Source organism: Rhinoraja longicauda, unplaced genomic scaffold (genome assembly GCF_053455715.1).
Source record: "Rhinoraja longicauda isolate Sanriku21f unplaced genomic scaffold, sRhiLon1.1 Scf000415, whole genome shotgun sequence".
NCBI classification, from domain to species: Eukaryota; Metazoa; Chordata; class Chondrichthyes; order Rajiformes; family Arhynchobatidae; genus Rhinoraja; species Rhinoraja longicauda.
The window spans coordinates 101-72,189 of NW_027601632.1; the positions used below are offsets into that span (position 1 = coordinate 101).

The 72,089-nt window shown below is 43.9% G+C and overlaps 1 protein-coding gene and 1 long non-coding RNA gene across 2 annotated transcripts; both read left to right on the forward strand.

Annotated features, from left to right (window-relative positions):
* Nucleotides 1-21,599: 21,599 nt before the first annotated feature.
* Nucleotides 21,600-22,421, forward strand: LOC144590943 (uncharacterized). The gene has a single exon (XM_078395301.1). The coding sequence runs from the start codon at nucleotides 21,600-21,602 to the stop codon at nucleotides 22,419-22,421; it is 822 nt and encodes a 273-aa protein (XP_078251427.1).
* A 12,686-nt stretch (nucleotides 22,422-35,107) lies between these two features.
* Nucleotides 35,108-43,803, forward strand: LOC144590942 (uncharacterized). Its single transcript, XR_013546639.1, has 3 exons — nucleotides 35,108-35,201; nucleotides 36,033-36,138; nucleotides 43,709-43,803. It is a non-coding gene; the product is annotated as an uncharacterized LOC144590942 (long non-coding RNA).
* Nucleotides 43,804-72,089: the final 28,286 nt, after the last annotated feature.

The window sequence follows — 72,089 nt, forward strand, 5'->3', positions numbered from 1 at the left end:
AGGTAGGCCTACAGCCCCGACGGAGCAGGGGCCTGGATTTGAGGAGCCCTCAGCAGGCGGAGAGGCATGGCCCTCTGTTGGCCGAGAGGCTGAAGTTTCGGGAAACGAGTGACGAGGAGGGAACTAGCAGTGGAAGTGGAAACAAGGAAGAAGGAAATCAAGAAGATTCAGAGATTAAAATTAAAGCGATGCTTGAAGAAATTATTAACAAGCTCAAGAAAATTGAAGGAGATAACAAAGTGAAGGAAAATGAAGTGAAAGCATTGAGGAGAGATAATAAGGAACTGCATAAGGACAATAAGGAAATGTATAAGGCTTTGAAAAAAACAGAGGAGAATTTTCAAACAGTGATAAACAGAGTGGATAATATAGAAATGGAAAATGAAATGTTAAAATCTAGAGTGGAAAAAAATGAAGATACTATTACTGCTGCAGCAATGGAAAGCAAAAAGATCGTGGAGAAGTTGGACGCCTTGGAAAACTACAACAGGAGAAATAATGTTAAAATTGTTGGCTTGCCAGAGGGAGTTGAGGGGGAAGACCCAATCAATTTTTTTCAAGATTGGATAGTGACTAGTCTGGGAATGGATAAACAAGGACCGATGGAAATAGAAAGAGCACATAGGGCTCTAAGACCGAAACCTACGACTAATCAAAAGCCAAGATCTGTGTTGATTAAATTCTTAAGATACCAAGATAGAGAATTGGTCCTCAAATCAGTCGGGATGAACATAAGACAGGGAAAACCAATAGAGTATGAAGGTACAAAAATATTTTTTTACCCAGATATCAGTAATGTCTTGTTGAGCAGGAAAAAATAATTCAATAAGGCAAAAAATATTTTATGGAAGAAAGGTTATAAGTTCATTTTACTGCATCCTCCTACTTTGAAGATCATGATCAACATTGGAGAAAATAAATTTTTCAAAGACTTTGTCAAAGCACAAGATTTTGCTGAAGAATTGCCATCGAGAATTGATCAAGAAGATCCATGAATGAATGATTATTAACAAGACCTGTATACTATAGAGGGGATCAATTGTATTAAGGATAGTTAATTTTTAGAAGTACTTGAAATATCAGGGGGGTTGGAGAATATGCATGCTCTACCATAATCATGGGCACAAGTGTGGTGTGGACCACACCTCGTATAATAGAGGGGGGTATTGTTGCTAATCTATTTATTAACAACATTAGAGGGAGGGTTTACTTCTCTATCTTTCTTTTTTCTTTTCTGTTTTTGTACCTGGACGATGGAAGGGAGTACACTGCAATATGGCACAACGTAAATACTGGAAGAGGTATCAAGGTAAGGAAGATGGGAAAAGAAAAAAAAAGGAATGAATGGATAATAAATTAAATTTTCTAAGTTATAATGTGAATGGGTTAAATGGACCGATAAAAAGGAAGAGAATTTTAACACAGATGAAAAAATTGGAAGTGGATATAGCTTTCTTACAAGAAACACATCTAACGGAAAAAGAACATCAAAAGTTAAAGAGAGACTGGGTAGGAAGTATGGTAGCATCTTCTTTTAATTCAAAAGCAAGAGGGGTTGCTATCCTATTTAAGAAAACGCTACCAATTAAGATACAAAATATTGTAAGTGACCCAGTAGGTAGATTTATAATCGTACATTGTCAAATTTTCTCAGAATTGTGGACTTTAATGAATATATATGCACCAAATACAGATGATGAGAAGTTTATGCAGGATACTTTTCTAAATCTAGCGGAAGCACATGAAAATATATTGGTAGGGGGAGATTTTAACTTTTGTTTAGATCCAGAAATGGATAGATCATCAAGGACAATGACAAGGACAAGAGCAGCGAAGATAACATTGAACTGAAGGTCATCTCACCTACTGTCTCCTTTCTCTGTTCATTTATTTATTTACTTATTTATCTATTTATTAATTTCCCTATGTTCTCAAAATCTCTGTAAAGCGTCTTTGAGTATATGAAAAGCGCTATATAAATAAAATGTATTATTATTATTATTATTATTATTAATGGAAAATTTAAATTTAATAGATATTTGGAGGAAAAGCCATCCTAGGGAAAGAGACTATTCCTTCTATTCCAATAGACATGAGACATATTCTAGAATAGATCTATTTTTGATTTCAGCTCAATTAAGGGGAAGAATAATACAAATAGAATACAAGGCTAGATTGCTATCGGATCATTCACCATTGTTAATGAAAATTAAGATGCCAGATAAAGAACAGTCAGTATATAGATGGAGACTCAACTCTTTACTATTGAAAAGTCAAGACTTTTGCAATTTTATTCGAGGACAAATTCGATTATTTTTGGAAACAAATTTAAATTCAGTTAATGATAAATTCATTATATGGGATGCAATGAAGGCATATTTGAGAGGCCAAATTATAAGCTACTCATCTAAGATAAAGAAAGATTAAAGGAAGGAATCTGAAAGATTAGAAAAAGAAATCACCGTATTAGAAAAAGATTTACAGAATGCTTCTTCAGATACAAAAAAATACAACTTGGAAATAAAAAATTTCAGTACAATACTTTACATACTTATAGAATAGAAAAATTAATATTACGAACTAAACAAAGGTATTATGAATTAGGAGAAAGAACGAACAAGTCATGGCAACCGGCATGTAGGTATGTAGGTTAATTGGCTGGGTAAATGTAAAAAAAATTGTCCCTAGTGGGTGTAGGATAGTGTTAATGTACGGGGATCACTGGGCGGCACGGACTTGGTGGGCCGAAAAGGCCTGTTTCCGGCTGTATATATATGATATGATATGATATGACATGGCATGGCAAGGTATGGCAACTGAAAGAAGAACAAATATTAAGAACAATAAATTCAATTAGAACAGATCAAAATACTATTACTTATAAACCTAGAGAAATTAATGAGGTATTTAAGCAATTTTACACTAACCTGTATCATTCTGAATCTGAAAAGGATGAAATTAAGATAAATAATTTCTTATCTAAGATACAATTACCAACAATCTCTAATGAGGAGCAGATGGGACTAAACGCCTCCTTTACTTTGAGAGAAGTGGAGGAAGTACTACATTCTTTACCAAGTAATAAATCACCAGGGGAAGATCACAAAATTACTTTGTTTGCAGATGATGTCTTAATTTGTCTTACTAGACCATTGGAATCCTTAAGAAAATTATATTTCAGATTGGAAGAATACGGGAAAGTATCAGGATACAAAATTAATAAAGATAAAACTGAAATAATGCCTCTTTTTGAAGGCAATTATGACCAATGTGAAAGAGAAAGTCAGTTTAAATGGCAAAAAGAAGGCATCTTTTTAGGAGTTAAAGTAGATAATAAGTTAAATAATTTGTATAAATTAAATTATAAACCACTAATTAAAAAAATAGATGAGGACCTGAAGAAATGGATGAATCTTCCAATTACATTGATAGGGAGAGTGAACTGTATTAAGATGAATATTTTTCCGAGGATACAATATTTATTTTCAACACTGCCTATACCTTTGCCAAATAAATTTTTTCAAGAATTGAACAAAATTGTGAGGAATTTTCTTTGGAAAGGTAAAATGCCAAGAGTGTCTCTGGAAAAATTAACATGGAAATTTGAATTAGGTGGACTGCAATTACCAAATTTTAAAAATTATTATCTGGCAGCACAAATGAGTTTTATTTCATCCTTTTATCAAGAGGGTGGAAAGATAACATGGGTTAAAATTGAAATGGATAAAATAAAAGAGTTATGTCCAGAAGAATTTATATATAAATGGGAAGCGAAGCAATTAGTTAAGGATAAAGAGTCACCTTTGCTAAAACATTTAATTAATACATTGTTGAAAACAGTTAAAGTTAATGATAAAAGATTTTTTTTAACAGCTTAAACTCCATTAGTAAAAAATAGATTATTGCCGTTTGCTTGGAATAATCAAATACTACAAGTCTGGGAACAGAAGGGTATTAAAAATATAGGAGATTGCTATGAAGGATATAACTTTTTGACATTTTCTCAATTGAGAAATAAATATAAAATTCCAGGGAATAGTATTTTTTTCTATTATCAATTACAATATTTTTAAAGGGAAAAGTTAGGTAATTCAATGTCTCTATTTCAGATTAAAGGAATTGAATCCTTGATTCAGGGCAAGGGAATAGAAAAACTTATATCATCAATGTATAAATTATTACAAAAATCTAGTCCAAAGATAGGAATTCAAAAATCAAGACAAAGATGGGAAACAGATCTTAATATTATCATGGGTGAACCAAGTTGGGAAAGACTGTGTTTAGATAGTATGAAAAATACTATTAATGTGAGATATAGTTTAGTACAATATAATTTTTTACATCAACTATATTTAACCCCGAAAAAATTAAACAATTTAAAACCAAACTCATCTGAAATTTGTTTTAGATGCAACCAAGACGTGGGTACTTTTTTACACTCTACATGGGCATATCAGAAGGTAACTCCTTTTTGGAAAGACCTAAACAAATTTTTGGAACAATTGATGAATAAGATCATACCATTGGATTCAAGGTTGTTTTTATTGGGAGATACTAAAGAAATATTACCAAAGCTAATTTTAGATAAACATCAGGAAAGATTCCTCAAAATAGCAATAGCAGTAGCAAAAAAATGTGTAGCGGTCACTTGGAAAGATCAAAATGAAATAAGATTTGAAAGATGGTATACAGAAATGCGTAGTTGTATCCCATTAGAAAAAGCAACGTATAATCTGAGAAATGGATATGACTTATTCTTGAAAGTGTGGAACCCATTCATTTTAAAGCTAGGATTAAGAATTGGAAATATTTAAATTCAGGATTGTTTTGATACCTTTAATAAGAATTTGATACCTTTAATAAGAATTTAATAAGAAATTACCCGGAAGTGTCTCCTTCTGGACTCCAGGTTTCTTTCTTTCTCTCTTTCTTTTTTTTTCTCTTTTTCCTTCTTTTTAACTGGGGGGTGGGGGAAGGGGTGGGGGTGGGAGGGGATATAATACAGAACAATACATGTATAATCGAATTTATAATGTAGGTATTATTGGGTACTATGAAATGTAACATGTATGAGCTCTGTTAAAACTTAAATAAAATTTAAAAAATAAAAAATAAAAAAGAAGCGTCTCAACAGGATATGCGATTAATACTGTACATTGAAATTGCAACAGTATAGATTGGCATGGTGATCGGAATAGACGTAGTTGATCAAAGAGACCGTTTCCATGCAGGACAATGACGACACTATGAATAGACTAAATATTGTTAATTAAAATTGAACTGAACCGAAAGGGGACACAGCTGGGCCCACCATTATGCTGAGAGGAGACACGCTCGCCCAGTCCAAAGTATTGCCGTGCGCATATGTAGAACGGCACATTGGGGATCTGAGAGGAGCATTCTCACAAAGAGAATGTTGAGTATCAAAATTATACTGCTTGAGAGAGTGGTTGAAGCAGAGTCGCTGCAGTTTTACAGAAGTATCTAAGCGAGTAAATCAATCAACTGTGCCTACGCAGAAAGTGCAGTAATGTGTATACATCGGCCAAAGTGCTGGTGCTAATGGTTGGTGTCCGCCAGCACCATACTCTGCCCGCCAGCACCATACTGTCGTATCCTGTCAGATATTCGACACACAGGGTTATCAGATATTCGACCCGCCGAACAACCGCGCCGTGTCAAGAACCCGCGCCGTAGGTCCGACTCATATAGTCATCATAAGGTCACCAGGTCATAAGAGATATGATTGGAATTAGGCCGTTGACCCATCAAGTCTACTCCGCCAATCAATCATGGCTGATCTATCTGTCCCTACTCACACTATTCTTCTGTCCTCTCCCCAAAACCTCTGACATCTGTACTAATTAAGAATCTATCTGTCACTGACTTAATAATATCCACTGACTTGGCCCCACAGCCTTCTGTGGCAAATAATTCCATTGAGTCACCACCCTCTGACGAAATAAATTTCTCCTCATCTCCTTCCTAAAATAACACCCTGTAATTCTGAGACTATGATCTCTAGTCCTAGACTCTCCCAATAGTGGAAACATCCTCTCCACATCGACTCGATCCAAGCCTTTCACTATTCTGCATTGTTTCAATGAGGTCCCACTCATTTTTCAAAACACCAGCGAGTACAGTGCCAGTGCCGACAAACGCTCATCATGGGCTGTTTCGTCGCCCCCGCAGCACCCACAGTAGGCTGCAGAAAAGCTGGTCGACGAAGCCTGCATGGGCCGAATGGAGCCTCAACGGCCGCGGTGGGGCCTCGGCAGTGGTGAATTCTCGACGGCGGTGAGGCGACGGCGGCAGCAGCGGTGAAGCCTCTGCGGTATTGGTTCCTCGGCAGCGGTGAGGCATCGGCAGCCGCGAAACCTCGCGGCGATGGGGCCTCGGCGGCGGTGGTGAGGCCTCGCGACGATGGGGCCTCAGCGGTAGTGAAGCATCGTGTTGGCGGCGACGCCTCGCTGATCGGCGGTCGATGAGAACGTGTGCGGACTGCCGTGAGGGTGGTGGCGAAGGAAATGGAGGACCCGGCGTGGGGGGGGGGGGGCGCCGTGAGGGTGGGGGAGAACAGTGGTCATTGGGAAGCCGGAATGGGGAAAACAAACGAAGAGCCGGTGTACTTTGTAACTTTGTTAGTGCAGTAGGTGGCCGCTATTTGCGTACTTTGGCTATGCATGCAAAGAAATTCACTGTGCCTTGTCACAGGTGACAATAAAGTATTCCATTCCATTCCATATTGCCATATTGTCATGTGTCATGTGGACGAGATCATGATCTCCTTTATTGCACTGTTCTATTTGAAAAACTGAAGGGAAAGGTAGAAGTGGAATCTTGCTGCAAGTAAGAATCTGCTTTTTAAAAGACAAAGGATTTTAACAATCGGCCGAAAAAAGTTAGAGTCGCAGTTTCACAGTGCAAATTGTGGAGGCAGGGCATCAGAGTAGCAGGCGCACAATAGGCTTAGCTGGAGATTGTTTGCAGCAAATTAAAGGGAAGCCAGTCTAGCGGAGCGACCAGTTGGGAGGGAAATGAGCGGAAATGCCTTGAGGAGGAAAAGTGCATCTTGAGGCTTTGACTCGAGAAGGGATTAGGAGAGGGGAGCGGACCTGCAAGACCCAGAGCAACAGCAAGTAAAGGGTTGTGAGATACGCAAAGGAGACATGCGGGATCACGCGATGTGTTGCAGCTCCATGATGTGGGAGCTGGTGGACCCCTTGGTCAATCCTGGTGACCACATCTGCAGGGTTGAGTGAAGATCTAAAACTGAAGGTGGACGACCTGGAGTCTGAGCTTCAAACGCCGAGGCACATCAGGGCTGGGGAGAATTACCTGGACGCAATGTTTCTGGAGGTAGTTACGCCGGCTGGAGTAACAGCTTCCAACGTGGTCCGTGGTGACGGAAAGAGTGTGAGTGCTGGAGAGGCAGGCAGGAGACAGAGCTGAGGACTGAGTTGAAGGACTGTAGCAAGGATGAGCAACATGATCGGGGTTCTGGAGGCAATTCGAGAGGGAACAAGGAAGAAAAACGTAGTTGTCATTGGGGACATTGTGGTTGGAGGCGTTGACACTGTTCTCTGTAGCAAGGATCGAGAGTCCCGAAGGCTGTGTTGCCACGCTCGTGCCCGAGTTCAAGATATCTCGTCTGACCTGCAGAAGAACTTGGAGTGGGAGGGGAGAGATCCGATCTTTGTGGACTATGTTGGTACCATTGACCTAGGTAGAACGAGGGAAGAGGTTCAGCTAAAGGAATTTGAGCAGCTAGGTACCAAATTAAAAAGAAGAATTAAGAAGTTCATATTCTCTGGATTGCCACCCGAGCCGCGTGCAAATTGGCATAGGATTGGGAGGATTAGAGAGTTGATTGCGTGGCTCAAAGAATGGTGTGGAAGAAGTGATTTTTAATTTGTAGGACATTGGCACCAGTATTGGGAAAGGATGGACTGTTCCGACCGGAAGGACTGCATTGGAACCCGACTGCAACCTAGACTGTATAACCAGGGCTGTGGATGGAGCTTTAAACTAAATAGTTGTGGGGCAACAAATTGGAAGTGTAACGGTGGAGTTAAACGGAAAGAGAGCGCAGGAAATGTTACGGAAGTCTCCCGGATTAATGGGACGGCAAGTTCAAGAAGGGACAAGATAGTAAGGACGGGTAAAATCGGGACTGGTATAACAAGCGAGGTGAAACCGAATTAAAGGTGTTGCATTTGAATGCGCATATTATAAGAAACAAAGTGGATGAGCTTGTAGCACAGATCTACATTTGTGGGTATGATGTTGTGGGAATTATAGAGACATGGCGGCAACAGGATCGGAGCTGGAAGCTGAATATTTAGGGTTGTGCGTTATATGGGAAAGACGAAAACGTGGGCAGAGGGTGTGAGGTAGCTTTGATGGTTAGGAATGAGATTCCTTTCTTGGCAAGGAGCGATAGAGGATCGGAAGATGTACAGTCATTGTGGATAGAGGGTAAAAAGACCCTAATGGAGGTTATTTACAGGCCACGAAACAGTAGCCAGGATATAGCGTACAATTACACCAGGAGATAATAATTGGCCGGTAAAAAAGGCTTTTGTTTGTTGAAGGTGGTCATGGGAGTTTTCAATATACACGTAGACTGGGAAAATCATGTTGGTACTGGACCCCAAGAAAGGGAATTTGTAGTGTGCCTCCGAGATGGATTCTTAGAGCAGCTTGTTGTGGAGCCTACAAGGGAAGAGACAATTCAGGATTTAGTGTTATTTAATGAACCGGATTTGATCAGGGAACTCAAGATATAGGAACCATGAAGAAGTGGCGACCACTATATGAGAAGTTTTAATCTGCAATTTCAGAGGGAGGAGGTGAAATCGGGTGTGTCGGTCTTGCAGATGAGGAAAGGGCACTACAAAGGCACGAGTGAGGAGCTGACCAAACATGACTGTAAAGGGACCCTAGCGGGCATGACAGTGGAACAGCAATGGAAGGAATTGCTGGGAATAATCTGGAGGATGCAGGATCTTTTCATTCCAAAGAAGAAAGATTCTATGGGGTGAAAGAGATGACCGTGGCTGTCAAGGGAGGTCAAGGACACTATAAAAGTAAAAGTGAATGCGTATAACATAGCATAGAATAGTGGAAAGCCAGAGGATTGGGAAGATTTTAAAGAACAACAGAAGGCAACTAAAAAGGCAATACGGGGAGAAATGATGAAATTACGAAAGGAATTACAGAGGCAGTACATCGTTACCATGTACCATAGAAGGAGTCTCAGGAGCCGACAACATAGCTGATTTGTGGAGGCAATATTACTCTGAGCTATTCAATTGTATTAAAAGTGATCCCTACAAAGTGGGCAACATTGCCAACAGTGACAAAGTGGGAATCACAGCCAATAAGGTCTATCAAGCAATCACACAGCTAGCTGATAACAAAGCTAGCGGCTTAGATCAGATCGCTGCAGAGCACCTCAAACTTGCAAGCCCGAGGGTTGCTGCCCTTCTTGCAATCTGTTTTACTGGCCTTATGAATCATGGTCTGTTACCGGACTCCATGTTGTCCGTTACTCTGGTGCCTGTCATCAAGGACAAAGCGGGCAAGGTGGGGAGCTTGGATAATTACAGACCGATTGCTCTAGCCAGTGTGTTATCCAAAGTCCTGGAAAGAATTTTATTAGATAGATTATGTTTTTATTTGGGTACTATAGACAACCAGTTTGGCTTCAAGGCTAAGCATGGTACTGATTTATGTATCTATGCCCTGAAGGAAATGGTTGAAATGTATAGAAGGCAGAATTCCTCTGTGTTAATTGGTTTTATTGATGCCTCTAAAGCTTTTGATCGAGTCAACCATCATAAGCTGTTCCAAAAACTGAGTCAAAGAGGAATGCCTAACAGTATAATTAGGGTCCTGGCATATTGGTACGCCGACCAGAGCATGCAGGTCAAATGGGGTAATGCAATCTCTGTACCATTTGGTGTTGGTAATGGGGTTCGCCAGGGGGGGCTACTTTCACCAGCACTCTTTAATGTGTACATGAATGATTTATCTGACCAGCTTAGAGGCTGTAAAACAGGATGTATGATTGGTAACACCCTGGTAAACCATCTTATGTATGGCGATGATCTGGCGGTTTTTTCTCCTAGCAGTGCTGGGTTTCAGCAGATGTTGAATATATGCTCTGAGTATGGTGTCCAATTTGACGTGAAATACAATGCTAAAAAGAGCGTTGTCATGATTTGTAAAGTAAAAGGGGACAAAGATCTAGTCTTCCCATCATTTTACCTGTCAGGGCTGGTTCTATCTGTCTGCTGTAAAGCTAAGTATCTGGGACATGTCATCACAGATCAAATGTCTGATGATGAGGACATGTATAGACAGCGCCGCATGTTGTATGCACAAGCTAACATGTTGGTTAGGAAATTCCACTGGTGCTCAGGAAATGTCAAGATAAACCTGTTTAGAGCGTACTGTACTCCTCTTTACACTGCTCCTTTGTGGATAAAGTTTAATAAGTCAAGCATCCATAAACTTAAGGTTGCCTATAATGACTTCATGCGCATATTGCTTAGAAAGCCAAGGTGGTGCAGTGCAAGTGAACTGTTTTGTAGTGCAGGAGTCAATACGTTTCATGCCCTGTTGAGGAATCTCATGTTTAAATTTATATGCCGATTGAATGGTTCTCAGAATTCCATCATTGTGCTGCTGGTAAATCCTGGTTTCAGTGCCGTGAGATACCTGTCACCTATGTGGAAACATTGGTATTGTTGCCTTTTCTAATTTAATTTAATTTTATATGTATATACTGTGTACTGTATGTGTATTCTAATGGACCATGAGTCTGCTTAATAAATTTTAATAATAATAATAATAATATAAAAGAGGATTGCAGAAATTTCTTCAGTTATACAAAGAGTAAGAAAGAGGCAAGAGTGGGCGTTGGGCAGCTGAAGAATGATGCAGGAGAAGTGATAATGGGGAATAAAGTAATGGCAGGGGAGTTTTATGACTTTTTTGCAACAGTCTTCACAGTGGAAGACACCAGCAAAGTGCCTGAAATTCAAGAGAGTCAGGGAGTAGATGTTAATGAATGGTTCTTACAATGGAGTAGATGATTGGGATGCTGAATGGGCTGAAGGTGGATAATTCACTTGCACTGAATGGAATGCACCCCAGGGTTCTGAAAGAGGTGGCTTTAGAGATTGTGGAGGCATTGACAGTGATATTTCAAGAATCACTGGAGCCAGGAGTGGTCCCAGACGATCGGAAAATTGTCAACATTACCCCGCTACACAAGAAGGGAGCAAAGCAGAATAGAGGGAACTTTTGTCTGGCTAGTGTGACTAAAGTGGTTGGTAAGATTTTAGAGTCCACTATAAATGATGAGGTCACGGAGTACTGCGAAGTTCACGATAAAATAGGTCCAAGTCAGCAAGGCTTTGTGAAGGAGAGGTCTTGCGTCACACGTTTGCTTGAATTATTTGAAGAAGTAAATAGCAAGACAGACAAAGTAGAGTCAGAAGATGTTGCTGAAGCCTTTGATAAGATGCCGCACGTGAGTCTGCAAAAGAAGATGAGAGCCCACAGTATCAAAGGGCACATACCAGTATGGATAGCAGGTTGGCTGAATGGCAGAAGACAAAGAATTGCAATAAAGGGGACTTTTCTGATTGGCTTCCAGTGACCAGCGGTGTTCCGCAGGGGTCGGTGCTGGGGCCGCTACTCTTCACGTTGTATATTAATGATTTGGACGAGGGGATTGGGGGCTTTGCAGCCAAGTTTGTGGATTATACGAAAATAGGTGGAGGGGCAGGTTGTTTAGAGAAAGCAGGGATTCTACAGAAGGACTTGGGCAGGTGGAATATAGCGTGACAAAGTGTGGAGTCATGCATTTTGGTAGTGGGAATAAAGGCACAGATAATATTTTCTAAACGGGAGAGAATACAGAAATCGGAGGTGCAAAGGGACTTTGTAGTGTTAGTGCCGGATTCCCAAAAAGTTAATCTGCAAGTCGACTCAGTAGAAAGGAAAGCAAACTCATTTATTTCAAGAGGGCAGGTATACAGAAACAGTGATGTAATTTTTAAGCTCCAGAATGCGCTGATAAGGCCTTTGAAATAATGTGAGCAATTTTGGGCACCATATTTGAGGAAGGATGTGATGGCTCTGGAGAGGGTCTAAAGGAGGTTTACCAATGATCCCAGGAATGAGTAGGTTAACCCATCATGAGCGTTTGTCGGCACTGGGCCTGTACTGGTTGGATTTTAGAAGAATAACGGGGACCTCATGGAAACATAGAGAATAGTGAAAGGCTTGGGTAGAGTGGATGTGGAGAGGATGTTTCCACTGGTGGGAGAGTCCAGGACTAGACGTCATAGCCTCTAAATTAAAGAACGTTCTTTTAGGAAGGAGATGAGGACATTTTCATTAGTCAAAGGATGGTGAATCTGTGGAATTATTTGCCACAGAAGGCTGTGGAGGCCAAGTCAGTGGATATTTTTAAGGCAGAGACAGCGGGATTCTGGAATAGTTCAGGTGTTAGAGGTTTTGGGGGAAGGCAGGAGAGTGGGGTTAGGAGGGAGAGATTGATCAGCCATGAGTGAATGGCGGAGTAGACTTGATGGGCCGAATTGCTTAATTCTACTCCTGTCACTTATGGCTTATCTGAGGCTGCACCTGACCTGAGATTTTCTGCTCAGGTTTTCAAAGAATAGGCTCACCACATTGGTGTTCAGAATGTTTTGGTGTACGGGATAGATCACTTATCATATCATATCATATCATATCATATATATACAGCCGGAAACAGGCCTTTTCGGCCCTCCAAGTCCGTGCCGCCCAGTGATCCCCGTACATTAACACTATCCTACACCAACTAGGGACAATTTTTACATTTACCCGGCCAATTAACCTACATACATGTACACTTGTTTCAAACACCAGGATAATTAATGTACCAGGTGTCTTGGTATAGTCACTGTCAGGCCACTATGATGGAAGACAGTGTCCTTGCCCCATCCAGCCCTTCGTTTCATCCGCTGTCGTTTCATTGTCCTGGCGGCCTTAAGGCCAATATTGCGGGAATCAGTGATAGTTCCTGGGAACTTGGTTTAGGACCGAGTCCTTGCAGCAATGTTACTCATACCTCGTCCCGATGTTAGTTGACGTTTCATGTTGTGGGGAATGCTGCGCTGGGTGTTCTCGGAGACTGGGTAGCTTCTAGGGATCTACAAGGCCGCCGATGTAGCATCTCCTGGTCTTATCTGAGTGACAGTTTTTGTCCTGGTGCACTGGGCCGCGGGAATGAGTGAGAGGATCACAGTGTAACAGGACCGTGTGTGTCGCTGTGTGGCGCTGTTCTGGTGTCTGAGTGGTCAACTCGGATTTATGTCCGTTCCCGGCCAGTCTCACAAGGGCACTGCAGGGACAATCACCTTGGTGGAACTTGGTGCCGCAACGCATGGCGACACTTGTGTACCGTCTAGATTGTGTGCAAAACAACGTGTTTCACTGAACCTAGGTATCCAAGGTATATGTGACAGTAAAGTATATTTCTAGCTAAACGAGAGGAAGTCTGAGGTCATCCTATTCGGCCGCCTCCCCCCTCCCCCCCCTCCCCCCCCCCCCCCCATCTCCATCAAAACCACAACAGGCAGCCTTGGAAGCCTATCCATCCTAGTCAAACCGCATGTCAAAAACCTTGGCGTGATATTTGACTCCGCTTTTAAGTTTGACAAACAAGTCAACTCTGTGGTAAAGGGCAATTTCTTCCAGCTTCGAACTATAACTAAAATCAAACCATTCCTCCAATTTGAAGATCTAGAAAAAATCATCCACGCATTTATTTCCTCCCGCCTGGACTATTGCAACTCCATATACACTGGGATCAGCCAATCATCCCTGTCCCGCCTGCAATTGGTCCAAAACGCGGCAGCAAAACTCCTGACGGGTACCCGTAAAAGGGACAACATCACCCCGATTCTGGCCTCTCTCCACTGGCTCCCAGTACGGTACAGAATCGACTTCAAGCTCCTCCTATTTGCATACAAAGCCCTAAACGGGCTCCCCCCCCCCCCCCGCCCACCACCCCCATATCAAAAATCTTCTAACCCACCACTCTAACTCCAGGTCCTTCAGGTCGGCCAACTTGGGGCTACTGACAATCCCGCGGTCTAGGCTTAAGAGGCTTAAGCTCAGGGGTGACCGCGCTTTTGCGGTTGCAGCTCCCAGACTGTGGAACTGCATCCCACTCCCCATCAGAATTCCCCCCTCCATCGACACCTAAGTCCAGGCTCAAAACCTACATATATTCCCTACCGTTTGAGGCCCTCTGAGGGGACGCAGTTAACTGTTTATGTCTGTGTTGTTAGGTGTGTGTGCTATTGTATGTTTTTTTAGTACCTGCACTAATGTACACACTTTGGTCAACGTGGGTTGTGTTTAAATGTGCTAGACAAATAAAATTGACTTGACTTGACTATCAGTTACATATGGGCCAGGCCCAGTATGGATGGCAGCTGTCACTTCCACGCAATCAGAAGCTGTCAGAAAATGTGATGTGGCATTTAACAATACACTTCATAATTTGACCCCATGCATTGTTGCAACGCACTCCTCATGATCACATTTTCACAGTTGCTGCACCAGAATGAGTCCATTCCGTGTCGGTCATTTTTAGCCACAACACCTAGTGTGGCAGGACTAGCACCCGGACAGTAACGAGTCTGCTCCAAACAGTGAAGCAACGGGTTGGTCAGTTCGTCCTGCCCGATTTCTGCATAGACTCAGTACACTTTAGCCAATGTTCACTGCCATGTAAACCAAAGACTGCTTTCTGATGTTTGACGCGTCACTTTAAGTCAGTAATTCCCAAAGCAGTGCTAAACTGGGAGCAGCTGGCGTGACGTGTTTGTTCAGTGAGTGTCATTGACGTCGTTGGCCAGGAGACTGGTGCCCCTGGAGATTTCTCTCTGCTATAACAAGGGATGCCATCACTCTTTCGGCAACAGTCCTGGCGTGGTGTATCACAGAGGAGTCGTCACTCACCGAGAACATGGATATCTCAATACTTGATCAAATAATGTCGATTTACTATCCGATTCTGGCCGCGGTTGGTGTTCCCGGTGAGTGGTTACTCACAGGTACTTACCGTGTTTATCACTCTTTTATCTGACATCCGCGATGGCTGCGCTCCGTATTGACCGCTTGTCTCACTGTTGGACGATTCTGTGTATGGTATTTAGCGAACGGTGACGTTGATGTTAAAATAACCACGTATCTTCATTCAAGCGGTAGTCTCAGGCAAGATGGTCCTTTGTTAAGTTGACTCCAAAACGTCTAGCAGTGGATCTATGAACCTGCCGCCACTGTCCCGTCAGCAGTATCGTTGTGAATGCACAGTACATTCTGGTGTGTGGACTAATTAGATTAACAGACTGCTGATTCCAAGCTTTTGTGAAATGCATCTTGAAATAATCCAGTATAAGTGTTCAGGATAAGTGTTCAGATAATCCAGGAGCTGCCAGTTGTTACAGCACTGAGTGTAACTGTCCGGCTGCCAATTACATTCTTGCTTTTTCCGGGAATAAAAATCAGCCGTTGATGTTCCCGCCCGAGTGTGAGACCAGGGTTGTTGCTCTGCTGCCAGAGAAACGCTCCAGTTTCACTCCGCGCACTTTCTTTATTCACAGGCGGCGTGGAATATTTCCATATTTTGGAAATAATCCCCGCTGGCCTGGAGTGAATGCGAAAATGCTTGAAACCGCATGTCTGGGAGCATTTGTGGAAAGAGAAAGAGTTAAAGTTTCAAATCTAAGTTTCTTTCTCGGGAAGCCAGGAAGGGAACAAACACGTTGATCTGAGCGGCAGTGATGCTGGAAAGAACAACGGCTGGAGTGTAGCGAATGTAGGTTTTTGCTGAATAGATCATTGAACTACATTATCTGTGTAACTTGTTCCTAACCTTGTCGTTATGCATTTCGTGTGCGGTTTTACTGTTGGTGACGGTGTGAATTCGGGTGGATTTGTACAGTCCGGTCGAGTGGGACCTGCCCAGGATATTCCAGCATTTCCAGTTGTTGGCAATATTTTCTGATTTATCTCAGATTTGTAACATCCACAATTTATTCTTGACTTTCCCGCTGGCCCGTGGTTGTGATGCTCCGCTTTCTGGACAGGGGCCGCTATAGCTTCTCCCTGGCAACGTTGCTTGAGTTCGGTCGTTTCTGGGTTAATGACAGTTCAGGCAGTGGTCAAGAGAGATGGCGCCGTATTATTGGGTGGACTGAGTACATTTCAATTCTTATCTATGTTTTGTCCCAACCTGAGATCAGATCTGTATATTGCGGCGGGGGGCACGGGTGACGGCCCAGCCGCGGGTCTGTTTCTGTTCCTCGTTACCTGTTGCTCTGTGAGGGGAACCCCGCTGTTCCAGAACGGTCGCATCAACTGACTGCGGAGAAGTTGTGGAACCGTTGCCGCTGCGAGTGGTGACGTTGCTGCCAACGTGGTGTGCGGTGAGGATATCCGACTCTGTGATCATTCTCAGTGACCAAAGGCAGCATGTGGTCAATTTGAAAATAGTCTTTGAGCTGCCGGACACTGGGGCTGGGGTTGACGACTGCAGTGAGCTGCAGGAACGGCAATTTGATGGGATGTTGCGTTGTAACAGGTCCCCGCGGTCACTCATTGGTAGCTGAGAATTGTTGCTGATTCTTCTGCACGTCTCAGATTTCCCGACGTACTTACTGGCGTGTTACAATTTCGTAATTTAACCTTCGTTTTACTGAGAATGTGCGGTGTTGCAGCTCGTCTGAGATGTGTTGATTTTGGTTGTTGTACAGGCGTGTGCAGTCCCGACTTGTTTCCAACAAGTCATGACTGACTTCTGTGTCTGGTTCTGAATTTTCTTTTCCATAGTCGGTACAGTTATGTAGCTGGTAGCTCTGTGGCCTCACAGATCAAGCGAACGAGCTCCGATCTTGCACTGCTTTTTATGATGTCGACGCATTCTGTTCGTGAACGTATCTGTTTCCTCCATTTGCTCCGGTTTCCTTTCTCGACCCGGCATGTGCAGTTTGTTAGGTAATTCGCTGCTGTAAGTTACCTGTATGCCAGCAGAAGAATAGTAGTATTTGAGGTAAATTGTTGTTAATGTCGTTGAATTAAAACAGCATGATTCGAGGAAATGGTTGCTCGACTTTTGACACCTGATTCTGTGAGCCGAAGGACATGTATTTTATAAGCTTCTAACTCCATGCCGCATCCAGGTAAATTATTCTGCCAACCAGCTTGTGTGTCCAAAGGAAACCAGGGTGAAGAAAGCAGGCCAATCAGGCATTTAAAATAATATTTTTTTCGTATCTTTTCCCAGAGCTGCGATATTCTGTTTGACTGGCGTAAATCACCAGTCAGTTTCCAGTTTGAAGATTGCATGTAGGTTCTGTCAGCACACTGCACCTATGGTGCTTGGCGCTGCTGAGATGAGCGGGCAATTAGGAATGGTTGGATAGAGCGGAACAACTTGAATGGGAACCCGTTTTATTTGGCAGAGAGCAGGCATTTCCAGTACGATGCGAGGAGATGGATGGTGATAATAAATTGATTCAGACATCCCGAACGGTCCAGAACTGTCCGCAGAAAGTCTGGAAGATGAAAGACTTAACTTACATGTAAACCCTCGAATGTGTATTTGCAAGCATTGATCTAAACGATTATACACCCACGTTGCAAAGCCCGATTATTTGGCACAGAAACAATGAGCCAAATGGGCCGCATACACGTAGGAAGTTTTTTACGAATACGCTATTACTTTACTTGCTACTGGTTGATCGGAGAAATTCCGCTACAGATATGCATACCATTCCATGGCGGTCTCCAGGGAGATTACCCAATCTTCTGCACTCGGTACAAATCAGCATCAACATTCCCTTCTCCCCGAGCAACAGCTTCCTGAGTCTGCATTCACTAATAACTCGGGTGAAGCTGGAGTAAGCCTGGGGCTGAGGGTAAGCTCCTAGCAAGGATTATCTTTCGAACCCGATGGTGTACAAGCCCAAAGATCTTCGGAGGCGGCATAACAGGTACTGTCAGTATAAGAAGAATAACTGCAGATGCTGGTACAAATCGAAGGTATTTATTCACAATACAGGTACTGTCGATCAGTTGTCATTGAATGTGTATGTGACATTTTATTTTTCCTGCCGCACAAACAAACCAAGAGCAGAGTGGTTGGGGTACAGCTTTATACGATGTTCGCTAGCCCACATCTGCACTTCTGTGGGCACCTCTAGTCACCACACTGTAGGAAGAACTTAACTGCTAGGTCGAAGGTGGCGAGGAGATCCATGAGCATGTTTTCTGCGATGGCAAATTTTGTTATTGACGGGAGAGTCGATAGACTGAGTTTATTGTATTTTCTCGAAAAAGACACAGTGAAGATCCAACAATTGGACAAATTAAGGGGCATGGACAGGATGCGTGCAATGAAACATGTCCCAAACAAGAGGGAGCTATATCCAGAGGGCATTGGTTTAGATAAAATGTTTGAAATAATCTGATGTGGTATCTTCTCATTCAGATTCGGAATCTAGGACGCGCTACTAAAGAGTTTGACGGAGGCAGGGACACCAAAGACATCAAGAGGAACACTTGAAACTCCAAGGCATGGAGACTACGGGTTCTGTGGGTACATCCATGTCGGTTTGGCTGTGGTGGGTGTAATGGCTTGTTTCCGAGCTGTGGGAAGCTCTCCCTCTGGGGAAGGAACTGGAGAATGTGGTGGATGGAAGCGCTCAAAGTGTATTGAGGGAAAATGGGAATAGGGAGGTGGAGTGTGCGAGAACGGTGGAGACAGAGTGGAGAGCGTGGGTCGGGGTGTGGACTGCAGCGCGGGCATACACTGAATATGTTGTACATGGAACAATCAACGTGGTTTGTAGTTTCGGGACATCTGCTGTAATTCGACAGAACACGGCATTTGCTTCCAGGTCAGATCACCCATAGTCAACCCGCAAATTCCCTGATCAGCATGACATAAAACATTACAATGGAAATCCGCACGATAAGCCACCCGGGGTTGCTCACTCCCCACTGTTATCTATCCTGACGTGCAGTCTGTCCCTCCGCTGTCCACTCTACTCTAAACAGTCCGCACTGCACCTCCCCCCTGCACCTTCATACCGCCCGCGGCTTGCCCGGCCCAGACTCCACTGCCCCTTCACCCGGCCCAGTCCCCACTGTAACCTCAACCTGCCCAGCCCCACTGTCCCTTCACCCTGCCCAGTCCTCACTGCGCCATCACCCTGCCCAGTCCCCACTGCTCCATGCTGCCCAGTCCCCACTGTAAGCTAACCCTGCCCAGTCCCCATTGTAACTTCACGGTGCCCAATTTCCCCTCTGTAACTTCACCCTGCCCAGTCCCCACTGCAGCTTTCCCCTGCCCAGTCTCCACTGCTGCTTCACCCTGCCAATTCCTCATTGCACCTTCAGCCAGCCCAGCCCCTACTGTAACCTCACCCTGCCCAGTCCCCACTGCCCCTCAGCCCTGCCCAATCACAACCATACCTTCACCCTGCCCAGTCCCCACTGTAACCTCACCCTGCCCAGACTCCACTGCGCCTTCACCCTGCCAAGTCCCCACTGCCCCTCGACCCAGCCCAATCACAACAATACCTTCACCTTGCCCAGTTCCACTGCTCCGTAATCCTTCCCATCCCCCACTGCCCCTTCACCCTGCCCAGTCCCCACTGTAACCTCACCCTGCCCAGTCCCCACTGTAACCTCGCCCTTCCCATTCCCCACTGCCCCTTCACCCTTCCCCTGCCCCACTCTCACCTTTACCCTGCCCAGTCACCACTGCAGCTTCGCTATGCAGATTGTTTACTGCATATCTGTGGCACATAAAGTTGGGGATTGACCTTGAAGTGATGCCTTTCTTTTATGTAGAATGTATGCACGGATCTGCAGGATGGTCATTCTGATATCGGTGTTGGCAAAGTTGCCAAAGTTTAGTGCTATATTACTCATCGGAATTTGGAAAGGTAAACACTGATTATAAATAGGGAGCGTGACTTTGTTCCTGAGAAACTGTGTCTCAAGAATATGATTTTACTTTTCAAATAAATAACCAAGGGAATTAACTTGGGCATGATGGCTGATGTGTACTTTAGCCGTGGCTTTCACAGGGTCCCGCATGGTAGACCGACCTGGAAGGTTAGCGCACACATGATCCAGTTGGGAAGAATTAGATACAAAGATGTTCCAGTGGTAGGAGACAGGAAATGATTTAAAACAAAATATAAGACATAGAACTGTCCATCACAAAACAGGCCATTCAGTCCACAATGTCCGTGATGCCAAGGCCAACTCCTATCAGCCTGAGCACAACCCATATCCCTCTATTCTCTGCAAATCTATTGGCGTATCCAAAAGTCTCTGAAATACCACTATCCGTCCTGGCCCAAACACCAACCAAAGCCCCCACCCTGGCAGCGTCCGGGCACTGAACCCTTAAGCTTTGCCCTTCACACCTTAAATCTCTTCCCTCTAGTATTTGGTTTTCCTATCCTGGAAACAAGGTTGCTATTTTCTATACTTCTGTTAGGTCGCCCCGCATCCTCCAGCATTTCAGAAACAAACAATCCAATTCTCCCTGTAGCCAATACCCCCTAATCCAGGCATCATTCTCGTAAACCCTTGCACCCTCTCCAAGCCATCACATCCTTCCTGCAATGTGGCGACCAGAACTCAAGAACGGGGTAGAGATGTCTTTGAAGATTGCTTTAAAATTAGTCGAAACTTTGCAGGACTGGAAACTGTTGGACAATTTCAAATTGAACTGTTATTGCCCCAGTTACAGACTCTGATCTTCACAAATTGTGGCGATTGTGTTTTTCGACCCAATATTTGAACCTTTTGGTAGGTGCATGGATAGGAAGGGTTTAGAAGGATCAAGACCAAACATGCGCAGGCGGAACAAGAATAGATGAGGCATGGGCACGCTGGGCCGAAGAGCCTGTTCACACGCGGAAGGACTCTATCTCTATCTGTGCATTGTGCTCCAATAACGACATTTATCTTTCGGAAAGGAGGACAAACGGTCTATCTAGATTTGCCATTCCCAAAGAGGAACACTGTCAGCCTCTCGGCTACCTTCTGATTTACTTTGAGCCTGCAGATTATTCTCCCACACTGATCCGCGCACCGCCACTGGCACACTTGTCATCTGCATTGCGAAGTCAATTAGAGCACGCAGCTAAGATACGGAATGATCTCTCGATTGGATCAGGTAACTGGTGCTACGAGGGAAAGCATCCGGTCACGCGGGAACCGACGGAAAGCCCGAGTCAGAGGAGAGGATCCAACCCGGATCCCGAGAGCTGTGCGGGCCACGTATCTTTTCATTATCTGTCTGCTGATATGTCTTATAATTTAATTTATTCTGTAAACTCAGTAGTAAATGTCACTCGGAAATCCTTTCAGTTCAGAGTATTGTTCGTGAACGCCAGATAACATCATTCGTTCGTTCTTTTGCAGTTAACTTGGTGGCGATTGTGATCCTGTCCCGTGGAAAGTGCGGTCTCTCCAAATGCATCACTCGCTACCTGGTGGCAATGGCAGCGGCCGACCTCATGGTCCTCATCATTGATGTCATAATAGGGACCATTGTTATGATGTATTTCCCGCTGTCGTTCTTCACCATCACCCCCGTGTGCTCCATCACCTGCGCCCTGGCCACCGCAGCCACAACAATCTCTGTCTGGTTCACCGTGGGTTTCACGTTTGATCGGTTTGTGGCCATTTGTTGCCAGAAGCTCAAAATAAAATATTGCACCGAGCGAACGGCAAGTGGTGTTATCGGAACGGTAATCGCTTTGAGCTGTTTAATCAGTGCACCGTGGTATTTTACGGTCGAGTCAGTATATATCAGCGACAATAAACCCAGATGGTGCGCCTTGAAACAGTCTTTCTTAACCTCACCTTCATGGACTGCGTTTGAGTTCTTTTACTTTACGGTAACTCCTTGTCTCCCGTTCGTTTTGCTTTTGTTGGTCAATTCTCTGACCGCCAGGTACATTCTAGTCTCTGGTAGAGTCCGCAGATTGCTCCGGGGCCGCAACAGTGGAGAGAATGGCAAAGACCCGGAGATGGATAACCGGAGGAAGTCCATCGTTTTACTCTTCAGCATATCAGGCAGTTTCATCGCGTTGTGGAGCACAATGCTTGTTTATGTTGTGTATGAGCGCGCTTTGGGCGCTGAGTACTTCGCAGACAGTGATCTTCTAAAAATTTCGTTTATGTTCCAGGTTCTGAGTACCTGCACCAACACGTGTATTTATGTCCTGACCCAGAGAAAGTTCCGAGAGGAGCTGAAGAATGTGCTTAAATACCCCGTGAATTTCATTGTGAAATTAATCATATCATTGAAACATTAGTATTCCCAATCTAGTTATAAATATAGCAGAACATTGAACAGATGTACGCATCTTAAACCGACGTTTCCAGGAGGTATCCGGGTGTGCGAATTATGTAACTCAGTAGCTGCCATTTACAACCAATAAATCAGCATCTACAACTCCTTTCTACACAATATAATCTCAATGTTGTCCAAGTGCAGCAATACTGGATATTGTAAGTCACGGGATAACTGCGCACAGTCACATCACCTTGTGCGCGAATCACACAGGAAACAGGTTGTTCATAGTGACCGGGAATAAACTATTCTGATCACTTCTGATAACTGTCTCCTTGTCGCTGGGTGTCCGATGGGTGGGTGGAATGGTGCTGGGGACCGGGTTCTCAAAGGGAATATAAAATGTTGGTGTCCCCTGGAGCGTCTGAATATATGAGAATAATTAGAATATATGGATGCTAATAATGAGAATTTGTAAGGACACGGGTGACACAACCTAATCGCTGCTGAGGTCACCCTTCTCTCAGGGGAGGACGCAGTGGTGATCGGCTCTCCCTCGGGTGTGGGAAACAACGATTCCTCATTCCGCAACGTTCGGCGACGTTGAGATTGATCTGTGTGGAGAATCTGTGAGTTGTGAAATGATCGTTTCAAGATTACCCCCTGCGGTACCGGTGAACAAACTGGCCCCGTGACTGGCGACAATGCCCCGAATGCATTGAGCAACCCCCCCTCCCACCCCCACCCGCAACCCGAGGGGATGATGACGCGGCCCACCTAAAATGTGAGATAGAATAATGTCAAGATGCCCTTGTAGTGTATTTGACTTGTATTATCCATCTGTTGATAAAGTTGACACGAACAAAATTAATGTTATGACTAATGAAATAATTGGTTCCCATGTATTAGATAGCATATTTCCGGAAAGTTGTATCTAACAAAAAACAAAAGTTGTTTACTGCACAGTATAACTGTCGGCTAATTCTGCTGTGAAGCCAGAGAACTGGTAGGCAGTTTCCTGCCGCCATCTCTCCGTGATATCGTACAATAAAGTCTAGTAGAAAACCTGCAAAGTCTCCGATTTTCATTTTCCTTTAATTCCCTCAAAATTAATTTCTTCCACGGAATTTGGCGTAGACGGTAGGATCCCAATGATAACGGGATTCGAACGAACACACAAGTTGGAAATAAAAGGGAAGGATAAAACAGTCCCAATCGAAAGGGGGTGGGCTTCCCAGAGAGGAGGGAGAGCCCCCGGGAACCTAGCTTGTCTGGCCAGTGACTCACGCTGAGCCAAGAGGTGATGCCGAAAAAGCAGAGAAGATTAATTTACTCACGCTAGGCGTAGAAGTTAAATTGAAGCAGGTGCCGTAAAGCGCACTACAAAAATTGAAAAGTGACTTTGAGTTTTGCGGTCGGAGTCAAACCAGTGCGCGCAAACTGTGAATACTATACTATGACAAGTTGTCCGCGGAACCCTAACTTCTGATTTATAGACTTGTGAAAATAATATGGGAAGCAATAGTAGTCGGTCGGAGAAATCTGATCCTACTGATAGAGGGAGGCCTGAGGAAAAGAAACAGGTGGTCCAGGAGGGAAAGATGCAGATAAGAGAGAACATTGCCAAGGTGATAACAAAGACCATAAGACACCGGGAAAAGGTAGGAGATCCCATTGTTCCACCGGGATCGCCAGCAGATGTGGTCATAACAAAAAACAGAGATGACCAATGTGTGGTAATTTTTTGTGGTAATCCAGCTGATCGATCAAATGGAGATTGGCGGGATGGGGGAAGCTATAAGCTATCTCTGTCCTACTCATTTCTAAAAAAGAAATGGTTTGTCGAGATGGGAGCACAATTAATATTTGCAGTGATAGTGTTATTAGTTATATTTGGAGTGCTGTGTATAACTTTAAAATTGATGGAAATAAAAGGAAATGGGCGGAGATGGAGAAAAGACACCAGCCCCTGGAGGAGGGAAAATGTGTTAAGCAGAAAGAGGGAAATGAGGGACCTGTGCCTATAATACCAAAGCAAGTGGCAGCAATATACCCCCGACTCCCTGTGGAGAAGACACCCCCAGTAGAGGATGATTTTGATGATCTGTTGATGATGGCGGCTGCATTTCGCCCGCGACAACCTCCATATAACCCGGCGTATATCGAAGGAGAACAGGCCGCTGCCCCCTCAGGTGCTGAGGCTCTATTTCTACCTTTGGCGTCTCGGGTGGATCAGTCCACCGGTAAAGGAGCCACAGCTCCTCAGGCAGGTCTGGCAGAAGCAGATAGTACCTCTGAGAGGGACCTGATGCACGATCTTGGAGATATCAAAAAAGATATCATGAAGGATGAGCAAACAAAGCTCCAGATGATGAATGTTGAGGAAGAGTCTAAGTCCGAGTCATTGATGCAGTCCCGTCCCCCCCCCGTACTATGGTAGGAGAAGTCCCCGTGTTGAAACCCTGTACCGCAGCTGAAGTTAGAGCCATGGTTGCCGAAGCTCCAGATCCCTTAAGAAAGCCCAATTCATTTCTTAATTGGTTAATCCAGAATGGCAAAATAAGCCATGGGATAATGTGATAACAGCGCTTGTGAACATGGAGAGGGAATGGCTGTTTGCCCAAGCGAGAGAACCGAAACCAAACCATCGGGCCAGTATTACACGGGGAGAGGGGGCTGGGGAAGAGGAGGAAGTTGTAGAGGTAGGGGCCGAGGAAGGAGATAATGGCAAATAAAAGATACAACACGAGGCAAATGCTGGAGATGTGGTAAAACGGGGCATTGGGCTCGAGATTGCAGACGTTCCCCGCAGCAACAGGGAATGGATCCAGGCCCTGCCCCCTTCTCATTCAGTAACCCCTTCCTATCCGGTAATCCTAATCCATCACCACAGGGATGCTATGGATGTAAGGCGGTACAGGTGGCTGTGATCAGATTGTCTAAATCAGAAGAAGATCCCATAGCTGCAGGTAAGATAGGTGACTGCCATTTAGACCTTCTGGTCGATACCGGAGACACAATGTCCTCTGTGCCCCCCTTCGTGGACATCCCCGTCAGTCAGTCAAATAGTAATACTATTGGGGTGGCCTGTGTCCCCATGATAGAACAATTATCAGAACCCACTCGTGTGCAGGTAAATGGCAAGCCACTTACTGACACTTTTATAATCTCTAGAGCAGCGCCACTCCCGTTATTGGGAAGACAAGTTCTGCAAACTGGGAGCAGTCTTACACTGTACTGCAGACGGCATGTTTATGGAACACCCTCAAATGCATACACATCAATTGCTAAATTTAATTAAGGAGGAAGAACAAGGGTAAAATATGCCCATCCGATATCGTTGCCAATTGAGTAGCAATCCGTACAGTCAATTGGTTAATCAAATCCATTGTGCTTTGCAAAGAGTGCAGGATTTAACAGGCCGGTATTTACAGTATCTTGTCGAAACCAGCCAAGAACATAAGCGAACACATTGCACTGCATTATACACGCGCCTCGCTAATGCCGGGTACCAGGAAATAGTCTCCCCCTGGTTGAATAAACTCGAACAATTAGCGGTCACCCCTTATTTGTTTTTTGGGGTCCCGGGATTAGTAATAATGGTCCACTTCTCTCAAAACCAAAGGGATCGATTGGAGATGGGAGACACTTCTGAGTCACACCTGACCTCCAGCAACAGCGAAGGAAATAGGAGAAGTGATTTTAAAAAAAGGCTGAAGGACAAACAGACAATTCATGTTTTAAAGTTACCAATGGCAAAAGGAGAGGTCCAGATTGACTTCTTTAATGACACAGAAGGAAAGATCACATGGGTCAGAAAGGAACGGGACACTATTTTTGAAAAGCAACAGCCGCCAACTGAGGATCCGTCAAGGTTCCCAATGGCTCTGGTCCAAGTACCCTCTGAACTATGGGCAAAGCATAAGAATCATGTGGGGCGAGTGCGTTCAGCCCCTGAACATAAAGTGACTTTAAAAAAGGGTATCACAAAATGCTGGAGTAACTCAGCGGGTCAGGCATCATCTCAGGAGAGAGAAAATAGGTGACATTTCGGGTTGAGATCCTTCTTCAGATTCATGTCTGGGGAGGGGGCGGGGCAAAGAAAGGGTGTAGTTGGAGGCAGGAAGACAGCGGGAGAGCTGGGAAGGGGAGGGGAAAGAGAGGGACAGAGGAGCTATCTAAAGTTAGAGAAATCAATGTTCATACCGCTTTAAAAAGGGTGCTGCCTTGCCATGTTTAAAACAGCACCGACTGACCCCGGAGACTTAAGAAGGGATAGCTATAGTCATCATTTCTTTATTACAACAAGAAGTATTAGTGAAAACGCAAAGTCCGTGTAATACTTCCATTCTGCCAACCAAGGCCTGAGAGCTATTAACAGAATGGTGATCCATATTGCTCCTTTAATACCTGACACCAATATTATTCTGTCATCTATACCGGCGGAAGCCGACACCTTTACAGTAATTGACCTATGTTTGTCCTTTTTCTCCATACCCCTGCATAAAGACAACCAGTTCCTGTTTGCTTTTACCTACAAAGATCAACAATACACATGGACTAGGCTACCCCAGGGGTATACTGAAAGCCTGGCCGTATATGCAGCAGCGGTGAAAAATAGTCTTGAGGAATGTCAATTAGCAGCAAGGTCTACTTTGATCCAGTATGTCAATTACCTTTTGGTCGCCTCTGTGACAGGTCCTGATTGTAAAGAAGACTCAATTAAATTGCTGCAACATTTAGAAGAAAGAGGGCATAAATTATCCCAGGAAAAATTACAGTTCTGTCAGCCGAGACTACAGTATCTGGGATTCCAGCTGCAGGAAGGCAGAAGGAGATTTGGAAAAGACAGAATAAAGGCAATAGAGAACTTCCCGGTCCCAAAGACAAAGAAGGACATTCTCCCTTCTTTGGCATGGTGGGTTACTGCAGACAATGGATCCATGACTACAGGGAACTAGATACAGCATTACGTTCAGCCACCTTGCAGACTGAGCCCTCCAGAGTAATATGGACTGCAGAAAGAGACCAGGCGTTTAGAAATCTAAAGAACGCTATGGTTTACTATCTATCTAATCTACAGAACGCTATGGCCTTGGGATTGCCAAATTATAAAAAGCCCTTTCAACTTTATGTAAATGAATCAAAGTGGTTTGTGACTGGGGTCCTGATTCAAGAACATGGAGGGGGAAAACGACGGGTAGCCTATTATTCCATGGCGTTACCAGCTGCAGTAAATGTCATGCCAGCCTGCTCGAGAGCTGTAGTGGCAACGGCTATGATAGAAAACACAATCCCCATCGTTCTTGATCACCCGTGTGTAGTGACTGTTCCTCATGCCATGATGTTATTATTGAACTCTGCAGCCAAACAACATTTCACAGCCGCTAGAAGAACAGGATATGAAGTTATCCGTTTATCACACCCCAACTATACTTATCAGCAATCAACTGCTATAAATCCAGCTACCTTTGTACCACTGCCAGAAGAAGGATGTGACCATAATTGTCCATTGCTTGTAGAAGCCACTGCCACTCTCCGGCTGGACTTACAGAGTCATCCGATTGATAATCCTGACCTGGTCCTATTTACTGATGGCTCTTCACACCGACCTAGCGATCCCAGATTATTAGCAGGATATGCGGTGGTCACACCACACCAAGTGCTGGAGGCATATGCTTCACCATCCGGAACGTCTGCTCAGGCACCTGAGCTGTATGCCCTGACTCGTGCCTGCATATTGGCAAAAGATAAAAGTGCTGATATCTACACCGATTCTCGCTATGCGTTTGGGGTTGTACAAAACTTTGGGCAGTTATGGAAAAATAGAGGATTCATTACATTAACAAGAAAGACTATTAAGCATGATAAACAGGTCTTAAATTTATGGGATTCTATTCAATTGCCATGGCAGATTTCATTTATTAAATGCGAGGCTCATACATCATCGGATGATGATGCATCAAAGGGAAACAGGTCAGCTGATTATGTAGCCAGATTGCCCTCAGGCAAACCCCACAATTATAAGCGGCTAAAAGTAACTCTGCAGCACAAAGGATGCTCCCGGTTAGCATTGATGAAACCCAGTTACAGGATGCCCAGAGCCTAGCATCATTCCAGGAAAAGAATTCCTGGAGCAAAGCAGGGTGTTATCAAGACCCCATTGTCTGGGTCTACCCTGATGGTCGTGTAGTTTGCCCCAGGAGCATATTTTTGCCCCTGTCTCGCCTAGCCCATGGACGGGCTCACATGGGAAAAGGGGGGATGGCATACGCATTGTCCCAACAATGGTATGTACCTTGGATAACAATCATAATTGATAAAGTTTCAAGAACATGCCTGGTGTATCAACAAAATAATAGAGGGAAGACGCCTGCAAAATTTGAACACCTACCACAACCTGAAATGCCTTTTGAGAATTTGCAAATTGATTTTGTACATATACCCGCAGCAAAGGTTTTTAAGTACATTCTGGTCATAGTTGATATGTTCTCCAGATGGATGGAAGCACCCCCCACATGCAGGGATGATGCAAATCTGTAGTCAATATTTTAATGAAATAAATAATACCAAGATCCGGGATACGCATGAGTATAAACAGTGACAGAGGAACTCATTTCACAAGTAAATTAGTTCAGAACTTGTCAAAGGCTTTTGGGTCCCAATATAAATTGCACATACCGTATCAACCACAGTCCTCATGGATGGCAGAAAGAGTAAATTGAGGGATAAAAGCTACTTTAGCAAAGTATGCCAGTAAAATAGATTGTTGTGGCCAAACGCCATGGCCCATTGTGATGAACGTCCTGGGAAATCAGAAAAATAGAAACACGGGCCTAACACCTCACGAGGTTTTGATGGGGCGACCTATGACAACAGAAACATGACCACCGATGACTCCTGAGAAGGTGGCACTAATTTCAATAAGATATGCTCAAGCCATGTGTGAAACGATTGGTAAAATCTATGAGAAAAGCACCCGTTAAAACCCAGAGATCTGGTTTATGTGCGAGCAATAAACAAAGATTCTTTCTCTCCTAGATGGAAAGGACAATATGTGGTGCTGCTAACAACACGAACAGCAGTAAAAGTTAAAGAAAAACCTGATTGGATACATGCCACCAGATGTAAACTGCATCACTGAGACAGAACCCTCCAGGAGAAGGAAACGCAAGAACCGTAAAATGTTGTAGTGATAAAAAAGTGTCAAAATGTAGACATATTCTTTATTAACTATATTTATAGTATTAAATACTTATGGATATAGTAACTTTATATGGGGTCATAGAGGACATGAGAGCAAAGAGAAGCATCTAGTTATGAGAAACAGGATGAAGGTAGAAGTTGGAGTATGAAATTCAACTAACAACGTTCACACAGAACACAGTGAACTCGCAGCTGAAAGAAAAACAGGCTTCCTTATCTGATTAGAATGTTGGGTTTGTGCCCATATCCCTTCGCCTGCTGAAGGAGGAATCCCTTTGCAAGCCCAAGGACGGGTTCCAACCAAAATTATATTCGGACACGTATGCCTCCATTTTTGCAACTGATCAAGGAGAGAAAATATTAAAATACTTTCTTATAATAATATAAGTGTTGATCATAAAGATCAACAAGGAAGGAACTGTGGAAGAAAATATTAATATCCTTTCTTACTTAATTTTGATTGGAATTGAACAAGGAAACGAAAGGGTGCTTGAATGTGACAATTGGCAACTCTCGTTGACCAGGTGCAGAAGATGTTCGTGGGTTTCGGCAAAGTAAAATTAGACGAGTCCAGGAATATGTTGAAGGGTGGATGGTAAATGTAAACATGAAATAGTAGACGGAGATAAGGAAGCCAATAGTCAATAATCAATAGTCAATAGTTGTTTATTTGTCACATACACATAAATGTGTAGTGAAATGAAACATTACATCCTTTCCTTTAAGCTTGTGAAAGCATCATCTTTTCACTGTACTGTTCTCATTATTTGGCGACATAATTTAACAGCCAGCCAAACTCCGTCCAATAAATGCATAAGAGTCAGGGATCATCTTAGTTGTGCCTTTTATTAAGATGCCGTTGTAGGTGCATTCTTGATTCATGAGGTACAGCTGGCTCTTACGATCAACATTTAGCTGAGCATATGCATGTGACAGATCTAGCTTAGAGAATACCTTGGAACCAGCAAGTTCAGTGTATAAATCTTGTGAGGTTGGTATTGGATGCTGTTCATCATCTACTGCCTGGTTGATGGCCACATTGTAGTCTCCACACAATCTCACTATGTTGTCCCCTTTCGGAACCACTACTGTTGGAGTAGCCCAATCACTGCGATCTGTTTTAACCAGTACACCGTTTTGTTCCAACTGTTTAATTTCAGCTTCCACTTTACTTTTCAGCGAATATGGTACCGGTCGTCGTCTACAGTAGACAGTTTCCACATCGGGTCGAATCCTGATGTGTGCTTGCTCACCCTTTATTCCAATTGTAGCTGTCATTGAAGACAGCATGATGTTCCTGCAACATCTGATCCAGTTGTGTTTGTGCTTCGACTTGGAATACAGATTTCCAGTCCAGTTTCAGTAAGCAGTGCCAATTTTTTTCTATCAACGTTGGCCTATTGACATAACTTGCGACAACTATTGGCTACTTCAAATTCTTGCCATTGTGTTGTACATCACAAACTATCTCTCCACATACCTCCAATACTTCTCCAGAGTACGTTTTCAGCTGAACGTTTGTTTCTGTGATAGGTATATTGCTAAACTTGGATTCATAGGTGTCTTTGCTTATAATTGTGCTATCAGCAGCGGTATCAATACACATAGTAATCTACTGATTGTTCACTTTGACCTTTGTCTGAAAGTCGTCCTTTCCAGACCACCGTTCGTAGTAGAGATGCCGTACAGCCCAAGTTCATTACTCGCTGAGTGTTCTTCGAGATTGTGAATCCCACGCATTTGGTTTTGTCGAGCCTTTTGTTTTGCTTTGTCCTGGGATGGTGCTCTACATGCTGATGCAATATGGCATTTCTTATAACAGTTGAGCACTTAAGAGTCCTTGAACTGGCACTTATTAGGAAAAGGGGAGATGCAACGAGACCTGGGTGTCGTGGTACACCAGTTATTGAAAGTAGGCATGCAGGTGCAGCAGGCAGTGAAGAAAGCGAATGGTATGTTGGCATTCATAGCGAGGGGATTTGAGTATAGGAGCAGGAAGGTTCTGCTGCAGTTGTACAGGGCATTGGTGAGACCACACCTGGAGTATTGCGTACAGTTTTGTTCTCCTAATCTGAGGAAAGACATTCTTGTCATAGAGGGAGTACAGAGAAGGTTCACCAGATTGATTCCTGGGATAGCAGGACTTTCATATGAAGAAAGACTGGATAGACTCGGCTTGTACTCGCTGGAATTTAGAAGATTGAGGGGGGATCTTATAGAAACGTACAAAATTCTTAAGGGATTGGACAGGCTAGATGCAGGAGGATTGTTCCCGATGTTGAGGAAGTCCAGAACAAGGGGTCACAGTTTAAGGATAAGGGGGAAGTCTTTTAGGACCGAGATGAGAAAGGTTTTTTTCACACAGAGAGTGGTGAATCTGTGGAATGCTCTGCCTCAGAGGGTAGTTGAGGCCAGTTCATTGGCTATATTTAAGAGGGAGTTAGATGTGGCCCTTGTGGCGAAAGGGATCAGGGGGTATGGAGAGAAGGCATGTACAGGTTACTGAGTTGGATGATCAGCCATGATCATATTGAATGGCGGTGCAGTGTCGAAGGGCCGAATGGCCTACTCCTGCACCTATTTTCTATGTTTCTGTTTCGATTTGCTGTGTGTTGACCAGAGGTTTGATAGCACACATCTGCAGAGGTTTGCTGTGAAGGCATTTTCCCTGTCTTGTCATGCTTGTGTTTTGGAACTTCCTTTTGACTGTTGACTATGCCAGCATGTCGTGGAAACTCATGTGCAATTTGACATGCCATCTCCATGGCCAAAGCAGTTTTGCATGCCAAATCAAAGGTTAGGGCTGGTGTGTTCAGTAATTCTGATTGGATTCGCTCATCCAGCAACCCAAATACAAATCTATCATGCAAAGCTCGATCCAGAAATGTCACAAAATTGCAGTGTAGAGACAATTTCTTCAATGAGATAATGTGCTCACCCACAGTCTCAACAGACTTCTGGTTTCTTGTGTGAAATGTATAACTTTCCGCAATCCCTATGGGCTTAGGGTTGAAGTGAGCATCAAGTTTTGAGCATCAAGTGAGCATCAAAACCCAGAAAAAAAAGGTCGGGTCTCCGTTTGGAAGAGACAAATTTACAAATTTACAGCCCCCCCCCCACCCCACACAGTACACAACCACAAAAAACACTACACCACATCTAAACACTACAATTAAGACAAAAAACAGCAAAAAAACACGAAGACAAACGGACCGCAGGTAAGCCGCAGCTGCTAGGGCAGCGCCGCCATCTGTTGTTTTGAAAGACAATACCATGCATAGAAGGATCTGTGGCCTATCGTGCCCAGTTCGCAAACAACTGCTACTCAGCTTCGTATTTGCTGTTTAAAATGTTAAACAATACTGCATATTGCAAAACAGTCCTGCACTGTATTTAAAAGTTGAGTTCACAAACTCGAAGATCCTCGCCGCCATTGTAAGATATTACGGCTTCAGCATGTAGATAGAAACAAGCACAGGTTTTCAGTACACGCTGTTCCCAGTGCGGGTCGTCTTTATTTCACGAAAGTACACTGCGCACACTCACACATGTTCACGAGACTAATAAGATATAGAATATATCACATGACACAAATCATACCATGTGCAGGAAAGAACTGCAGATGCTTGTTTAAATCGAAAATAGAAAATGCTGGAGTAACTCAACGGGACAGGCCGCATCTCCGGAGAGAAGGAATAGGTGACGTTTCGGGTCGAGACCCTTCTTCAGACTTCCCCAGGAACGTGCGGCTGGTGAGCGGCTGCGGCTGAGATTCCAGGGAGACGGGCGGTCGAGCAAAACTCAGCTTCTATGTCCGGGCACCCACTGACACAGTAAGACCACCGTCCACTCACAGGCGAGGTTGTGGAATCCTGTAGCATCTACAAAGCTCCTGTGTTCATAGATCCGGACACAGGGTCGGACTTGCACCCAGCAGCCACCCACCCAACGGTCTTTAGTTCACCATTGTAAAGAGTAGGTGAACATGAGGACCCTGTGGACACTCAGGTGATGGGACTTTGGCACTGCATATCCATGACTGGGGACACTGGGATCCAGTGGACACACAGCTAGCGGATACACACTGGTGCACATGAGGACCATGTGGACACTCGGCTGGTGGAGCTGCCCCCCCCCCCCCCCCACCGCTCCTCACTCCCCCCGATCTCTCTAAGGGGCGGAGGCCGGGCTCCTCGCGAGATTCCCTCTACGTCACGTGTCAGGTAGCCATTGGATTTCCCCTCTACGTCACGCGTCAGGTAGCCCGCGGGATTCATAGAAACATAGAAAATAGGTGCAGGAGTAGGCTATTCGGCCCTTCGAGCCTGCACCGCCATTCAATATGATCATGGCTGATCATCCAACTCAGTATCCCGTACCTGCCTTCTCTCCATACCCCCTGATCGCTTTAGCCACAAGGGCCGCATCTAACTCCTCTTAAATATAGCCAATGAACTGGCCTCAACTACCTCTGTGGCAGAGAATTCCACAGATTCACCACTCTCTGTGTGAAAAAAAACTTTCTCATCTCGGTCCTAAAAGACTTCCCCCTTATCCTTAAACTGTGACCCCTTGTTCTGGACTTCCCCAACATGGGGAACAATCTTCCTCCATCTAGCCTGTCCACCCCCTTAAGAATTTTTTACGTTTCTATAAGATTCCCAAGACGTCAGAAGGCAGTGGAGGCCAGTTCGTTGGATGCTTTCAAGAGAGAGCTGGATAGAGCTCTTAAGGATAGCGGAGTGAGGGGGTATGGGGAGAAGGCAGGAACGGGGTACTGATTGAGAGTGATCAGCCATGATCGCATTGAATGGCGGTGCTGGCTCGAAGGGCTGAATGGCCTACTCCTGCACCTATTGTCTATTGTCTATTGTCTATTGTCTCGCCCTCAGGTGGTCCTGAGTCCCGCCCCACGTCACGCCGTCAGGTGGACCGCGACCCCTGTTTACGTCACGTCGTCAGGGAGACCGTGAGCCCCGCCCCATGTCACGCCGTCAGGTGGACCGCGACCCCTGTTTACGTCACGTCGTCAGTGAGACCGTGAGCCCCGCCCCACGTCACGCCGTCAGGTGGACCGCGACACCTGTTTACGTCACGTCGTCAGGGAGACCTTGAGTCCAGCCCTCCGGTCAAAAAGGCCCACTTCAAAATTTAACCCGAGTCTGAAGAAGGGTCTCGACCCGAAACGTCACCCATTCCTTCTCTCCCGAGATGCTGCCTGACCTGCTGAGTTACTCCAGCATTTTGTGAATAAATCAAAATTTAATCACTCGTCTATCACTCCGACCTGCGCGAGATCACCACTTATGAGGTGTTTGCGCAGTAATCAACCAGAATCAGAATCAACCAGGGTCAGGTGGACCGCGACCTCTGTTTACGTCACGTCGTTATGGAGACCGTGAGTCTAAACGACGTCACGCCGTCAGGTGGATCGCGAGCCCCGCCCCGCTCTACGTCACGCCGTCAGGTGGATCGCAAGCCCCGCCGCACGTCACGCCGTCATGGCGACCGCGAACTCCGCGAGGATGGCGGTTTAACGGTCGGAGAGCGAGGGAGCGCCCGAGGGGACGGAGGATGGAGCGGGGAGAGACGACAGGTGGGGCCGAGTGGCGCAGGGTGGGGTCTGAGAAGGAGAGAAGGGCGTAGCGGTGGGGGGAGAGTGGGGTGGGAGAAGGACGGGCAGTGAGGGGTGTAGGCAGGGTGGGTGGGTGGGAGGGCATGGGGCTGGAGGGGAGGATGGTTGCGCAGGGGTAACAAGGAGGATGGAGAGGAGATAGCAAGGGTTATGGGAGTGGAGCGGGTGGGGAGGGGGCAGGGGGATGGGCACAGGATCGAGGGGGGGGGGCAGAGGGGATGGTGAGGGTTTAGGACACGTGAGGCAGACACAGAGGGGCATTGGGATTGGAACTGGGGAGGGGGAGATTAGGAGGGAGACATGGAGGGGGTTGTAGCTGGGAGACTGAGCCTGGCCAGGGAGGTAAAGGGGGTGCAGACAGCACCAGAGGTCATCTGTCTCTAGTCCGCTCTGCAGCATCCTGTCTCAATGTACAAGACATGGGGAGACCACACCTGCTGTGATATGTACAGTTCTGATCACCCTGCTACAGGAAGGGTGTTAGTAAACCGCAAAAGATGCAACATAGATTGATTGATTACCTGGATTGGAGGGTTTGAGTGAGAAGGAGAGGCTGGATAGGCTGGGATTGATTTCCATGGAGCGAAGAAACTCAGGGGATGACCTTTTGTTTATAAAATCACGTGAGCACAGATCGGGTGAAGTTCTGAAACTTGGGTCTGTAGGTTTAATGTGAGAGGGGAAAAATTAAAGGGGACTTGTGGTGCTGCATGCCTCTTTGTATTCCAACATTCATTCAAGTTCCAGCAGCCAGATTTGTCGCGTCCCTGACTGATGTGGTGTTTGTTTCAGGAAGCAGATAGAGCGAGAACAATGGGCTCTACATGTCAGAGACAGAGGCAAGGTCTGGTGAAAGGCCACAGGGAACATTAGAGCAACAGACACACGGAAGGCTGAGGTAAGAGGGAGCTGGGACTGGAAGATGGGTGTGTGTTTTGTCTTGCTTACCCCTCATTAAGATCTCACCTTTTCCTTTATCTCTTTGAATTTAGATCATCCAGACATGGCAGATTAGACCCTCTTCCCTAGAATCACCTCCCAAAGCACTCTACCCTTTTACACCACAACACAAAAGGGTAGAAGTGAGAGTAGGCCACCTGTCTCCCCAAACCTGCCCCATAATTTAATGTGACCAGAGCCAATTTGCTCCACACCTCAACTCCTCTTCTGTGCCAAGTGCACATAGCTTTCCATTCCCTGATCTTTGAAAAACTGACCTGTGACCTATTTATCATCAACAATCTAACCTCCAGGGTGGAGAATTCCAGCATCACCATGCTCTCCCTGAATGTGCCTGAACAATTATGGTGTAATTACCATAATTTGCAAATTCACCAACAAATTTAGCTACACAGTCATCCAATTTGTTAATGTAGATAACAAACAACAGTGGAAACAGCACCAGCTTCTGCATCACTCCACTGGTCACAGGCCTCCAATGAGAAAAACAGTGCTCCAAAACTACACATTGACTACTTCCTCCAAGCCAATCTTGAATCCAATTGTCTAGCTTGCCTTGGATTCCATGTGATCTAACCTTCCACGCTAGTCTACCATATGGCAACTTGTCAATGGTGTTCTAGAGTCCATATAAACTGCCCTGCTCACTGTCCTGCCCTCATCGTCGAAATATACTTGTCAGGTTTGTGAGATAGGATTTCCCATGGACAAAGCAATGCTGACTATCTCTAATCCGACCTCGAGTCATACTGCACAGAAGCAGGCTCTTCTGTTCAACTATCCTATCCAGACCAGATTTCCTATCTACACTAGTCCCACCTGCCAGAATGTGACCCATATCCCTCTAAACCTTTCCTATCCAAGCACCTGTCCAAATGTCTTTTAAATGTTTTACAGCACCTGCCTTAAGGTCCTCCTCTGCCAGCTCGTTCTGTGTGAAAATGCTGCCCTCAGATTTCTATTGAATCTTTTCCCTCTCACATTAAACTTAAGTCCCTCTGGTTCTTGAGTTCCCTACTCAGGATAAAAGTTCGCAAGTTACACGAGTAGAATTGGGCCATTTAGTCAATCGAGACCACTCCCCATTCAATCATGACTGATCTCTACCTCCTTACCTCGTTTCTAAAAGAGTGCCCTTTCATTCTGTGGCTATAACCTCTGGTCCAAAACTCTCCCACCAGTGGAAACATGCTTTCCACATCCACTCTATCTATGCCTTTCATTATTCTGTAATTTTCAATGAGGTCCCCCCTCAACTTTCTAAACTTCGGCGAGTGGAGGCCCAGTGCTGTCAAATGCTCAGACTAGATAGACAATAATGTATTTTCCTTCATATGATCACCTCTTAGCCTCCTAAGCTCAAAGTAATAAAGCCCTAGCCTGCCCAGCTCCCCCTTGTTAAAGAAAACTTTAAAACACAACACAAAGACCTGGCAATACAATCAAGACTTTATTCAAAAGCGCCAAATACAGTGATCACTGGGAGCAATTTTAAGAGATTGCTCAACGAACAAAATAAATCTTCTGCTTCTTATGTACAGATTTTCCTTTTGATGTTTGGTTTACCAGGGCAAACACTTTAGAGGTTTTCCTTCCTCCAAATGGTCTTAAACAACTATACATCGCACACTTCCGAAAGCACAGCAGAGTAAACACAACCCAATTCTACACCTTTACAGATAAGCAAATATCCTGTTACCCTTTCAACCTTATTTTATTGCTTTATTTGGAGGAAGGAAAACCTCTAAAGTGTTTGCCCTGGTAAACCAAACATCAAAAGGAAAATCTGTGAATTTCTCTGATCATGCAGGCTTCCTTACTCCCACCTGCCTTGCCCTTTGCTCGAATTGGAACATGCATGCTCTGAGCTCATGCCATCACACTTTTAAAAGCATCCCACTTTCCAGATGTTCCTTTGCCTGCAAACAACCTACTCCATCAACTTGAGCAAGTACTTGTCTCATACCATCAAAGTTACACTAGTCCCAATTTAGAATTTTAACTGTGGGCCCACCCTCTCTTTATCCATAACTATTTTAAAGCTAACAGAACTGGTCACTGGCCCTAAAATGCTCATCCACTGACATTTCAGGCACTTGCCTGTCCCAATTTCCAAAGAGAAGATCAAGCTTTGCCCTCTCCAATAGTGGCCTCTACATACAGTGCATTCAGAAAGTATTCAGACCCCTTCACTTTTTCCACATTTTGCTACGTTACAGCCTTATTTTAAAACGGATTAAATTCATTTTTTAATCATAAACGCCCGCCCCAATCGGAGTTCCAGAATGCTCTGGAGCAGGTTTTCATCAAGGATCTCTCTGTACTTTGCTCCATTCATCTTTCCCTCGATCCTGACTAGTCTCCCAGTTCCTGCCACTGAAAAACATCCCCACAGCATGATGCTGCCACGACCATGCTTCACCGTAGATATGGTATTGGCCAGGTGATGAGCGGTGCCGCTTGGCATTCAGGCCAAAGATTTCAATCTTGGTTTCATCAGACCAGAGAATCATGTTTCTCATGGTCTGAGAGTGTTTTAGGTGCCTTTTGGCAAACTCCAAGCGGGCTATCATGTGCCTTTTACTGAGGAGTGGCTTCTGTCTGGCCATTGAACCATAAAGGCCTGATTGGTGGAGTGCTGCAGATATAGTTGTCTTTCTGGAAAATTCTCCCATCTTCACAGAGGAACTCTGGAGCTCTGTTAGAGTGACTATTGGGTTCTTGGTCACCTCCCTGACCAAGGCCCTTCTCTCCCGATTGCTTAGTTTGGCCGGGCGGCCAGCTCTATGAAGAGTCCTGGTGGTTCCAAAGTTCTTCCATTTAAGAATGATGGAGGACACTATGCTCTTCGGGACCTGCAATTCTGCAGAAATTGTTTTATACCCTTCCCCAGATACGTCTCAACACAATCCTGTCTCGGACGTCTAAGGACAATTCCATCGTCTTCATGGCTTGGTTTTTACCCTGACATGCACTGTCAACTGTGGGACCTTATGTAGATAGGTGGATGTCTTTCCAAGTCATGTCCAATCAATTTAATTTACCACTGGTGGACTCCAGTCAAGTTGTAGAAACATCTCAAGCATAATCAATAGAAATAGGATGAACAAAAGCTCAATTTTGAGTGTCATAGCAAAGGGTCTGAATACTTATGTAAATATGATATTTCAGTTATTTATTTTCAAATTACTTTTCAAAAATTTCAAAACACCTGTTTTCGCTTTTTTATTCTGGGGTATTGTGTGTAGATTGATGATAACAAAAGTGAATTTAATCAATTTTAAAATAAGGCTGTAACAGAGCGCAATGTAGAAGAACTGAAGGGGTCTGAATACTTTCTGAATGCACTGTATTACCTAAAGAAACTTTCCTGAATTCATTTGACAAATTCCATCCCATCGCAGCCCTTGACACTCTGTCAGTCCCAGTCTATATTGGGAAAGTTAAAATTGCCGATGGTGGTGACCCTATTAATCAGCTGTCGGAATTCTCCTCGCACATTTGTTCTGATAATTCCCGTTGACTATTTAAGGGCCTATAGTACACTCCCAACAAGCTAATCATCTGTTTTTTTATTTCTCAGCTCCACCCCTATAACCTCACTGCAAGACCCATCAGAAATGTCATCTGATTACTGCTGTGACATTCTTCTTAATCAACCGAGCATCATCCCCTCCTCTTTTACCCCCACCTCTATCTTGTAACTCTCGCACCTGTACCCGAGATCATTAAGCTGCCAGTTCTGTACCTCTCTTAGCGATGTTTTTGTAATGTTTAAATGTCCCAGTCGCATGTACCTATCCAAGACTTGCCCATCAGGCCTCTCACATTAAATAGATGCAATTCAATAGAAGCAAAGAAACATAGAAAATAGGTGCAGGAGGAGGCCATTCAGCCCTTTCAGCCCTTTCAGCCAGCACCGCCATTCATTGGGATCATGGCTGATCATCCACAATCAGTAACCCTGAAGTAATCAGGAAGCAGAGGGTGATGGTGGAAGGTTGCTTCTCAGAATGGAGGCCTGTGACTACTGGTGTGCCACAGGGTTTGGTGCTGGGCCCGTTACTGTTTGTCATCTACGTCAATAATTTGGATGAGAACATACAGGACAAGATCAGCAAGTTTGCTGATGATACAAAAGTTAGTGGTTTTGCAGATAGTGAAGATGGTTGTGAATGATTGCAGCAGGATCTGGAACGATTGGCCACGTGGGTGGAGGAATGGTTGATTGAATTTAATACAGAGAAGTGTGAGGTGTTGCATTTTGGGTTGTCGAACAAGAGCAGGACCTACACAGTAAATGGTAAGCCTCTGGGTAATGTAGCGCAGAGGGATCTAGGAGTACAAGTGCATGGTTCCTTGAAGGTCGAGTCGCAGGTAGATAAAGTGGTCAAAAAGGCTTTTGGCACTTTGGCGTTCATCAGTCAGAGTCTTGAGAATAGAAGTCTACCGAGGCCAGACGACAACTCTCAGACACCTCTTCCTACTTATCCCTGGACCATGACCCCACCGACAAACACCAGACCTTTATCATCAGCACCATCACGGACCTCACCATTTCCGGCGATCTACCCTCCAATGCCTCCAAACTTATAGTTCCCCAGCCCCGCACGGCCCGATTCTACCTCCTACCCAAAATCCATAAACAGAACTGTCCCGGCAGACCCATTGTCTCTGCCTGCTCATGTCCCACCGAACTTATTTCCACCTACCTCGAGTCCATCCTATCCCCCCTGGTTAAATCCCTCCCCACCTACGTCCAAGACACCTCACACACTCTCCATCTCCTCGATAACTTCCGGTTCCCAGGCCCCCACTCCCTCATCTTTGCCATGGATGTCCAGTCACTCTACACTTCCATCCCCCACAAGGATGGTCTCGAAGCCCTCCGTTTCTTCCTCGACCGTAGAACCAGCCAATCCCCATCTACCAACACTCTCCTCCGCCTAGCAGAGCTGGTTCTTACCCTTAACAACTTCTCCTTTGACTCCTCCCACTTCCTCCAAACCAGAGGCGTAGCTATGGGCACTCGCATGGGCCCGAGCTATGCTGCCTCTTTGTCGGGTACGTCGAACAATCCCTGTTCCGGGCGTACACCGGCCCCATCCCCGAACTCTACCTCCGCTACATCGACGACTGCATTGGTGCTACCTCTTGTACCCATGCAGAACTCACTGACTTCATACACTTCACTTCCAATTTCCATCCTGCCCTTAAATATACCTGGACTATCTCCGACATCTCCCTCCCGTTTCTGGACCTCACCATCTCCATCACAGGAGACAGACTAGTGACGGACATTTACTATAAACCCATTGACTCGCACATTTATCTGGACTACACTTCTTCCCACCCGGTCCCCTGCAAAAAGTCTATCCCCTACTCCCAATTCCTCCGTCTACGCCGCATCTGAGCCCGGGATGAGGTGTTTCACACTAGGGCGTCAGAGATCTCCTCATTCTTCAGGAAACGGGGCTTCCCCTCCTCCATTATAGATGAGGCTCTCACTAGGCTCTCTTCTACATCCCGCAGCTCCGCCCTTCCTCCCCCTCCCCCCACTCGCAACAAGGACAGAATCCCCCTCGTTCTCACCTTCCACCCCACCAGCCAGCGGATCCAACAAATCATCCGCCAACATTTCCGTCACCTACAACGGGACCCCACCACTGGCCGTATCTTCCCATCCCCTCCCCTCTCTGCGTTCCGCAGAGACCGTTCCCTCCGTAACTCCCTGGTCCACTCGTCCCTTCCTAACAATAGACAATAGACAATAGACAATAGGTGCAGGAGCAGGCCATTCAGCCCTTCGAGCCAGCCTTCTCCCCATACCCCCTCACTCCGCTATCCTTAAGAGCTCTATCCAGCTCTCTCTTGAAAGCATCCAACGAACTGGCCTCCACTGCCTTCTGAGGCAGAGAATTCCACACCTTCACCACTCTCTGACTGAAAAAGTTCTTCCTCATCTCCGTTCTAAATGGCCTACCCCTTATTCTTAAACTGTGGCCCCTTGTTCTGGACTCCCCCAACATTGGGAACATGTTTCCTGCCTCTAATGTGTCCAATCCCCTAATTATCTTATATGTTTCAATAAGATCCCCTCTCATCCTTCTAAATTCCAGTGTATACAAGCCCAATCGCTCCAGCCTTTCAACATACGACAGTCCCGCCATTCCGGGAATTAACCTAGTGAACCTACGCAGCACGCCCTCCATAGCAAGATAACCCTCCAAACCACCCCATCCCCGGGCACTTTCCCCTGCAACCGCACGAGATGCAACACCTGTCCCTTTACCTCCCCCCTCAACTCCATCCAAGGACCCAAACAGTCTTTCCAGGTGAGACAGAGGTTCACCTGCACCTCCTCCAACCTCATCTATTGCATCCGCTGCTCTAGATGTCAACTTATTTACATCGGCGAAACCAAGCGCAGGCTCGGCGATCGCTTCGCTCAACACCTGCGCTCGGTCCGCGTTGGCCAAACTAATCTCCCGGTGGCCGAGCACTTCAACTCCCCCTCCCATTCCCAGTCTGACCTTTCTGTCATGGGCCTCCTCCAGTGCCATAGTGAGGCCCACCGAAAATTGGAGGAACAGCACCTCGTATTTCGCCTGGGCAGCTTGCAACCCAGTGGTATGAACATCGACTTCTCCACCTTAAGATAGTTCCTCTGTCCCTCTCTTACCCTCCCCCTTCCCAGTTCTCCCTCTATCTTCCTGTCTCCACCTATATCCTTCCTTTGTCCCGCCCCCCCTGACATCAGTCTGAAGAAGGGTCTCGACCCGAAACTTCACCCATTCCTTCTCTCCTGAGATGCTGCCTGACCTGCTGAGTTACTCCAGCATTTTGTGAATAAATATCTTCGATTTGTACCAGCATCTGCAGTTATTTTCTTATAATGGAAGTTGGGAGGTCATGTTGCAGTTGAAGAAGACCTTGGTCAGACCACATTTAGAATATTGTGTTCAGTTCTGGGCACCATGTTATAGGAAAGATATTATCAGCTTGAAAAGGTTCAGAGGATGTTGCCAGGACTAGTGGGTGTGAGCTAAAGGGAGAGGTTGAGTAGGCTGGATCTTTGTTCCATGGAGCGTAGGAGGATGAGGGGAGATCTTATAGAGGTACACAAAATCATGAGAGGAATAGATCAGGTCGATGCACAGAGTCTTTTATCCAGAGTAGGGGAATCGAGGACCAGAGGACATAAGTTCAAGGTGAAGGGGAAAAGATTTAATAGGAATCTGAGGAGTTATTTTTTCACGCAGAGGGTGGTGGGTGTGTGGAACAAGCTGCCGGAGGAGGTAGTTGAGGCTGGGCCTATCCCATCGTTTAAGAAACAGTTGAACAGGTATGTGGATAGGACAGGTATTAAGGGTTATGAACAATGTGCAGGCAAGTGGGACTAGGGTAGCTGGGACATTGTTGGTCGGTGTGGGAGAGTTGGGCCGAAGAGCCTGTTTCCACAATGTATCACTCTATGACTCTAACCCATGCCTGCCTTCTCCCCATAGCCTTTGATTCCACTAGCCCCAAGAGCACAGTGGCGCAGCGGTAGAGTTGCTGCCTTACAGCGAATGCAGCGCCGGAGACCCAGATTCGATCCTGACTACAGGCACCGTCTGTATGGAGTTTGTACGTTCACCCCGTGACCTGCGTGGGTTTTCTCCGAGATCTTCGGTTTCCTCCCACACTCCAAAGACGTACAGGTATGTAGGTTAATTGGCTGGGCAAATGTAAAAATTGTCCCTAGTGGGTGTAGGATAGTGTTCGTGTGCGGGGATCGCTGGGCGGCGCGGACCTGGTGGGCCGAAGGGTCTGTTTCTGCCCTGTATCTCTAAATCTAAATCTAAAAAAAGCTCTATCTAACTCTCTTTTAAATTCTTCCAGTGAATTTGCCTCCACTGCCTTCTGTGGCAGAGAATTCCACAAATTCACAAATTCTCTGCTCTCTGGGTAATTCTGCAAATTCACAACAGTCCAACGTTGCTTCCTGCTGTGCTATCCCGCCTAGTGAGCTTTCTTTATCACCTTCCATACCTAGTTCCAGCCGCTCACCTGCCTCAGTTCTCTCAGTTCTGCAATGAACTATCTAAAGTTGGAAAAGTCAATGTTCATACCGCTGGGCTGCAGGCTGCCCAAGGGAAATGAGAAGTTGGGAGGTCATGTTGCAGTTGAAGAAAACCTTGGTGAGACCGCATTTAGAATGTGTTCTGTTCTGGGCACCATGTTACAGGAAAAATATTATCAAGCTTGAAAGGGTTCAGAGGATGTTGCCAGGACTAGAGGGTGTGAGCTAAAGGGAGAGGTTGAGTAGGCTGGGTCTTTGTTCCATGAAGCGTAGGAGGATGAGGGGAGATTTCGCTTGGGTAGCCTGCAGCCCAGCGGTATGAACATTGACTTCTCTAACTTTAGATAGTTCCTCTGTCCCTCTCTTCCCCTCCCCCTTCCCAGTTCTCCCTCTATCTTCCTGTCTCCACCTATATCCTTCCTTTGTCCCGCCCCCCTGACATCAGTCTGAAGAAGGGTCGTGACCCGAAACCTCACCCATTCCTTCTCTCCTGAGATGCTGCCTGACCTGCTGAGTTAATCCAGCATTTTGTGAATAAGTACCTTCGATTTGTACCAGCATCTACAGTTATTTTCTTACACTGATATAGCTGCTGCCTCGGCTCTCCCATCATCTGGCTTCGAACGAGACCTCGGGTGCTGACTGTGTGGAATTTACACATTCTCCCTTTGATCTTGTGGGAGTCCTCTCAGCTCCCAAAACATCATTGATGGTACTTTCTTTTAATTCTATCTTTTACATTGTTCTGTGTTGTGGTGAATGGAGCAATTTTGGTGGGTAGAATGGGAAGAGGCAGTGGGAAAGGGGGTGGGGGAGAGGATGGGGGAATAGGAGAAGGGAGAGATTGAAACATATTTACCGAAACGGCGCAATGAAATTCTTATTTGAAGTACCATAATACGTCTAAACGATAACATAAAAACAAATAAATTTTCAGTTCGTTATTTAAAACAATATTAGTGAAAAACAAAAAAAGCCCAAAGATAAAATGGGGGGAATGACATAGTTGAGGGTAGGATTTTTTTTAAAGGATGGTTGGTGTGCACTCAAAGGTCCTGTTTCCATGCTGTTTATCTCTGACTCTGTCCCAACAACTACACTGTTCTGCTGCTGTGGGACCGTGTGTGGCTCACCCCTCATCCCGCATCCTTGTCAACTCCAAACAACACAAACCAACACTTTTAGACATTTGTGGTAGTATAAAAGCTTTATCCCTGAAATCTCATTTGGGCTATTTTCAATGCAAATATACTGTTAAATAACGAGACCAACATCGCACATAGTATTTCAGGTATGGCTAAACTTAAACTGTATTTTCATCTCCAACCCCGCTTGCAATAAACCTCAATGTGCTGCTTACGTTCCTTTTTTTTTTTTTTTTTTTTTTTTTTTTTTGAAAAGCATATGTACAAATAGAAATAAAAAAAACACATTTGTTACAAAGTTCTTACATAGCTTCAATATTTAAATTTTTGAAGAGAGAAAGTAAAAATTAAAAAAAATAAACTATAAACTTGGGGAGAGAGAATAAGAGGGTTAAAAAAAAAAAAGGATCTAACAATAAAAATTAAAGGGAGTAGATCCGGGAGACAATAACCACAGTTGTACATCCAACCCCTAACTCAAGTTTCAACTTTTAATTTACATTTTTTATTTTAGTCCTGTGCCAAACCCATTTACTTTTCTAAAAATTCAATAAATGGAGACCATATTTTTAAAAATAACTCAGGTTTGTCGATTAAGGCAAACCTTATTTTTTCCAAATGCAGGGTCTCTGTCATTTCCGTAGTCCACATTTTAATTGTGGGGGTTATTGTTTTTTTCCAAAATTTAAGTATTAATTTTTTCGCAGTTATTAGACTGTAATCAAGAAAATGTACCTGACTTACTGTAAAATTTGTAGTATGTTCTGATAATCCTAATATAATTAATTTTGGATCCATATCTAATTTTTTATTAATAACTTTAGAAACTATTTTAAAAATCTCCAACCAGAAGTTTTGCATTTTTATACAAGTTATGAAAATATGAGTTAAATTAGCTTCTTGAAATTGACATTTATCACAAATAGGAGAGATACTAGGAAAAATCCTATTTAATTTCGTCTTCGAATAATGTAATCTATGTATTATTTTAAATTGTATTAAGGGATGTCTAGTATTCAATGAACATTGATGTATATGTTGTAAACTTTCATCCCATATATCTTGCATTATAAATTGATTCAATTCGTCCTCCCATGCTCGTCTATAAGATTCTGATGACGGAATGTCAGTGTCAAGGAGAGTATTGTAAATAAAGGATATTAATTTATTTGAATTATAATGTCGATTCAGGCATACATCAAGTGTTTCTGGACCTCTAAACTTATATTCTTGCGTGTGTGATTTTACATAATCTCTAAGTTGTAAATATCTAAAATAATTATTAACATGTAATCCGTACTTCTGCTGTAAATCCTGAAAAGAAAGAAAAGTTCCCTTATGATAAAGATCTCCCACCCTTTTAATTCCATAACTTTTCCATTGAGCAAAGCCTCTATCTAAGACAGACGGTTTAAAAGAAGGATTATTCGCAATAGGAAGAAAACCGATAATTTACTCAATTTTAACGTAAGCTTTAATTGTTTCCAGGTACGGATAACACTGTGTATAATGTTTTTTTATTTAAATTTATTGGAGCTAAGAGGATCGCACCAATATCGAATGGTAAACAATCCTCTTTCTCCATCTTTAACCAATCCGGTTGTTGATCAGAATCATCCAACCAGCAGGTTATATTTTTAATATTAACCGCCCAATAATAAAATAAAAAGTTAGGTAAAGCAATTCCTCCATTAATTTTAGACTTACATAGATGTCTTTTATTTATTCTATGAGTCTTGTAGTCCCAAATAAAATTAGTAACAATTGAATCAATTTAAAAAAAAAACTTTTTTGGAAGATAGATCGGAATTGCTTGAAATAAGTATAGTAGCTGTGGAAGAAAGATCATCTTTATAGCATTACTACGACCAACTAATGATATAGGGAGTGTTTTCCAAAATTGGATATTTCTGTGTAATTTAGTAAGTAAAGGAGGAAAATTTAATTTAAATAAAGAAGTATATTTCCTAGTCACGTAAATTCCAAGATATTTAAACTTTTCATAGGCAATTTTAAAAGGAAATTGTTGAAGTATGGCCGGATTATGCTCCATTATTGGCATAATTTCACTTTTATACCAGTTAATTCTATAACCTGAAAATGAACCAAATTGAGTTATGAGATTTAATAAATTCGGAATGCTAATTTCTGGCTTTGTAATATATATTAATACATCATCCGCATATAAAGAAATTTTATTGGTTGTATGTTTAGTGTTATAGCCATGAATATCTGAATTTGATCTAATACTCTCAGCAAGTGGTTCTATAATAAGGGCAAATAGAAGCGGTGATAGTGGACATCCTTGTCTACAACCCCTAGATAAATGAAATTTAGATGACAGCATTTGATTAGTTAATATTCTAGCTGTTGGGGATGTATATAAAAGTTTCACCCATGAACAAAAATTTTCACCTAGTTGAAATTTTTCCATCACTGAGAAAAGATAGGGCCATTCTACTTGATCAAATGCTTTTTCAGCATCTAGCGAGATGATTGCTAAATCTTCATTTAATAGTCTATTTGAATAAATTATATTGAACAAGCGTCTCAAGTTGAAAAATGAATATCGTTTGGCTATAAAGCCTGATTGATCGGGGTGTATCAATTTATCTATAACTAGACTTAATCTCTGAGCTAAGATTTTCGCTAACATCTTCTGATCAGTATTTAAAAGAGCTATCGCCCTATACGAACCAGGGTCTTCAGAATCCTTATCTTTTTTAGGAATGAGGATTATTGTTGATTCAGTCAGAGTTTGTGGTAATCTCTGTTGTTTAAAGGCGTGACTATATACAGTTTGCAAACGTGGAGAGATCAAATCACTGAATTTTTTATAAAATTCATTATTTAAGCCATCAGGGCCAAGAGTCTTCCCATTTTTCATGGATTTAATGGTCTCTTCAACGTCTTTCATAGTTATTTCTGCTCCCAGTAAATTTCTATCACTCACATTCAAACCAGGAAGGTTACATTCCTGCAAAAAGTTTTGCATCTGCGCAGAAGTATCTGTTATTTTTGATGAATATAATGACTGATAAAATTGCAAAAATCTCTGATTAATATCCTTAGGTAGTTTAAGCAAATCTCCATTTTCTGATCTAATTTTATGAATTGTAGAATCATCTTCTAATTTACGGAGTTGACGTGCTAGCAATTTCTGTGGTTTATCTCCAAATTCAAAATGTTTTTGTTTAGTATATTGAAAAAGCCTTAAAATATGTGCTGAGAGAATATAATTTAACTTATATTTGAGAGCTGCAATTTTATTATGTATTTCAATAGAGGGAGCGATGGCATTTGTTATGTCTAACTGTTTTATCTGACTTTCTAGGTCATGTTGTTCAGCTCGCTTCTTCTTATTTTGAGACGCTTGAAAAGCAATAATACATCCTCTCACAAACGCTTTAAATGTTTCCCAAAGCAGGGACGCAGGTGTTTCAGGAAGGTCGTTTGCGTAAAAAAAAGTCTCAAATTGCGATTTAAGATAGTCATAACATGCTTTTTCATTTAAGATTTGCGGATTAAATCTCCAATTAGTCTGTTTCCCCGTTACTCCTTGGAGTTTTACCCTAAATGTTAAAGGGGCATGATCGGATATAATAATATTATGATATTTTGAATTATACGTATAAGGAATAAGTTTGGAGTCCACCAAGAAATAGTCAATTCTTGAATAAGTTTTATGCACAGGTGAATAAAATGAATACTCTCGGCCTGAAGGATTATCAATCCTCCAAACATCTTTTATATTTGCACTATTTATATAAGAGTTTAATAATTCACACGACTTGGATTTTGTTTTCCTTTGAGTTGAAGATCTATCCAAATAAGGATCTAATGTACAATTTAAATCTCCTCCAATTATCAAGTTATATTGTCCAAATTCTGGAATGGTATTAAATTAAAAAAAATAAAATAACGGATTATCAAAATTTGGTGCATAGACATTCACCAATATCAATTTTGTAGAATATTGTTCTCCCACTAATATAACATATCTACCTTCAGTGTCGACTATAGAGGAAGTATGTATAAATGGTATACCCTTACGAATTAAAATAGCAACACCTCTTGATTTAAAGGGAAACGATGAGTGAAATACTTTATCAATCCATTTGCCTTTCAGTCTATTATGTGCTACATTTTTTAGATGAGTTTCCTGAAGGAACATTATGTCTGCATCAATAGATTTTAAATGTGAAAGTACTTTACCTCTTTTAATTGGTTCATTAACACCCTTGACATTCCAACTACAAAATGTAATACCTTTACCCCCTGTTTTCCTAATAGAATCTTGCATCTTAACCGATAAATAGTCTATAATAAAGCAAATGGTCTGGCACCCGGACTACAACATTTTTCTTGAATGAAGGGTGGATGATCTTTTGTACTACGTAGAGTGTTTCCCGGAAATATCTCCCAAAAGTATATAAATTCTGAAAAATGACATAATAATAAAAGTTAAATCTAAAAAAAAAATCAATATATAAAAGGTTAAAAGAGTGCAGGAAAGAAGAAGAGACAACTAAAACTACAACTACAATTAGTGCAGTTAGTGTTAGCCACCCTAAGGTGGCAAAAAATCTAAGGACTTCCGTGAGATGTAAAAAAAAAATTAATACTAGCTCCGTTTTTTAACAAAGTTATTGTTTGTTTTTTTTTTAAAAAGAGAGATAAACGGGGCAGGCCCGACACTAATTAGTCTATGATAAATCGATTTTTCTGTCTAAGGTGTATTAATTAAGTATTCAAAGTAAAGTTTACATAAATCAAATATTACTTATACTTCTTATTAGTAATGATTAATAAAAATATATATGTTTTTTAATTAATAGTAATTAGTTACGGTTAATATTCGTATAGTATATCCACTAAACTTAAATCTTTAAGTTTTAATATTTTTAAAGTCCAATCAGATGTCTGCCAATTAAGATAGCCGTGAAATCATAATCAAGCCTTCAGCGACCTTTCGATCTCCCGAGCAAATTCCAGTGCTTTATTATGGTCAGTAAAAAAGGATTCATTTTGATTGTAGGTCACTCGAAGTTTTGCTGGATACAACATACCAAATCTGAGCGCTGGGATCTTCCTGAGAATAGATCTTGTCTCATTAAACAGTGCTCTTTTCTTAACCACCTCAGAGGGGTAGTCTTCTGAAGATGCGAATCTCATCGCCTTGAAATAATAAAGCTCTGTTACTAGCAATTCTTGACAGCATATCTTCTAAAACGTGAGCATTATGCACCCTCAGAATCAAATGCCTTGGAGGCGCATTAGCACCTGGCCGTGCTCTCAGTGCTCTATGGGCTCGATCCAACAAGGGCTTTGAATCCATTTTCAAAACTACTTGTAACAACTCAGCAGTAAAATCACGAAGGTTTTTATCTTTTTCTTTGTCTTCTTTAACTCCAAGGATTCTTAAATTTTGTCGTTTTGAATGACTCTCTAGGTCAGTACATTTTTCGGTTAATCTCATCAATAAATCAGAAAAACGCTGAGTCTCCGACAGTACTACTTTTGTTGTTTCAGCACTCGTCTCGGCTAAAGTTTCCAACTCACCTATAGCCTCATCATGTTGTTCTATTGACGCCGTGATGTGGTTCAGCTTACCGGAAAAATCAGAGTCCAACTTTTGTAACTTGGAGGTTACTTCCTCCATGTGTTCATTCATAATTACACACATTTCAGCCTTTGATTTAGCCAACTGATCCTTAATAGTAGATAGTATTTCCCCCTTCATTCCTTTAAGTGATACTAATTCAGCTTTCATCTCTTGTAGTTCAACTGTCATATTTGCCACTTGAGACTTCATACCTGAAAGCTCCTCACCCACAACGCTGCGAAATTCTTCCAAACCAATTTTTTTAGGCTGTGGATTCCGGGTTGTTCGTTTGGCAATTTCTTCCTGAGTCGACGCTGAGGTTTGAGCTGTAGCAGAGGCTTCCATCTGTCTTGGTTCTTCTTCTTCCACGGGTCTTGTTTTACCCGTTCCTTTTTTAACGGTTTTTAACGGGGGGGTGCGACTTGTCGACATTTACTATTAAAAGTCGCGATCTGATGACGTCACCCACCCTTTGTTGAAAATTGCCGGTAAGTTGCAACGGGCCCGTCCCGTTCCTCTCTTCTTAGATCGAAATGTTCACGGAGCTAGTTGACGTGCGACTTGCTCAGTCCATAACGCCACCGGAAGACCCTGCTTACGTTCCTGACGTTTGTCGCACCTTCATGTCGACTGTCAGGTGTCTCGTGCACAAGAACACCTCGATCTGTCTGCACTCCACCCACTTTTAATTTCTATTGCCTTTTCATACTTCACACAAGTGCTTAACCTCGCATTGTTTTTCATTAAGTTCCGTTCGCCCGGTTTAAACCCATTCTCTCGATCTGTGTCAGTCCTTAAACTTATGTGTCACTCCTTAAACCTATGACTTAAAAGAATTGACTATGACTTTTATCCGGAGAAAGAGATTGTGACTATCCAGCTTACTAACATTCCTCACAATTTTATAAGCCTCCATAAAGACACTGCTCAGGTTTTGTCCTTGCTCCAGGGAAAATAGACAGCTTATCCATTCTCTCCCTTTGAACTCAAAAGTCCCAACACCATTTTCTACTCTTGGCAGTTTTGCAGCTGCCAAGGCCCCATGTGGTGTCTGCTCATCATAGTTCTCGAGCACTGACACCAATGTGCAAAACAAATGATTTTGTGGATGTTCCTTTTCCAGTCCTCTCTGTTACTGTAGTCCCACCGCACAGCTGAGTGTCCAGAGCTGCCACGTTACAGGAGGTTGAGGTTGATGTGGAATTCTCTGCCTCAGGAGGCCAATTCTCTGGATGCTTTCAAGAGAGAGCTAGATAGAGCTCTTAAGGATAGCCGAGTCAGGGGCTATAGGGAGAAGGCAGGAACGGGGTACTGATTGAGAATGATCAGCCATATTCATATTGAATGGTGGTGCTGGCTCAAATGGCCTACTCCTGCACCTATTGTCTATTGTTTATTTTCTATTGTCTACGCCACAGATGAAAAAAGGACAAACGGAGAGTTGGTGGAGTGGGGGGATGGGAGGCAAAAGGTTTTCAAGGCAGTTTGAAATTTTGGACTAGTGTAGGAAGGAACTGTAGATGCTCGTTTAAACTGAAGATACATACAAACAGCTGGAGTAACTCAGTGGGACAGGCAGCATCTCTGGGGAGAAGAAATGGGTGACGTTTTGGGTTGAGAACCTTCTTTAGATGGGTCGAGAACCAATACATCGCCCATTCCTTCTCTGCAGAGATGCTGCCTGTCCCACTGAGTTACTCCAGCTTTTTGTGTTTATCTCTGAATTATTGGACTGATTGGCCTGTTTCCGTGCAGTATCTTAATAATTCACACTGACATAACTGGACATTGCAGTTCCAATGGAAATGCTCCACTGTTCCATTCTCCCCTGTTCTGTTGTCATATTTATAATGGCAGTTCAATGAGAATAAGGCATCTTGCACTTCAGGATCCCAGATAACTGGCCAAATTTCACAGTGGCAAACTGAACAAAAGTTGGGAATGTGGAACGAGAGAGGGATTTTCCAATGGGCAGTGAAAGAGACAACAGCTGGAGAGGCACAGAGTGAGAGAGACAAACTAATGAATGGATGGGCATAAGAAGGAGGTGTTTGAGTTGCAGACGGTGTTAGGGGGCAGTGAAAGGGGAGAGAAATGGAAAGTTTATTTATTACAGTTTGAAAGCAAAGGCAGAATTTTCCCTATTTCCCAATTTGTGCCAATCTCATTCACCTGTTACTGCTGATCCTGGTCATAAAATTCATAACCTGGTTTTAAATGCCTTCCATGGCCTTGTCCCTTCCTATCACATATCCCCCACCATTACCTTCAGTGGTTGGCTCTCTCAGCCACTCTAATTCTGACCTGTTATCCACAAATTTAACAGCTTCACAATTAATGGCTTTGTCTTCAGCTGCCCAGGCCCTGTGTGCCGTTAGCCCGTTACTGATCCCAAGCCCAGTGACCAATGTCTGGCACAGTGATTGTCCTGTGGAAGTTTTCTATCCAATGCTCTATGTACATTGCATATCCACTGGCGCGGTTCTTGTGTGTGCAAGTATTCAAAGGCAGGTTGAGTAACTAAATGGGGACTGCAATGGATGCTCAGTGTACTGGGATTAGATGAAGAAGCGTGGGAGGAGCTGGTGTCATTTTTAAGCATGGAATTGGTGTTGGTTAGATTGGACATTTCTTTGGTGGGCAGTTCGATTATAATTGTCCATTAAAGTTATAGAAGATCCATTGCATTGCCCGTGGTGTTGTATGGACGTGTCCAGTAGATATTCTTCAACATCCTCTATCCATTAAAGATCCAATAGTCAGAGCCCTCTGTCCAATGATGCTTCTTAGTATTGTGTATGTTTTAGGAAGCTCACTGACTGAGAACAATGGACTCTCCATGTCTGAGGCAGAGAAAACGGCCGGGGAAAAGTCACAGGAACATTCAGCAATGGATGGAAGCAAGGCTGAGGTGAGAGAGGGAGCTCGGACTGGGAAAGTCATAGAGTCATACAGTGTGGAAACAAGCCTTTTGGCCCAACATGTCCACGACGACCTATCCTATCCATGTACTTGTTGTGAAAGTAGCTGTCTCAATTACCTCCACTGGCAGCTCGTTCCATATACCTACCACCCTTTGCATTTAAAAAAAAAGTTGCCCCTCAGGTTCCTTCCTATTCAATCTTTCCCTCCTCACCTTCAATCCATGGCCTCTGGTTTTGATTCCCCTACTCTGGGGAAAAGATTGTGCATTTATACTATGTATTCCTCGCATGAAATGATACGCCTCTATAATATCACCCCTCATCTTCCTGCACTCCCGAGTTATAAAGTTTTGGCCTGCTCGACCAAGGAGTGAATTTCCTGTGTCCTTTTCTGCTGTTCCACCACTGCATTATTTATCATTGAATTAGAATCCTCCATCAATGACTGCCAAGATCACTCAGTGTCTTCTCACAGGAACACAGTAAAACAGGAACAAAAGTAGATTGCCTGCCCTGTGTCAATGCAATCATAACTGATCTGCCCCAGGCTTCAACTGATAGAGTCAAAGTGTCATACAACACGGATACAAGGCATTCAGTTCACCTTGTCCATACTGATCATTAAGTATCAATTTATATCATTCCCAGATATCAACATATGATCTGTCACCTTCTAGGCCTTGGTGATTCAAGTGCTCATCTCGATACTTCTGAAATGTTGTGATAGCCTCTGCCGTCACCATCCTCCATACAGTATTACACTCCTGGGCCCTGTCATTTACAGTGTTAAACTCCTGGGCCCTGTCATTTACAGTGTTACTCTCCTGGGCCCTGTCATTTACAGTGTTAAACTCCTGGGCCCTGTCATTTACAGTGTTACTCTCCTGGGCCCTGTCATTTACAGTGTTACACTCCTGGGCTCTGTCATTTACAGTGTTAAACTCCTGGGCTCTGTCATTTACAGTGTTACACTCCTGGGCCCTGTCATTTACAGTGTTACACTCCTGGGCCCTGTCATTTACAGTGTTACACTCCTGGGCCCTGTCATTTACAGTGTTACACTCCTGGGCCCTGTCATTTACAGTGTTACACTCCTGGGCCCTGTCATTTACAGTATTACACTCCTGGGCCCTGTCATTTACAGTGTTACACTCCTGGGCCCTGTCATTTACAGTGTTACTCTCCTGGGCCCTGTCATTTACAGTGTTACTCTCCTGGGCCCTGTCATTTACAGTGTTACACTCCTGGGCTCTGTCATTTACAGTGTTACACTCCTGGGCTCTGTCATTTACAGTGTTACACTCCTGGGCCCTGTCATTTACAGTGTTACACTCCTGGGCCCTGTCATTTACAGTGTTACACTCCTGGGCCCTGTCATTTACAGTGTTACACTCCTGGGCCCTGTCATTTACAGTGTTACACTCCTGGGCCCTGTCATTTACAGTGTTACACTCCTGGGTCCTGTCATTTACAGTGTTACACTCCTGGGCCCTGTCATTTACAGTGTTACACTCCTGGGCCCTGTCATTTACAGTGTTACACTCCTGGGCCCTGTCATTTACAGTGTTACACTCCTGGGCCCTGTCATTTACAGTGTTACACTCCTGGGCCCTGTCATTTACAGTGTTACACTCCTGGGCCCTGTCATTTACAGTGTTAAACTCCTGGGCCCTGTCATTTACAGTGTTACACTCCTGGGCTCTGTCATTTACAGTGTTAAACTCCTGGGCTCTGTCATTTACAGTGTTACACTCCTGGGCTCTGTCATTTACAGTGTTACACTCCTGGGCCCTGTCATTTACAGTGTTACACTCCTGGGCCCTGTCATTTACAGTGTTAAACTCCTGGGCCCTGTCATTTACAGTGTTACACTCCTGGGCCCTGTCATTTACAGTGTTACACTCCTGGGCCCTGTCATTTACAGTGTTACACTCCTGGGCTCTGTCATTTACAGTGTTAAACTCCTGGGCTCTGTCATTTACAGTGTTACACTCCTGGGCTCTGTCATTTACAGTGTTACACTCCTGGGCCCTGTCATTTACAGTGTTACACTCCTGGGTCCTGTCATTTACAGTGTTAAACTCCTGGGCTCTGTCATTTACAGTGTTACTCTCCTGGGTCCTGTCATTTAGTGTGAAGAAGGCATATGGCGCTGTTGCCTTCATTGGACAGGACATTGAGTGAAGGGTTAGGAAGGACAACGTATAGAAAAGACAGACAGGTGGGCAGAGGGGGTGGGGTTGCTCTGATGGTAAGGAATGATATTCATTCCCTTGCAAGGGGTGACATAGAATCAGGAGATGTTGAATCAGTATGGATAGAAATGAGAAATTGTAAGGGTAAAAAGACCCTAATGGGAGTTATCTATAGGCCCCCAAACAGTAGCCTCGACATAGGGTGCAAGTTGAATCAGGAGATAAAATTGGCGTGTCAAAAATGTAATGCTACGGTGGTTATGGGAGATTTCAACATGCAGGTAGACTGGGAAAATCAGGTTGGAAATGGACCCCAGGAAAGAGAGTTTGTAGAGTGCCTTCGAGATGGATTCTTAGAACAGCTTGTACTGGAGCCTACCAGGGAGAAGGCAATTCTGGATTTAGTGTTGTGTAATGATCCTGATCTGATAAGGGGACTAGAGGTAAAAGAGCCATTAGGAGGCAGTGATCACAACATGATAAGTTTTACTCTGCAAATGGAAAGGCAGAAGGGAAAATCGGAAGTGTCGGTATTACAGTATAGCAAAGGGGATTACAGAGGCATGAGGCAGGAGCTGGCCAAAATTGATTGGAAGGAGGCCCTAGCAGGGAAGACGGTAGAACAGCAATGGCAGGTATTCCTGGGAATAATGCAGAGGTTGCAGGATCAATTTATTCCAAAGAGGTGGAAAGACTCTAAGGGGAGTAAGAGACACCTGTGGCTGACAAGGGAAGTCAGGGACAGCATAAAAATTAAGGAGAGGAAGTATAACATAGCAAAGAAGAGTGGGAAGACAGAGGATTGGGACTCTTTTAAAGAGCAACAAAAGTTAACTAAAAAGGCAATACGGGGAGAAAAGATGAGGTACGAGGGTAAACTAGCCAATAATATAAAGGAGGATAGCAAAAGTTTTTTTAGGTACGTGAAGAGGAAAAATAGTCCCTTGAAGACAGAAGCAGGGGAATTTATTATGGGGAACAAAGAAATGGCAGACGAGTTAAACCGTTACTTTGGATCTGTCTTCACTGAGGAAGATACACACAATCTCCCAAATGTTCTAGGGGCCGGAGAACCTAGGGTGATGGAGGAACTGAAGGAAATCCACATTAGGCAGGAAATGGTTTTGGGTAGACTGATGGGACTGAAGGCTGATAAATCCCCAGGGCCTGATGGTCTGCATCCCAGAGTACTTAAGGAGGTGGCTCTAGAAATAGTGGAAGCATTGGAGATCATTTTTCAATGTTCTATAGATTCAGGATCAGTTCCTGTGGATTGGAGGATAGCAAATGTTATCCCACTTTTTAAGAAAGGAGGGAGAGAGAAAACGGGTGATTATAGACCAGTTAGTCTGACATCAGTGGTGGGGAAGATGCTGGAGTCAATTATAAAAGACGAAATTGCTGAGCATTTGGATAGCAGTAACGGGATCATTCCGAGTCAGCATGGATTTACGAAGGCGAAATCATGCTTGACAAATCTACTGGAATTTTTTGAGGATGTAACTAGGAAAATTGACAAGGGAGAGTCAGTGGATGTGGTGTACCTCGACTTTCAGAAAGCCTTCGACAAGGTCCCACATAGGAGATTAGTGGGCAAAATTAGGGCACATGGTATTGGGGGTAGGGTACTGACATGGATAGAAAATTGGTTGACAGACAGAAAGCAAAGAGTGGGGATAAATGGGTCCCTTTCGGAATGGCAGGCAGTGACCAGTGGGGTACCGCAAGGTTCGGTGCTGGGACCCCAGCTATTTACGATATACATTAATGACTTAGACGAAGGGATTAAAAGTACCATTAGCAAATTTGCAGATGATACTAAGTTGGGGGGTAGTGTGAATTGTGAGGAAGATGCAATAAGGCTGCAGGGTGACTTGGACAGGTTGTGTGAGTGGGCGGATACATGGCAGATGCAGTTTAATGTAGATAAGTGTGAGGTTATTCACTTTGGAAGTAAGAATAGAAAGGCAGATTATTATCTGAATGGTGTCAAGTTAGGAGGAGGGGGAGTTCAACGAGATCTGGGTGTCCTAGTGCATCAGTCAATGAAAGGAAGCATGCAGGTACAGCAGGCAGTGAAGAAAGCCAATGGAATGTTGGCCTTCGTAACAAGAGGAGTTGAGTATAGGAGCAAAGAGGTCCTTCTACAGTTGTAGCGGGCCCTGGTGAGACCGCACCTGGAGTACTGTTTGCAATTTTGGTCTCCAAATTTGAGGAAGGATATTCTTGCTATGGAGGGCGTGCAGCGTAGGTTCACTAGGTTAATTCCCGGAATGGCGGGACTGTCGTATGTTGAAAGGCTGGAGCGATTGGGCTTGTATACACTGGAATTTAGAAGGATGAGGGGGGATCTTATTGAAACATATAAGATAATTAGGGGATTGGACACATTAGAGGCAGATAACATGTTCCCAATGTTGGGAGAGTCCAGAACAAGGGGCCACAGTCTAAGAATAAGGGGTAGGCCATTTAGAACGGAGATGAGGAAGAACTTTTTCAGTCAGAGAGTGGTGAAGGTGTGGAATTTTCTGCCTCAGAAGGCAGTGGAGGCCAGTTCGTTGGATGCTTTCAAGAGAGAGCTGGATAGAGCTCTTAAGGATAGCGGAGTGAGGGGGTATGGGGAGAAGGCAGGAACGGGGTACTGATTGAGAGTGATCAGCCATGATCGCATTGAATGGCGGTGCTGGCTCGAAGGGCTGAATGGCCTACTCCTGCACCTATTGTCTATTGTCTATTGACATCATGTTACATCTGGATAGAACATTAGTGAGTCTACATGAGTATCATGTGCATTTCTGATCACCATGTATTTGGAAGAATATGATTGAGATAGAGTGGTTGCAGAAGGATGTTGCCGGGACAGGAGTGCTCAAGATGTGAGGAGAGCCTGGATGCGTGGGGGCTGTTTCTTTTTTGGAGTGAAGGAGGCTGTGGGGTGACCTTGCCGAGGTTTATTAAATTACGAGGGGCATAGATAAGATTGATGCTTGCATTCATTTTACCAAGGCAGAGGTTGGAGGCCTCTATAGGCTGACTAAAGCTGGAGGCCATGGGTATAATGTCTGGCTGGATTATGGGCTATTACCTACAAGGAGAGGATAGCTGATGGAAGTATATAAAGTTACGAGAGGTATACAGAGACTAGTCAGTTAGACCTTCTTTCCCAATGTGAAATTGTCAAACACAAGAGGGAATAGATTTAAGGTGAGAGAGACAAAGTTTAAAGTAGATGTGTAGGTTTAGTTTTTTTTAACGCAGAGTGATGGGTGCCTGGAACATCCTGCCATGGGTGGTGAGGAAGCAGATACAATAGTGGCATCGGAGAGGTTTACAGATAGGCTCGTGGACCTGCAGGGAATGGAGGGATATTGATCATATGTCGTCATGCAGCAGGGAAAAAACCCTTCGGCCCAATTCATTAATGTCGGCTAAGATCCCCTAGTTTAGGTAGTCCCATTGGCCCATTTCCTTCTAAACCTTTCCATGTACCTGTCCAAGTATCTTTTTAATGCCATTATAGTCCTGCATCAACTACATCCACGGGCAGCATGTTCCATTTACCCACCATCGTCTGAGTGAAAAAATTGCTCCCAGGTTCCTGTTAATTTTTTCCCCTCTTACCTTAAACCTATGTCTACTGGTTCTTGATTCCCCAACACTTGGGAAAAGACCATGCACGTTTACCCTACTTATTTCCCTCATGTTTTTATATACCTCTATAACATCTTTTGCAAGGAGATATGATTACTTTTATCGTGCTGCATTCGGCATAGAGATTGTGGGCCATAGGGATGTTTCTGTGATGTGCTATTCTATGTCCTAATGTGAGCAGGGAAAGATTTATATAGGACGTGAGAGAAAGTTTTATTCACACAGAGGGTGATGGATGTATGGAATGAATTGGCAGAAGTGGTAAAGGCAGGAACAATTATGACATTTAAAAGCCTTTTGGACAGGTTCATGGATCGAAAAGGATTAGAGGGATAATTATGGTCATGCAGAGGCAAACGGGAGTTGGGCCAAAGAGTCAGTTTGCAGGCCGTAGTTGTGCTTCAGCTGCCAATGTCCTGTTTACTGTCTGTTCTGGGACCGGAGCACAGACACCAATATCTGATGCGACTTGTTTTAGTACAACAGGAATGATCCTGCCAGTTTCCTTTTGCAGCCCCCTCTGTTCACTGTAGATCCACCACACAGCACAATGCTGCCACGTGTGATGATGCTGGAGTGGAGAATAAATCTGATAAAATTCTCTCCAATTTCCTCTCTGTTCCAGTTCCCATATAGACAGCTCAGTGTCACATACTGACCCAGTCTGAAGAAGGGTCTCGACCCGAAACGTCACCCATTCCTTCTCTCCCGAGATGCTGCCTGACCTGCTGAGTTACTCCAGCATTTTGTGAATAAATCGATTTGTACCAGCATCTGCAGTTATTTTCTTATACTAACGTGGCTGGGATTTATTCTGTGGCTGCACCCTCTCTAGCTCGCACTGTCCATTACATTTCCAATACTCAGTCCACTAGCAGTGTTTATATTACAACTACTCCCTCTGTTAACACATCTCCATTTCTGTTCCAGTATGGCCCTCTGTGTAGTAATGTTCAGCTGGTCATTAGGCAGTATTTATACAGGACCTACAGTGCATTTCCTCTCTAATACATTTGTCTGTTACAATTGCAGCCCCCTGCTCAGTGCTGACCCTTCACTGATCTGCGGTTGTTAGAGGAAGTCGACGGGAAACAATGGACTCTTCATTCCACAGACACAGAATAGGTGTTGGTTTGTCTGCTTTGCATGTTTTCCCCCAAACCCACATCGGCTGCACTGTTATCCAGCCCTGCAGTTATTCACTCATGAAGTGGATGTGGAAGGTAGTGGGTGAGCTGTCGCTGAGTCTGTCAACACTCACGGTAGAGTCCCCGGGACTGAGGAGGTTGCAGGTGGTCTCATCTCCCTCCATCCCAGGCAGCAGCACCTCTGCAGAATCAGGTAAGAAGACATCACCACTTGATCAATCTCAGAATTTTACCTCATGTTAATTGATTGTAATTAATTTTCCTGTACAACGCTGAGAGGGAGATCTCACGTTTGTCTGTAGATCTCCCAGTCAGGGAGTCATGTGTTTCACACACTATTAATTGCTGTCCCACTTTACAGCTTGCACAAGACCCTTGTACCTCATTTCTCTCTGATTTTAATTCAGTGCTTTCATTTGCAGAATGCCACCTGGTGAAATGAGGGTTCTGCTACTGATCCTGGGTTCTCTGAGTGAGTAATTTCCAACAGGGGTAAACTGTGTGTTGTGTATGGCAAGAAGAATTGGGATTTATATATTGTCTGTACAGGAGCAATAGCAATGTATCTATTCAGTGCAAATGGGCCATGACCAATTACAATTTGACACAGAATATTAGAACAGGTATTAAAAAGTAAAGACAGCAAGTTTGAAAAGGCAGCAATATTGATATGAAGGAGCAGGCAGCTTAGTTTTCTACTCATTCAGCTGATGCAACTTCTCCGCCAATCTCTCTATTCTGTATGTGTGATGGGCTGTTTAAATGAAAGATTCTACAAAACTGATATCGCTATCAGCTCCATTCTTGCACATTGTTTCACTTTCACCACCTCAACGTCACAGCTGATACCACTGCCCTCTTCAGTGAAAGACCAGTGCAAAGGGTGGCATGATAGTGTAGCGGTAGAATTGCTGCCTCACAGCGTTAGATACCCGGGTTCGAACCTGACTCTGGCTGCTGTCTGCATGCAGGTTGTACGTTCTCCCCGTGACCTGCGTGGGTTTTCTACGGGTGCTTTGGTTTCCTCCCGATCGCCAAACATGTCGGGGGTTGTAGGCTAATTGGCTTGGAATAATTGTAAATTGTCCCTAATGTGCAGGATAGTGTTCGTGTGCAGGGATCGCTGGTCGGGTATGGACTCGGTGAGCCAAAGGGCGTGTTTCAGCACGGTATCTCTAAACTAAACTAAAAAAGAGGTGTGTTTAGAACTGGACACTGCCTCCAAATACAAGCTGTTGTCTGGTCAGCGACACAGCTCTCTATTTTCTTTCCATTTTTTCATTCTCCATACTTTACACAACATCTCAAGTGCTTTTGTTGCTTATATGTCAGTGTTTTTCACCCATGTGTCTTCCTGGTTCACTTTGTAAACCTAACATCCTCTGCACCTCCTCTCCGTATCTACTTTTACGGCTCTTGGCATCTATCCTAAATCTCCCTATTTTTGCTTTGGCCAACCCCATGCTTTCCTCGAGATCTGTGTGTCTCTTGGATTAGAGTCTCCAATTCTTTAATGGGAGCATATTTGTTCCAAGTCTTCACTCTGTTCTCCATGATTGACTCCCCCTGCTTTGTATTGCCTACAAGCTGCTGTTGTAAATTGAGTGGCAATAACTTTTTGACTAGAATTGAAATGTTAAGGTCCGGAGAGCATAGTTTTAAGTTGACACGGGCAAAATTTAAAGATGATACGCTGGGCAAGTATTTGTTTACACAGAGGCTGGTGGGTATGTGGAACGCACTGCAGTGGAGGCAGATATGATAGTGGTGTTTAAGAAGCTTTTAGATGCACATGGATAGGCAAGTAATGGAGGCATATAGGTCATGTGCAGACAGAGAAGATTAGCCTAACTTGGGATTATGTTTGACACAGACATCGTGGGCTAAAGGGCCTGTTTCCGTGCTGTACTGTTTTTTTGTTTAAAAAAAATAATCTGTTTATTAGTTTTTACAATTATTTCAACAATGAACAAACAATACTTGTAAAGATACACCCCCACCCCCCACCCCCCGCCCCATCCCAGATGCAGAGATAACATTGACATTAGTAAAACAAATACAAAGTATAACAATTTTGATTACAGACAAGGGAGGAAGAGTGTAGGCAGACATATAAGCAGTCAACACTTTGGTTTATCCCCATTCTCTAAAACAATCATTAAAGTTTTTGCATAATTTAGAAACGGTAACCATGTTTCTTTAAAGCTTTCCTGTGAACCTTTGAGAGAGAATCTAATCTTCTCTAGCTTTAAGTGATATAACACATCCTTGATCCATCTATTATGAGTGGGTGGCAATACATGCTTCCAATTAAGAAGTATAAGACGTCTAGCCAAAAGAGAAGTAAAAGACATAATTACTTTTAGATATCGGGGCGTATTAGTTCCGGAAGGGACACCAAAAAGAGCTGTAAGAGGATTGGGTAGAATATCTATACCGGATATATCCCTAAAGGATTTAAAAATCCCCGTCCAAAATTTAAACAGGCGGGGGCACGTCCAAAACATGTGAATCAAGTCGGCAGGTGTTTGTCGACAACGGTTACATGCGTCACTCGTGCCGGGAAATATTCTTGCTAGTCTAGCGTTAGTGTAATGCGTGCGATGCAAAATTTTACATTGTATAAGACTATGTCTAGCACAAATTGAGGAAGTGTGAACAAGTCCCAGCACAGTTTCCCATGTACGATCCGTCATGCCAAACCCCAAATCCTGTTCCCAAGCTACCTTAAGATTATGGAGAGATTCAGGCTTAATGGAGTCTATTTCAGTGTGTATAATTGAAATCAGCCACTGTGCATTGGGATTCAAAAGAAGAATAGAATCAATTTCAGAGTAAGTGGGCTGACTTGGAAATTCTGGAAATTGCCTTTGTAAGAAGTGCCTGACCTGAAGATAGCGAAATAGATGTGATCGGGGCAAGTTGAACCGTTCAGACAGGTCTGGAAATGATAAGAAGGTCCCATCACCATACAGATCATTAACAGTTCTGATACCCTTATCAAACCAGGTTTGAAAAGTAAAATCAGTACATGATGGTTTAAACAAATAATTGCGATGTATTGGAGAATACAGGGATGGCCTTGTAAGACCAAAGTGTCTCCTGAATTGCATCCAGATCTTTAAAGTTTGCGTAACGGTGGGCATAGAACAGGCAATAGAGGTAAGCGGTAAACCTGAACAAACTAAAGAGCAAAGAGAGTACTGGCACGAGGACAGCTCCATTTGTGCCCAAAGAGGAGTGTTTTCCAGATTAGACCAGTAGAGAAGCTTCTGAATATTACATGCCCAATAATACTTCAGGAAATTTGGAAGGCCCATCCCCCCCATTGACTTGGACCGCTGGAGATACTCTTTCCTGATGCGCCGTGGTTTGTTTCCCCATAAAAAGGAAGATATGGTCTGGTCCAATTTTACAAAAAAGCTTCCCCTAATAAATATTGGTATCACTCAGTTCTTTTGGGTGGGCGGTTGGAGCGGTTGGAGTAGCGCCCGGGCGGTAGGTTTAGTAACCGAGCACGGGGCTTTGTTTGGAGAGTATGAGTGCCAAGGCAGTTCTTTGTTCTGGGTGTCGGATGTGGGGAATTTGGGAGTCTGATAGTCTTCCAGACATCCACATCTGCACCAGGTGTGACGAGATGGGGCTCCTAAGGGACCGTATTAGGAACCTGGAGCGGCAGATTGATGACCTCCGTCTGATCAGGGAGAGTGAGGAGGTTATAGATAGGAGTTACAGAGAGGTGGTCACTCCTAGACCACGGGAGGTAGACAAGTGGGTCACTGTTAGGGGGGGCAAGGAACAGAGGCAGGGACTAGGGAGTACTCCGGTGGCTGTACCACTTGGAAATAAGTACTCCTGTTTAAGTACTGTTGGGGGGGGACAGCCTACCTGGGGGCAGCGACGGTGCCCGGGCCTCTGGCAAGGAGTCCGGCCCTGTTGCTCAGAAGGGTAGGGAAAGGAAGAGGAGAGCAGTAGTAATAGGGGACTCTATAGTGAGGGGGTCAGATAGGCGTTTCTGTGGACGCAGTCGGGAGACCCGGATGGTGGTTTGCCTCCCTGGTGCCGGTGTCCGGGATGTGTCTGAGCGTGTCCAGGATATCCTGAAAGGGGAGGGAGAGGAGCCAGAGGTCGTGGTACATATAGGTACCAACAATATAGGTAGGATAAGGGAAGAGGTCCTGAAAGGAGAATTCAGGGGGCTAGGAAGAGAGTTTAAAAAAAAGGACTTCCAAAGTAATAATCTCAGGCTTACTGCCTGTGCCACGCGATAGTGAGAATAGGAATGGAGTGAGGTGGAGGATAAATACGTGGCTGAGGAACTGGTGCAGGGAGCAGGGTTTCAAGTTTCTGGATCATTGGGACCTCTTCTGGGGGAAGTATGACCTGTACAAAAAGGACGGGTTGCATCTGAACCCGAGGTGAACCAATATCCTGGCGGGGAGATTTGCTAAAATAACTGCGGAGACTTTAAACTAGTACGGTTGGGGGGAGGGACTCAAACACAGATAGCTAATAGGCAGTGTGTGAGGCAGGAGGCAGAAAAGGGAAACACTCAGACCCAATATGTAGGAGAGAAAGAAGGGAAAAGAAATAAACTGAGAATAAGAAATGATGGGTCCCTTAAATGTGTATATTTTAATGCTAGGAGCATTGTAAGAAAGGTGGATGAGCTTAGAGCCTGGATTGACATCTGGAAGTATGATGTTGTGGCGATCAGTGAAACATGGTTGCAGGAGGGTTGCGATTGGCAATTAAATATTCCAGGATTTCATTGTTTCAGATGTGATAGAATCGGAGGGGCAAGAGGTGGGGGTGTTGCATTGCTTGTCAGGGAGGATATCACAGCAGTGCTTTGGCAGGACAGACTAGAAGGCTCGATTAAGGAGGCTGTTTGGGTGGAACTCAGAAATGAGAAAGGTTTAGCAACACTTATAGGGGTGTATTATAGACCGCCAAATAGGGAACGAGAATTGGAAGAGCAAATATGTAAGGAGATAGCAGATATTAGTAGTAAGCACAGAGTGGTGATTGTGGGTGATTTCAATTTTCCGTATATAGACTGGGAATCACATTCTGTTAAAGGGCTGGATGGTTTGGAGTTTGTAAAATGTGTGCAGGATAGTTTTTTGCAGCAATACGTAGAGGTGCCTACCAGAGAAGGGGCAGTGTTGGACCTCCTGTTAGGAAATGAGATGGGTCAGGTGACGGAGGTATGTGTTGAGGAGCACTTTGGGTCTAGTGATCATAATGCCATTAGTTTCAATATCATTATGGAGAAGGTCAAATCTGGACCAAGGGATGAGATTTTGGATTGGAGAAAGGCTAATTTTGAGGAGATGAGAAAGGATTTAAAAGGAGTGAAATGGAAATTGTTGTTTTATGAAAAGGATATAATAGAGAAATGGAGGATATTTAAAGGTGAAATTTTGAGAGTACAGAGTCTTTATGTCCCTGTTCGGTGGAAAGGAAAGAATAATAATTTGAAAGAGCCGTGGTTTTCCAGGGAAATTGGACACTTGGTTCGGAAAAAGAGGGAGATATACAATAAATATAAGCGGCAGGGAGTAAATGAGGTTCTTGAGGAATATAAAGAATGTAAAAGGAATCTTAAAAAGGAAATTAGAAAAGCGAAAAAAAGATATGAGGCTGCTTTGGCAAGTAATGTAAAAGCAAACCCCAAGGGGTTCTACAGATATGTCAATAGCAAAAGGATAGTGAGGGATAAAATTGGTCCATTAGAGAGTCAGAGTGGACAGCTATGTGCTGAGCCGGAAGAAATGGGGGAGATATTAAACAATTTCTTTTCTTCGGTATTTACCGAGGAGAAGGATATTGAATTATGTGAGGTAAGCGAAACAAGTAGAGTAGTGATGGAAATTAGGAGGATTAAAGAAGAAGAGGTACGGACACTTTTGAAAAATATAAAAGTGGATAAGTCTCCAGGTCCTGATAGGATATTCCCTAGGACATTGAGGGAAGTTAGTGCAGAAATAGCAGGGGCTATGACGGAAATATTTCAAACGTCATTAGAAACGGGGATGGTGCCGGAAGATTGGAGCATTGCGCATGTTGTGCCTTTGTTTAAAAAAGGTTCTAAAAGTAAACCTAGCAATTATAGACCTATTAGTTTGACGTCTGTGGTGGGAAAATTAATGGAAAAGATACTTAGGGACAATATATATAATTATTTGGATAATCAAGGCCTGATTAGAAACAGTCAACATGGATTTGTGCCTGGAAGGTCATGTTTGACTAATCTTCTTGAATTTTTTGAAGAGGTTACCAGGGAAATTGATAAGGGCAAGGCTGTGGATGTTGTCTATATGGACTTTCGTAAGGCATTTGACAAGGTTCCACATGGAAGGTTGATTAAGAAGGTTAAATCATTGGGTATTAATAGTGAGGTTGCAAGATGGATTCAACAATGGCTGAATGGGAGATACCAGAGGGTAACGGTTGACAATTGTATGTCAGGTTGGAGGCCAGTGTCTAGTGGAGTGCCCCAAGGATCTGTGTTGGGTCCACTGTTGTTTGTCATTTACATTAATGATCTGGATGATGGTGTGGCAAATTGGATTAGTAAATATGCAGATGATACTAAGATAGGTGGAGTAGTTGATAGTGAGGTAGATTTTCAAAGTCTACAGAGAGACTTGGGCCTTTTGGAAGGTTGGGCTGAAAAATGGCAGATGGAGTTTAATGCTGATAAGTGTGAGGTGCTGCATTTTGGTAGGACAAATCAAAATAGGACGTACAGGGTAAATGGTAGGGAATTGAGGAATGCAGTGGAACAGAGGGATCTGGGAATAACTGTGCATTGTTCCCTGAAGGTGGAATCTCATGTGGATAGGGTGGTGAAGAAGGCGTTTGGTATGCTTGCCTTTATAAATCAGAGCATCGAGTATAGAAGTTGGGATGTAATGTTAAAATTGTACAGGGCATTGGTGAGGCCGAATCTGGAGTATGGTGTGCAGTTCTGGTCGCCAAATTATAGGAAGGATGTCGACAAAATGGAGAGGGTACAGAGGAGATTTACTAGAATGTTGCCTGGGTTTCAGCACTTGGGCTACAGAGAGAGGTTGAACAGGTTGGGTCTTTATTCTTTGGAGCGTAGAAGGTTGAGGGGGGACTTGATAGAGGTTTTTAAAATTTTGAGAGGGACGGACAGAGTTGACGTGGGTAGGCTTTTCCCTTTGAGAGTGGGGAAGATTCCAACAAGGGGACATAGCTTCAGAATTGAGGGACAAAGGTTTAGGGGTAACATGAGGGGGAACTTCTTTACTCAGAGGGTTGTGGCTGTATGGAATGGGCTTCCGGTGGAAGTGGTGGAGGCTGGCTCGATTTTATTATTTAAGAGTAAATTGGATAGGTATATGGATAAGAGGGGATTAGAGGGTTATGGTCTGAGTGCAGGTAGATGAGACTAGGTCAGGGAGAATGGTCGGCGTGGACTGGTAGGGCCGGCAGGCCTGTTTCCATGCTGTAGTTGTTATATGTTATATGTTATAAAAAGGTATAAAAATTTTGGTAAAGTAACCATTTTAATTAGGTTAATGCGACCGGCCAGTGATAAGGGCAGAGTAGACCAACGGTTAAAATCTTGTTTACAACGTTCTAGTAAGGGGAGAAAATTTGCATTAAAAATATGGGAGAAGGATTTAGTGATGACAATGCCAAGGTATTTAAACCCACTATCCATGCGCTTCAAAGGGAAAAGTGAATGAGGCATTCTTGTGGCTGCGGGGTTTATCGGAAAAAGCTCACTTTTCTGAATGTTCAGTTTGTACCCGGAGAATCTACCAAACTGCTCAAGGATAGATATAATAACTGAAACGGAAGAGTTGGGGTTAGATATAAATAAAAGTGGATCATCCGCGTACAAAGACACTTTGTGGGTGACCCCCCCTCTGACAATGCCTTCGAACCTAACCTCGCTACAGAGCCAGATAGCCAGAGGTTCTATGGCGATTGCGAATAACAACGGTGATAGAGGACAACCTTGTTTAGTACCTCGTTTGAGGGGAAAGAAAGGTGAATGTAAGTCATTCGTGATAACGGAAGCTACAGGGGCTGAATATAAAAGTTTAATCCATGAAATAAAATCTTCATTAATCCCCATTTTCTGAAGAACAAAAAAAAGATAGGTCCACTCTACCCTGTCGAAGGCCTTCTCAGCGTCCAACGAGAGGACAATTTCAGGGAGTTCAGAAATTGGAGCATGAACTATGTCCAAAAGGCGCCTTGTATTAAAAAAGGAGTGCCTCCCCTGGATAAAGCCTGTTTGGTCCGTTGATATTAAATCTGGGACCACGTGTCGAAGACGGTTATAAAGGACTTTGGCCAAGATCTTTTGGTCCACATTGAGAAGAGAAATTGGTCTTCTGCTACTACACAGAAGCGGGTCCTTATCTTTCTTAAGCAACAAGAAAATAGAGGCTTGAGACAATGTTTCTGGCAACTGGCTTTTCTGGAACGACTCATTGTACATAATTTGTAGTTCGGGGCCTAGAAGATGAAAAAATGTCTTGTAAAACTCCACTGTATATCCGTCAGGCCCTGGGGATTTACCATTTTGCATGGCTTTAATGGCTTCTTGGATTTCAAGAAGTGAAATCGGTCTTCCGAGGTTGCTGGAAACCATTTCATCAAGTACAGGATAGCGTATACTGTTAAGAGGGTGATCCTGGTCCCAGATATACAGTCCTATGTTTAACGTTAATGAAGTGAGAGAAGCAAGCTTCAGGTGAAAGGTTTTAGGATCTGACTGTGCTAAGATGAGTCAGTGTTCTGGTTCTGACACCGAGGCGAGCGTTCTACTAGTTAAGTTTAGTTTAGGTTAGTTTAGAGATACAGCACGGAAACAGGCCCTTCGTCCCACCGGGTCCACGCCGACCAGTGATCCCCACGCATTAGCGCTATCCTACACCCACTCGGGACAATTTTTACATTTGCCAAGCCAATTAGCCTACAAACCTGCACGTCTTTGAGTGTGGGTCGAAAACGGAAGATCTCGGAGACCCACACGGGTCACGGGGAGAACGTGCAAACTCCGTACAGACATCACCCGTGGTCGGTTTCGAACCCGGGTCTCAGGCGCGGCAAATCTACCGCTGCGCCGCCGTGACCGCCCCAACCATGTTTCTATGTTGTATCCATGCACAAGTTCTCGTTCTTTCGCCCGCAGTTTTAGTTTGATTGGAACAAGTCAACGAAAATGCAATCATGGGAGTGTGGTGGTCCGTCAGTGATTTGCAGTTAGACACAAAAAGCTGGAGTAACTCAGCCGGACAGGCAGCATCTCTGGAGAGAAGGAATGGGTGACGTTTCGGGTTGAGACCCTTCTTCTTGAGATCCTTCCTCTTCCAAAGTCCACAATCAGTTCATTGGTCACTGATATTGAGAGCCAGGTTGCTGTGTTGGCACCATTTGTCAATCGATCCATCTCACATCGATACTTTGACTCATCACCATCTGTATTTCTTCAAGAAGTAGGGTCTCAACTCGAAATGTCACCTATTCCTTCTTTCCAGAAATGCTACCTGTCCCGCGGAGTTACTCCAGCATGTTGTGTCGATCTCCGATTTAAACCAGCATCTGCAGTTCTTTCCCACACATGGTGATTTGCATTTTGTTTGTTCAGTGGTTGTAGATAATTCGAATTAAAATGACGCCAAAGGTTGTCCCTCGTGGATTTCCCACGTGTACAAATAAGGGGCGCACTGTACTCAGTCGCTTCACACGATCACAGATGTACCTTAAACAACCGGTATAGACATGGAAGTCATAGAATCAGCCAAGATCACTTCACACTGGCTGGAAGTGATAAGGATTAAAGAAGCTTTTCGGGCAATTCAACGTGTTTACTATCCCCTGCTCGCAGTTGTTAGCGTTCCTGGTAAGCATCTGTGAGCGGGGTTGCCTCCAGAGGCGGCACAGTGGCGCCGAGGTAAAGCTGCTGACTTACAGAGTCAGAAACCCGTGTTCGGTCCTGACTCAGGGTGCTGTCTGTACGGAGTTTGTACGTTCTCCCCATGACTTGCGCGGTTTTTCTCCACGATCTCGGATTTCCTTCCACACTACAAAGACGGACAGATGTGTAGGTTAATTGGCTTGGCATTATTGCAAATTGGCCCCAGTGTGTCCAGGATAGTGTTAGTGTACGAGGATCGCTGGTCGGCGCGGAGTCGGTGGGCCGAAATGCTGATTTCCGCGCTGCATCTAAACTAAATGAAAGATGTGTGCAGTGTGGCGTACGTTTCAGCAAAATTCTGCTTTTACGATTATTTCTCTGATATAATTTATCCTCAATTCTTTTTACTTAAGGATAGCGGAGTGAGGGGGTATGGGGAGAAGGCAGGAACGGGGTACTGATGGAGAGTGATCAGCCATGATCGCATTGAATGGCGGTGCTGGCTCGAAGGGCTGAATGGCCTACTCCTGCACCTATTGTCTATTGTCTATTGTCTATTGCTTTTCAGTTTGTCGATATACTGTTTCATTATTAAGCAAATACTTATTGTATAAATGTATTTTTTCAAGATTTGCAATCAAGATGTCTTACTACTCTGACTAGATAGCACGCAACAAAAATAGCTTTTCGCCGTGCCTCGGTACGCGTGACAATAATAAACGAAACTAAAGTTGGCCCATGCCAGCAAATCAGCACCGATCCTATCGCATGGCGAATCGGACATAGAATAGCGGACCGTTTATTCGAGTTATTTTGTGTTGGTGTAAAAATAACTGTTTCACTTCTCGAACCTATGCCCCTCCATAATGCATTTGTGTTAGAAAGTTGAGCAGCTGCAGAAATTGCCAAATATTGATAGATTTGGACCTCGATGTGTTTTTCATTAGAATTTGCTGCTTTAACTTCATGTCCACTGATGCAGCGGGTTTACATTAAGGGTTAGAGATAGAATCGATTTTTAATTAGGGGGGCATGGTGGCGCAGCGGCAGGGTTCCATACCGACAACGGATGCTGTCTGTACGGAGTTTGTACGTTCTCTCCTTGACCTGCGTGACTTTTCTACGAGATCTTCGGCTTCCTCCCACATTCCAAAGACGTGCAGGTTATTAGGTTAAATGGCTTGGCATAAAAGTAAATTGTTCCGAGGGTGTAGAATAATGTTAATGTGCGGGGTTCTCTGGTCGG

Excerpts from the sequence above, each read along its gene's own strand:
- LOC144590943 (XM_078395301.1), top strand. The coding sequence starts at position 21,600 with ATGGCAGCGGCCGACCTCATGGTCCTCATCATTGATGTCATAATAGGG.